The 72089-nt window shown below is 40.0% G+C and overlaps 2 protein-coding genes across 3 annotated transcripts in view; both read right to left on the bottom strand.

Moving 5' to 3' along the window:
* Positions 1–22498: 22498 nt before the first annotated feature.
* On the bottom strand, positions 22499–59507 carry LOC108247331 (gap junction delta-2 protein). Its single transcript, XM_017435370.3, has 2 exons — positions 58411–59507; positions 22499–25743 (listed from the first exon to the last, which is right to left on the bottom strand). Exons 1-2 carry the CDS (start codon positions 58479–58481, stop codon positions 24894–24896), a joined length of 921 nt encoding a protein of 306 aa, XP_017290859.1. The 5' UTR covers positions 58482–59507; the 3' UTR covers positions 22499–24893.
* A 9646-nt stretch (positions 59508–69153) lies between these two features.
* nop53 (NOP53 ribosome biogenesis factor) overlaps positions 69154–72089 on the bottom strand; it is a 9777-nt gene continuing 6841 nt past the window's right edge. For both annotated transcript variants that reach the window (XM_017435356.3, XM_017435358.3), the window contains exons 9-12: positions 70852–71027; positions 70384–70450; positions 69354–69430; positions 69154–69253 (exon numbers count right to left, since the gene is read on the bottom strand). In XM_017435356.3, the coding sequence (XP_017290845.1) occupies positions 69193–69253; positions 69354–69430; positions 70384–70450; positions 70852–71027 (381 nt within the window). In that variant the 3' untranslated portion in view covers positions 69154–69192. The remainder of the gene's footprint in view (positions 69254–69353; positions 69431–70383; positions 70451–70851; positions 71028–72089) is intronic.

Here is a 72089-nt window from a genome sequence, read left to right as displayed (position 1 = left end):
ATTTTTTCACTACCGATTTATTTGCTGTCATATTCAGAACGTCTCCTAAATTGCTGCTTTCACCCATACAGGCACCCATCTGCCCATAAAATTCAACCTTAGAGATCTGCTTTGCCCTCGATTTTTTTTTTCTACCACTGTTACTCCCTCAAGCCTTTCACATTATTTGAGCTAGATTCACCTAAAAAAAATTGTAGTTTTTTTAATAACCAATACAGTTCTACAATAATAAGCTACATTAATGACAAAAACTGCCCTCTGCTTGTACATTTCAAATCCGCTTCATCAGCTTCCCTTTCTTTTTTACCTTCTTTGCAGCAGTCTCTCTATCACACCATCATCATCATTATCATCATCATCATCATCGCTCAGCCCCTGATTCATCCATGCATGCAGTCAGAGCCTCTTTTATCATGCTGAAGCACAGACGCTGAAAGCTAATTAATGAGGCTCAAACTTAATACGGGATCGGCCAGGATTTTTGTCATGTGAGCACCAGCCGGTAGTTGGACAGCACATTAAAGAAAACACGTATTACAGCATGCAGGCTTTCTCATCTCCATCTACTCATCTTGTGCGCCTCATGGTCTTATGTCACTTCCATCTGTCCCTCCTGACTTGTCTTCTCTCATCAGGTCTGTCCATATTCCCTTCACCTCATCCCACAGACAAAAGAAGGTCCAATGTTCCCATCTTCATGAATAAAAAGAGGTTCTGACAGGAATCCAAATGTCATTAACTTAAATTTACAACTGGAACATTTAGAGGGTGAACAGTGGCAATGTTGGTTAGCAGTGCCTTGCCTTGGAGCAAGAGAGTCATGGGTTCAACACCAGGTTTGAGCCTTTCTGCCGGTAGTTTGCATGTTCCACCTGTGCAGGAGTTGGTTTTCTCCAGACACTCTGGTTTCTTCCTACAGCCCAACAACATACATGTCAGGTTAATTGGCAACTCTAAATCGTCCCTAGGTGTGAGTGTGAAAGGCTGTTTGTTCAATAGTGCCCACTGCCGAAAGGCGAAAAAAATATTTTAGCTTGTATGTGTGTGTGTGGGTGTGTGTGTGTGTGTAACCAAAATATCTCAAGAACCACTGGAATGAATTTAATGTAATTTTTCAATTCAATTCAATTCAATTCAAAAATACTTTATTTATCCCAAAGGGTAATTAAATATTGAGGTAGCTCATTTAAATCAAGGAGTTATTATAGATGGTGAATCTAATCTGAAGAAGCTTTTGACTAAAGAGACTGTTTTCTGATGACGGTCTCATGAAGAGGATGGTCAGGGTTGTCCATGATTTCCTTGATTTTATGCAAAATCCTTCTTTGCATCATCATCTCCAGAGGTTCCACAGTCATCCCCAGAACAGAACCAGCCTTCTTTATCAGGTTGTTGAGTCTTTTTAGGTCCCTGGCTCAAGATGCTTGGCTATATTTCAATCATTTTTACAGATATTTGGTGAAAATTTGGTGTGGTTGTAGATGAGAGTCATTCACAGCATATCCTGTGAGTGAAACACATTGTGCAAGATATTTGTTTCAAACTTTCACATTAATTATTGTAGTAACTTTCTCTGTCTGTTACCAAAATAACCTATGGACCACTGGACAGAGTTAAATGAAACTTTCCAAAGGTGATCAGTGGATGGACATCTACAACTGACTTTGGAATCAGTCCAATTCAAGATGGTCTCCATAGCTAATCAACATTAGCCAACATTGAAATTGCTCTAATTCAGTCAGTTTTACAGATATTGAGCTAAAGTTTGATGTAGAAGTAGCTAAGAGTCGTTCACAACACATACTCCTAAGTGCAAAATCTTGCAGTATCACATGAGATCACGCATAAAGTCATCAAGGATTGACTAACGTGGCTATAACTCCATACCTTCTCAACAAAAGAAGATCGTAGCGTAAAACTAGCATGAAAAGCAGTGGGTAGTAATGATTCTTTTAAGGAACAGGCCTTCGTGTTGATTAATTTTAGAGGATAAACACAAACCAAATATTTCTACAAAGCAAACTAAACTAAAGCATTATTTGAGACTGGCCTTTATTTCACCTCACTCCTCCTCTCCTCTGATGTATTTCCCAGTATTTTTCAAAGGCCATCTTTACTGTAAAACTATGTAGTTACAACTTGTACTTCCAGTTTCCTTTTATCATCTCTTCCTCCCTCCGGGTGAGAGTTATATTACTCTCACAGTAGATCTAAAGAGTAGCTTAGAGGAAACAAAGTGTGGTTACAGTGAATTCAGCACGCTAGTTTCTTTTTCTTGCAGTAGTCATTAGAAAAGTTATGACATGGTGCTCAGAAATAGAACAAAACAAATATTGCCCTACTCATTCAAAATGATGCTTTGAAATGCATTCGGAGAAGTTTTTCTCTAAAGCAGCTCCTTCAATGGTAACACTCTCCACCTTAGTTGTCAATGGTTTAACAAATATAATAAAAGCAAATGTCACTTATCACAACTATATTTAATTTTTGTCAGTGCAAGAAAAATATTGCATATATAGGTCCCCTCTGCACATACTAACATCCAGTTTAATTAAGAAAATAACTAAAGAGGTTGTTGGTTGCTCTTTTTCTGCAAAGTTTATTTACCGTTTCATCTAATTTGCATACACTTTGTCGCATTTGGTTGATGGTGAGTTGTTGCAGGACCCAAATCCAGGCACAAAAAAGACAGTTTTGAGGAAATCAGCAGTACCTTTAATAACTAAAGTGTGTGACATACTTCACAAGAACCAAGAAAACTGCTTGTTTCCTCAAGGTGGCAAGAACAAATGACCCTTTATATGTCTTGATAAACTCAAGTGCAAAACCCCTGGGAACTCATCATAAAGGGAAACATCCACATTCCTGCTTTTCTGAATAATCACTCAATAGTTCTCAGACATAACATTGTCAGGATTCTGAAACGAGCAGCTCGGCGTCAGACAGACACGGGAGACCAAGATAACAAGAAGTGAGTTTATTTTACAGTGACCCAGGTGGAGCGAGAGTAACAGGAACCAGGATCTGCAAACAGAGGGCGTAGTAAGTCTCGAGTCTGCCTTAGTAAATGACCAGGTGAGTGTTATTGAGTTAATTTCCAGGTGAGAGGTCTTACGGTGCGAAGAGTGGTTCACGGCACGGAGACGAGTATAGGAGGTGAGTATTTCCCAGTAGCAGGTTAGCAGATTCTCCAGGAGGCAACAGGTAATATCCTTTTCAGGCAGGCAGACAGGCACAGGCAAACAGGTAGGTATCTTGGCTTCGAGGCGGCTTTTCAAAAAACAGACCAGACTGGATCCACGAAGGTCAGGTTGTTCTAGGTAGGCATAAAAACACAAAGTACAAAAAACTCAGGAAAGGTTCACAGGGTTACAAGAAAGTTTGCAAAGGCTTAGCACTTTACCACGAAGGCAAAACAATGCTCCAGCGCTGGTCTGGTTCCCACCACGGCCTTAAGTATCCACATCTCCTGATGAGCCTGATCTGCCACAGGTGTAGAGGGAGTAGAGAAGAGCTGCCAATCAGCCGCCGAGACGGCCCACCAGGAAGTACAAAATACAACACCTCCAGAATCACCACAAACATGGGAAAAAGAAGTTCTGCTCAGATGATGTGTCGAGAACAAACTGCAAAAAAACTGAAGAAAAACAGAGAAGGATGATAACTGAGTCACAATAGATGTGATGATTACTAACAAAATACAGCTGGTAGGTGGTGGCTCCTGAGATATTTCTCAAGGACTGAGATTGTGATAATGACAAATAGGACCTGTTCAAATATTAAACTAATTTAATGTTCATTTTTAAGTTATATAAATGTTCCAAAATGTCTTCTTGTTGTTTTTCTCATCAATTCACAAAGATTTGCTATTTAGCTACTGAATAATGAGTTTCTCCTTTTCAAAAGAAAGGCTCTTCGGTCTTTTCTAATTCACACTGGCAATTGAATCAGATTTCCCAATAACAGCTGAAAGAAAATTAAAAAAATAACAACAAGAAGAAAAAAAAAACACAGTTTTGCACTGCATGGACCACAACAATATATCTCATCACACACGTGCATGCTGTTCAGGTGCAGCAAAATAAGACACCCATCTAATTCACAACCAGCCAACCAGGACTCTGTTATTACCAGGTCTGTGAAAATCCTCTATTATTTGATATCCCACTTGTTTGATTATATGATTTGGACTTGGAGGTGCTCACTGTTTTGTTGCCTTTTTTATATTATCAATGAGATAACAAAATGGAAATCAGCAATTTCTCCATAATTAGCCATATTGATTTTGAATATGACTGCTAGATCCCCACAACTACCTGGGTGTACCTGCATGATACATATGGCAAACAACATAGGCCTAACCGCCCCAGAACCTAAAGACAATACTTGTCCTTGAAGTATGAAAAATAAATCTCTTCCATGAAAGTCAACAGGAGCACTTGGGACGATTTCCAAAATGATTGAAATTGCCCCCAAAAAGGGCAGTACTCGACGGAGCACGGCCTTACCCTGACTGGACAATGACTTAGAGGCAAAGTTTTCAGAAAGGTCACCGTTATGTAATGAAGACCAAGACAGAAAAAGTATGTCATTTTTCCCCACACTTGTTGCTCATGAACAAACCACGCAGACAGCACGAGAGAAGCTGTAAACTCCGACTGTGGTGCGACCCCAAGAACAGCTAAAACTGTCAAACTCATTCTAAAACACATTAATGCCCCAAAACAAGAACCACAGCAAAGACTGACAGTTTTGATGTCAAACAAGTGTACATTGACATTTATAAAAACCAACCTGAATCATAACATAATCAGCATAAGATTTGATATAAATGTGTGAAATATTCAGAACGATGATACATTGCTGTGGAGTCATTTTATTTACAAGAAATAAAAAGAGGGCACGTTTGTAAGCATCCATGCGTCCTGTATGAACACACGTCTCAAGCTGCCGATACACACACCATCTATACTTGCTGCCGTCTGCAGAGTTTCACAGTCTCACAGAGTCTCCTCTGTGATTCAGAGGAGGCTGGAAGGTTTGCATATGTTCAGGTCAAAACTGAGGAAAAGTCCTTTTCTGAGTGCAAGTCAGTCTTTCTGTTAAAACACGTTCTGCATATGTATTATATTATATGTTTTCATTTTCACATGATTTATTCTTTAGCTTTCTTGTTGACACTGTTGGAAAAATAATTCATGTGGACTGTATACTGGGCTCCATCGACTCATTTCACCTTCACTAAAGAGTTCAAGTCAACCGCCTTATTTGTGTGTGTGTGTGTGTGTCTTGAGGAGGCAGCTGACTCATCTGTCCATCTGTCTGAATAACCAACGTTCATCGCCCTGAAGGGGAAGAATTATTGATGGCACTTTGGCTTATAGCTACATCCACAGTCAGATGACTAACTGCTGATGCTGACAGACTTACTGTGACTTACAGAAAGGGAAAGTGACAGTTCATACTTACAGTAACCTGAAACTTTTCACAAATTTTAGGGAAACATAAATAAATAAATGCAGCTTTCCTCACTTAGCAAAAGATCTTTCATTACCAGTGACAATATTTCTGAAATAAATCTTATACAAATGTCAATTCCAACAGGTGGAATTGAACAAATCGCACTATGTAGTTTCTTATTAGTTATATAGGAGCTGTATATCACAGAGCAGCTATTTGCACTCTTATAAACTCTGTATTAAACTTGCTTATTCTGTCTCTTTGTGGGCATTAGATAAGATGCTACATGTTCTACTTTCTATACCTGTCTGTCTGTGTTTTTTGAAGGCAAAGTGAAGCTGGAGCCAAACACAGCTGACACGTGGCAACATGTTCACCCATCAGTCAAACGCTGACAGCTGGAGGCATTTGTTATCCGCAGACAGTTGAGAGTTTCCATCTAGGTAACCTGCACGTATTGGGACACATGAAGACTCCCCAGAGAAATCCTTCTCGCAGCGAGGGGATAGTGCCGACCACCGTTACACCATGTTCTCAAAATATATGACCAGTCAGAAGGCCTTTATGATGCTGACACACAACCATCCATCAATTTCCTGTACCTGCTCGGAGTCACAGGGAAATGGTGCCTATCCCAGCTGTTAAGGGGTAAGAAACTTGGTACACCATGATGGAATGTGTTTCACTTGGAGCCATGCATGATAAATTTTTAAACAAACAACTTGTGCAATCTATTAGTGCTCAGACAATGTGTTGAGAAAGACTCTCAGCTACAACCACACAACATTTTAGCTCAATATCTGTAAAACTGACTGAGCCATTGCTGTGTTTGCTCCGAATAATCAGCCTCCAAGAGGTTATCAGTTGTAAATGTACATTCAGTGTTTCAATAAAATTTGTCCACTGGTTCATGAGACAGTTTGTTTACAGACAAGGTTGATTTCAACAATTGATGCCAAGGCTTTAAACAAAGATGTTTGTGCATTATTTTAGTGATTAGTGTATGTGCTGTGAATGATTCTCTGCCACTACCACTCCAAGTTTTAGTTAAGTTTTAGTTAAATATCTGTAAAACAGTTTAAAAAAAGTTATAACCATTCCTGTGTTTCCTTGGTTAGTTAGTGTTGCGGCCATCTTGAATGGGATTGACTTCAACATTCTGAGAGTCTTATTAAAATCTAACAGACAGACAAACTAACACACACACACTCAGGCAATTTAATGGTGGCAGTCGATAATATTGACAATGTGCTCTATAAATCTGATAAGAATTGGAGTTTTTAATCAGACATTGCCTGTGAACTTGACTTACTGTTGTTTGCTGACTTGTATATATGTGTAGTGAGTGCATGAAGTAGTACTGAATGCATGAAGTAGTAGTGAGTTTGTGAGGTAGTAGTGAGTGCATGAAGTAGTAGTGAATCCGTGGAGTAGTTGTGAGTGCATGACACCCCCATGTTTTGGGCTGAGATATTCTTACATATTAGATGTCCATTCAACAAGCAAAGTGGATTCAAGATCCCCTGCAATGCCTTTCAATGTGTGTGTGGTGTGTGTGTGCACATGCTGGTAATATCTGCGTGTTCATGCTGGCGGTCAAGGAGGGCGCCTGGGAGAACTGGTGTTTGATTGGCGCATGCCGCTGAGATCTGCTCCTTCCTGTTAGCGTACGCATCACTTCCTCTCACCCTGCCCAGAGCTACTGCCTCACCATCTCACAGTCACTCTGACACCATTCCATCCCTTCTCTTTATTTCTTTCCCTTCTTCTTCTGTTTCCCTCTACTCCCATGACTTCCTGTCCCTACTTGTCCCACTGTTCAGCCTTTTCCTGTAAACGCCTCCTGTGTTTCTGCTCCTTCTTCATCCTTCACTCTTTTTCCCATTTTTTTCCACTACTCGACATCTCTTTCCGCTTTATTCCCTGTATCATAGTTCTCATTTCACCCCAGTCTTTCTCCATTTGTCTCTCTCTGCTCTCCCTCTTAACTCTCAGAAGGCCACTTTTGTTATAACAACATGACAGCCAGTTCATCATCCTCGATGAAGCATCCCTTTGCCTCTTGCTCCTTGTTTCTCTCCCCTCCAAACTCTCCAATTTCTCCATCCCCTTCCCTGACCTCTTTCTCTCCCCCCCCCTTTCTGCTCTGTATTCAATGTGAAATGCTAACTTCATCCTCCCTGTCTTCCTTTTCCCCTTCCTCCTCCTCCTCCTCAGCTGCTCTCCCTGAAGACAGAGCAGAGTCAGCCAGGCAGAACAGCCAGCATGTTCCCATGTTCGCTTACTACAGCTCTGCAGCAGACCTTTCTGTTTCTTTCTCCATCATCGCCTTTTTCATACCACATACAGCCTTTCATCAGCCACACATTATGCTATTAGGCATTTCCAATTTATTTCTTCTTTTATTATTTATTCTGTAACTCAGCTCTCCTGATTTCCACTTTATCTTCTCCCTCTTCATTCATTTCTTAAACTCTGCGTCTCCGTCTCTACCTCCTCTGGCTCATTTCGTTTCCCCTGAAGGTTTTAATCTGTCTTCTCACGCTGCTCCTGTACTTTCTCCTACCTTTCTAAGCATTCCTTAAGGCCATGCTTGTCTTTGTTTTTCTTAGTCTTCTTCTGTTTCTACTATTATTATTTAAATTTCTCTTTCTCTGTTTCACCATTCAAAACCAACCTTCAATCGTTCATCCCCTCCTTCTTACTTTCCTTAACTGCTAAATTGCTTACCGACAACAAAAGTTAAGTACCAAGAAGGAATGGTTCAGTTTGGACTTAATTTGGTTCACGCACAGAACAGCAATGGATATGTGAACGATTTGATTGGCTAGAAGCCATGTCGAAAAAGTGCACCAGAGGGGATAAGTAGTGGCATCATAAGTGGAAAGTGTTGTGGGAGCATCCAACAGTCAGGCAGAACAATGAGTGATGATCACCAGTAATTTAATAGGGATCACATTATGGGTTTGCATGAGGCCAGGTGGTTGCTTTGTGCAAGTTCCCAGCATGTGGGGTGTATACATGATACAACTGCCTGTTTTAGGAATCAATAGGTACAGGAGGACACCCACACAAATTGGAACGGTTCCAGTCACCCAAGACAGGCCACATCAGTGGATGGCGTCTGTATTGTGCACCAAGCATTATGAAACACCAAAGCAGAGATGTATAATGATCTTGCGAGGTGAACCCAAGATCCAGACTCCGTCAGGATTTGGGTTTTGTTTGGTTTGTTCTTTGAGTTTCTTTTGGGTTTATTGTTTCTTTTATTTTGTTATTTATTTGTCTTTATGTTTTGTTCAGTCTTTGTTCTTTGTGTCTTTGTTTCATGCCATTATCTACTTGTCCTCAGTCAGAACTTGTTTGCCTGCCACGCCCATCTCCACCTGCTCGCAATTGTAATCACTCACCTGTGCCCACTTTCCCTAATTACCCCCTGCCTTTAAAACCTGGTCATTTCCTCCATGTACTTGCTGGTTTATTGTTGTGTTTCTGTAGTTGTCATGCTTGCTTCATGTATGCCTCCTTCTATAGACTTAGTTTGTGTTTTGTATTGCTGCCTAGTCAGCTTTTGTTTATTTTATTTTAAATAAATTATTTTATTCTAGGATTTAAGATGAGTCTGCGCATTGGGTTTGCCACAATCTACACCCAACCCAACACTCTTCTCGGAATGAACAAAAAAAGTAATTTATTAACAAAAAGAAAAAGTTGATGTGGCAGGGAACAAATCAAAATCTTACAAAGAAACAGTGAGGAAGACACAAGGAGCAGGGCTTGACCATGGCATAAACAGAAGATAACGGATAAACAAGAAGACAGCGATTAGCACTAAGCACAGACAAACAAAGGCAATGAACCAACGAGTAATGGAAGCTAAAGAACAGATTATAAAAGCAGCGGCTGATGAGGAAGTGGACACAGGTGACTGATTAGTACCTTGGGACAGGTGTAGGTGGGCGTGGCTGGCTGACTGGAGTAAAACTGAGCTGATGGCAGGTGAATAGTGGCACAGGAAACACATGAGAAAAACTCATCACACATCAAAACAGAATCACAAAGACAACAAGAACACAAGAGTGACAACATGAAATCAAATACAGAAAAATAACTTTAAAAACTCAAACTGTGACAGAGATGGCTTCATTTGGAGTGGTGCTGTAACCAGGAAGCATCAACTGATGATGAACCAGGTACGACTCTCTGGTTGTGATTTGGGGGATTCTGATGGCACAATATTATGACAGGTACATTTTACATTTGCATGTTTCGCCCTTCCTGAGTCAGAACCCTGGAAGAGTCAACCAGATAAAACCTGCCCGTGTCCTGCATCATGTTAAAGTCCTGCTGCGGTCAGCCAAGTTCCCTGATCTTTCCTCAGTTAAATATATGCAGAAAGCTCAGACATAAATTCCCACCCAGAGCCAATCTAACGAATCTTAAAGAAAAGTTATGTCAGCTGCGGGCCTGCTTGCCTCAGAATGGGAGACAAGACAAGAGCTTTATTTAGGACTTTATTTAGTTGCTGCTTGGATCCAGGTCTGAGTGGGCGCCACACCCTACTGACATGGGACCAGCAAGGTGCACTTGCTGCCATCTCCATTATCCATTTGGTCTAATAATTTGTGGGCAGCAGTGGCTCAGGAGGTAGGAATTTGTCCTGTAAGCGGAGGGTTGCTGGTTCAAGCCTCCTGCTCTGTCCATCTCAGCTGTTGTGTCCTTGGGCAAGACACTTCACCCACCTTGCCTGCTGGTGGTGGTCAGAAGCTTGGTGGCACCGGTGTGATGGCAGCTTCACTTCTGTCTGCCTGCCCCAGGGCAGCTAAGGCTACAATGTGGCTTACCACTGTCAATGGGTGAATGACTGATTGTAGTGTAAAGCACTATACAGGTGCAGGCCATTTACCATTTAATATTGTAGTCACTGTAATATACTGTAGTCTAAAAACCTATCAGCACATATGGTTTAATTTCACCCATTCCATCTGGTTGCTTAACTTTATTTGTCAGTGAGTATATGTGTCAAATATGGGTTCTGTTTTGTAATAATTTTCTGTTTTGTTCATAACTTGCTCCCAGCTCTGTCACAACATGAATCGAATAATTTCGAGGGGTTGAGGCTCAGCTCAAAAGAAGAAATGTGACGCTAATTTAAGTGTAAGACACAGAGATAGAAACTGAAGTTGAAGGACGTGGCTGTCAGATTTTTACATCATAAAAATTAAGCTGTGGGCTAGCCAGCTGTTGTTTTCATACCACCTTGCTCCATTTACTTCTCAGAACATTCACTCTTTTTATTTGTGTCTCTCCATTCATGTGAGATAACTACAGGCAAGAACCTGTGAATTACTTTTCATGTATCTAATCCCTTTTGACGAGTTGACTAATATCATGTTTTTATTGTAAAACCATGAATAAACATGCACAATTAAATCAAAAAAGGGTACAGCTAAATTTATTCATGTGCTTGAGAAATAATTAATGGTGAAAGCAATGCATTATACTTGCATGCTAGAGTTTTTGCATACATTCTTCAGGGCATTTTTTTTTCTATCCAAGTTATAAGTCTAAGAATGGAGGCTGTCGTATGACTTAAATACTCTTGAGGCAAATCTTTGTTACTGGGCTATGAAAACAAAACAGACATCACTATCAAGTCTAGTAAATTTGAAACCAAATGATTACAAATAAAAGAAAGCTTTTTTACTTCCTTTTCGCATTTGCCTAAACTGCCCTGTACAATAAAATGAAGTGTCATAAAAAGATCAGACATTCAAGAGGCCTTAATGTTTTACATAAGTTTCAAACTTTAATTAACTTTTGATGAATGGGGCTTGTTTTCAAACTGCAAGACATTATAAATAATCTGTTACTTCAGCTTTAGCTTTTTCTCAGCTTTGAACACATTTTTGGCATGTGCTTGACATCTTAGCAGCTATAAAGTGCAGTAAAGAAAACCTGTGTTCATGTTGTTTCTCAAGCTTTTTTATTACCTACAAGAAGAAAAAAATATGCCAAGTAAAGATAAATTTTTGTGTCGGTTGTGTACAGCAGCATCAGGAGGGCAGGATGGCTCCAACAGCTTCAAAAGGTGAGAAAAATGTATTTTCTTCACTTAAACAATGGGTTGGTCATTCATTACTATAAATTCAGTCATCTGTTCTGCAAATGTTTTTCTTCTCTTTAGAGTTTCTTCTTAACTGTGTAGCTTAGGCGTGCTAACTTTAAGAGTGAGCTGGGTGAACTCAGTCGATTTAAATGTCTAATTAAATTGGTGGTTTTGAATGTAGCTTCATCGTACAAAAAACTCAAATTGCAAATGTTGCAAGTGGGTACTGAACTGCTCTGAGTTCATACTTTTTGTTACATCACAACTATTTACGGCAGCCTTATTACAGCACAGCTGATGTAAAATCACAGACAGTAGGTTAACACCAATGATCGGGGAGTGGGGTCAGCTACTCCAATAATGATCAATAATTGGAGTAGCAATGCTAAGGATGTCTCAACAGGAACATCCTTAGTAAAAACAATTTTTTAAAAAGTTGTAAAAAAAATTAAACTTGAAATAGAAAAAAAACTTTGTTTATTGTTTTTATTATAATTAAGTATAAATTTATATATAAATATAAATTTTATTCTTTTATCTGTAACTTATTAGGGAAAGGGGTTCCTATTTTAGCCCTCGGGCCTGTTTTAAGGCAGGACCTATGCTGTCCCTGGATCTTGGGCTGTTTTATTTAGATTGAGGAGACTAGTGGGAGGGGAGCTTTTCTTTTCTGTTGTATTCACCAAGGGTTTGGTGTGAGTGTGTTTTTGTTGGGGAGCACTTAGGTGTATTTAGTTATATTTNACAGTTTGATTTTATCTAATTGGATTTTAACTATTTTTCAGCTTTCAGGATCCGAGGGCCAGCATAGACTCCCATTTTTTTTTGTGTCATTTAGTGTGATAAAGTAAACTGACTATTTTACCTTTTGAAATATTGTGAGTTCAATAAAACATTTGTAATTTGCAGCAGTGCCTCTGTCAATTTCTTACAAATTTATCTGCGTGAACTGGCAAAAAGATCTAAAGCTGTACCCAAGGTCACAATCTGACACAATATATAAATATAAATTTATATCTATTTCCATTACCCTTAACAATAATTACTGTAAAAAAAAAACAGAATATTACCTATAAAAACAATTGATTTACCCTTTTAAAAATGACTAAACAGAGATGTAAACGTGACAAGTGGGTTTTTAAGTACAAAAATAATTACCTAAAACTCAGTCTACACTACTCTGGATTTTAAAACCTGAGACTGTCTGCTGCATTGGTCTCATCCACGCTGAGAAACTGGACAAAACAAGATTTTCAGAAACAATGGCATACGTATCAGCCTGTCTTGCACGTACGCAAGTTTTGTGCCCAAAACAAAGGAGCCTTTATTAGTAGAATTAGTAATAATTTGTTGTTCTTGTTTCTGTTAAGTTTTGGTTTGTGTGCTGAAATAAATAGTAATGGAGAAGAAATCAAAAACAGTGTCACAGAAAAAAAAAAAAAATTACTACTGTTTTGTGTCATAGTGCAGTGTCCACAGAACCCAAAATGTGTACATGGTGGCAGAAAAATTAGGTGGAATAATAAAATATAAAGTTGACGAGGCAACAATGCTGCAAAAAAGTCCAACAGAGAAGGCAACAAGGAAACTGGAGGCTAGAAAACAGGTTTGACAAGAAGCTTCAGAATCTGATGACTAAATACTTGTAAGGAGGAGTAAGAAGTGAGTGGAGCTGAACAACAAGGAAGGCTGAAGATAAAGGGAGGAAACTATGTAAACTAAAGTGAGTCGAATGCAAGAAAATGTCTGAATAAATACAACAAAGACTTGAATAAGTGACTAAAAACACAATCCAAACAGAAAGACATAAACTTCAAAAATAACACAAAAACCTTAAGAACCCAACAGTTTCAGGAACATTTTTAGCCAAGCTAAAAATATTCTTGCTCTGTATTTAGACATGTCATTAATGCGGATGTTTTCAGCCACCTAGGCATGACATGCATATTTTAGTGGTTTTGGTAATGTTTGGATGGGGGAAAAAAATTTGAAATTTAGAAAAAAAAATAGTACTCTGAGTAATAGACAAGGCCTGTGTAAAAATAAATCAATTCCTTAAAAAATTGAATTTTTCTTTCATATTTATTTACATTTAAGAATTATTATTCGATGAAGAAATTAATTTTATTTATTTATTTATTTTATTTAGCCAACAGTGCAGCATTATATTTGTCATGAAAAAGGGGAAGTATTTATCCTAATCTTTAAAGGTGCAGGGTGTCTGGCTCCTCACCTAAACCAGAGCTGGTTTTACATAGGCCTACATGAAAACTGAAGGTTTCTGTCTCATTTCTGAAACTCCTGGAACCACAAGTAAGTCTGCACTCTGAGAGCAAAGCTCTCTGTTAGGATTAAACAGCACTATAAGGTCTTTAAGATACAATGCAATCATTAAGAGCTTTACATGTGAGGAGAAGGATTTTATTCTGGATTTTAAAGGGAACCTGGGACATCCTGAATTACAGAAGTCCAGCTTAAAAGGAACAGATGCCTGAACTATTTTGTCTGCATCTCAGACAGGATGTTCCTCTCTTTGACGTTAGGATGTGTGGAAAAAGGCATTCCAAGATAACTGGTATTCTGATAGTTTTTGTTTATACTCATTGTTTTTTATGATTTCCTTGTAATTAATGTCTTGATCTAATCTTTTGTTTAAATTTGTATTTTATGGTCCTTGTTTGCTGCTGTTTTATATGAATTGTTTTATTGTTTGTAGCATTTTGAGTTTTTTTTTATAAATGTTAAGTGCATTATAAATAAAATTCATTATTATTATGAATTTGACAGGGAGCCAATGGAGAGAAGCTAAAACTGGAGAAATTTGATCTTTCCTGCTAACTCTCATCAAAACTCTGGCAGCAGCATTTTGGATCAACTGAAGACTTTTTAATGAGTTTTTTGGACACCCAGATAATAAAGAATTACTGTAGTCCAACCCTTCATGTGCTGCATTTGTACCTCACTGTGCAAAATTAACTTTTTAGAAACGCTTTAAGTGAGGATTTTTTAAAGCTTCAGTTTTTGGTGTATCCCAAAATGAAATGTCTCGAAACACAGACCTTTAAAGAAATGATGACAAAGCAGCCTATTTCACACACGTCCACGATCGTTATGTGCCTTAGAAACCAAAACAACAGTCTGAGTTGTTTCTACTATTTTTTATGCATCTCTTACTTTATCCTCATCTTGTCACCATTAATTTTTTGCTGTGTACTGAAAGGGTTAACAACTTAAAAGAAATTGTAAATGATATCAAAGAAAAAAAAAAGCATGAGATACAACTGTTTGTGGGAAATCTTTAGCCACACCATCAATATAAAAATGATGGATAAAACGTCTCTGTCTCCTTTCATTGTTCAGAACTGGAGGTGGATGTATTCAGTTTACAGGCACTGCCATGTCGTAGTTTTAAAACCAAAGTCCCACCAGTTCACCCACACACAGTCGTGTTGTTTTCTAAGGCATCAAGTATTCAACTGCAAATAAAGGTATTAGAAAAATAAATATTTGAAAATACAGCAGCAAGGTAAGAACGATGTGAATCATTAGAGGTCAACTGCAGAAACAAAAATCTGATGTGTAATTTTATTTTTAATGAAGGAAATGTCCCATTTGTTAAGTTGACTTAAACTTATATTAAAGCCACCTTACAGGGGGCACTTATGTCGACAGGTCATTAATGTTCCATTTTACATATGTCATTATGAAGCCCAGCAGGGGTATTTATGTGCTCTTGTTAGAATCATGTGAACAAAGACTTTTGAATTTATTCTGTGTTAATTTGTATCTCTTTCCTGTTGAAGCAGACGGCCACCTGCCCCGAGCCTGGTTCTGCTGGAGGTTTCTTCCTGTTTAAAGGGAGTTTTTCCTTTCCACTGTTGCCAATGTGCTCCTCCGGATGGGAGACTGCAACAAAGTGAAGATTCAACACATCTGCTGACTTCCTTAGACAGATAACTTTTACTAATTGGCTTTTTGTGATGTATGTGAATGTTTTTGTAGTGCCCTGAGACGAGTTTTGTTATGACTCGACATTATACAAACAAACTGAATTGAATTGAACTGGATAAAATATCCTTTAAAAAAACATCCAGAGTAGTATAGACAGGGCCTGTTTTTCAGCTCCCTGTTTGCAGATTTTTCCTAAATATTTCTCAGCTCAGCTCAAACGTATTATGCACTCAGTTTTCTATATCTGTTCTGACTACTGTTGTAAGGTGTGAACATGTGCATCTTTAATGATTGTTTAGTCCAGATACCAGGCTTTGATTCATGGACCAGAGGAAGAACTGGACACAGATTCATGCATAACATGATGGTGTTGCAGTGACAACGCCCTCCATGCTTTACTCATCCCAACCAGCCACACCCAATCCACCTGCACCTGGACACCAGGCTGGTCTGGAGCACCAACACTGATGCTGTTTACAAGAAGGGGATGAGCAGACTCTGTTTTCTTAGAAAGCTCAGATCCTTCAATGTGTGCAGTAAGACGCTGCAGATCTTTTATCAGTCCTTGGCTCACTGACAAACAGCTCATCTTTATGCAAAGGATGGATGTTATTTTAATTTTATTTCTGATTGTTATATTTATGATTATCTATATTTGATGTTATATTGTTATGTTATGATGTAAAATTTATTTTATGGCTGCTGCTGTGAAAAATAATTTATCTCAGGGACAAATAAAGTATAAATAAAGTATCCATTCAATCATGTTATGTCTTGGCCACTCCTAGGCAAGGTGGGGTCAAAAATTGGGATCTTGGATCTATTATAGGGACAGACAGGGCATAACAATATCCTTTCTGTTAGGATTGCTGAAACAAGAGAAAATTCTAATCCAAAATCAGCGACTTTTGCCAAAATTAGGTCACAATCAGATCACTAAATGGAGAAATGGGCACAGTTATTGGTGAGTGACACTTACTTGTATCATCATTCTTCATGAAACATGTGAGTGATGTAAAAGACGTGGGTGGGACAGCAGAGCAGTTGTTAGACGTGTTGCCTCACAGCAAGAAGGTCAAAGGTTCACCTCCTGTGTGTGTGTGGGTTTTCTCCAGGTACTCCGGTTTCCTCCCACAAACGCAAAACATGCATGTTAGGTTCATTGGTAACTCTAAGTTGTCCCTGTTTGTGACTAAGAGTGTGAATGGTTGTTTTTCTATGTATGTCCCTGTGATGGACTGTGACTGTGAATGGATGGATGGATGGATGGATGGATGGATGGATGGATGGATGGATGGATGGATGGATGGATGGATGGATGGATGGATGGATGGATGGATGGATGGATGGATGGATGGATGGATGGATGGAAAAGAGGCAGGTGGAAAGGAAATAACTCAACTTTGAAATGTTTTATTACACTAACTATAGTAAAACATACTATACTAATACTAACACGGTCAAAGGGAACATTTTTTGAAAAGACGTTCGATTTAATCCCAGTCTGCACCTAAACATGGTGTGTTTTCAGCATTCATGCTTAGCTCTAAAAGTCTGTGAGTCCTCAAGAGAGTAAAAGCAGAACTCTTTGTGTGGATGAGATGCAGAAACCCTGAAACACGATCTGTCCTGCCTCAGGTTTCTATCATGATGCTGGTAAATGGAGGGGTGGGATCACTGATTTAACTGCTGCCTGATGTATTGATCCCACTGTGGTGCAGGTAATGGTCACTGCAACAGCACCAGTAATGAATAATCAGAGGAGTCAGAGTGTGATTTGTCATGATCAGTTTGACAGGTGATGGCGGAAAGATGTTCCATGTAGAGTTTGATCTTGTGGTAATGATGATAATGATGAGTACCAGCAGCAGTGGAGGTAATGAAAAAGAATAAGGGAACAATAGTGATGAAGATGATGATGATGGAGAATATGAATCCTGTGCATGTGTGTGTTTCAGGAAGTGATGCTGAGCAGCCAGCCATCTGTCGGCAGATTAATCCTGCCTGTGCTTAGAGATATTACCGGCTGGCTTATCGCTGTGGCAACAAGCCTTCAATCCCAGTTGAGCAGAGCCACCATGTGACCTTACCGAGGAGCACCAGACACAAAAACACATGCAGGTTCAGAAATTAGGAACATACCTGCATACAATTCTTTCTTTTTTTTCATGCAAATGCAACCATTTCTACAAACTGTGCAGTCTTTAGGAGGAGAGGACACACACGGATATGGTTCCTTTCATTTTATCAGTGACACAGTGAAAAGGTTTTAATCCCGCTGAAACATTTCAGAGTCACCTACTGAGTTCAGAAATGTCATTACCCCAGCCAGCTGTGCTGCACACATTTCTCTGCAAGTTCTGTTTTCTGTCTGCTATTTTTAGACCTCTATCAATATGAGCTAAAGCCACCTATGTTTGGTTTCCTCACAACACACAGAATGATTTTTTTTTTCTAAATCCTATCATTCTCACATGGTCACGTAACCACCCACTCACGTTTTCTGCACTCACTACATTGTGTGCAGGAAGCGCACAATCCCAAAGCACACAAACAAATAAACACACTCACTTGTAGGTCATAAATCAGTAGGAACAAGGCCAGTTCAGGCTTCATGTAACATTCAAGGTTTTATTCTGTCTTTACATACAGTACACCAGTCAGAAATATACAGTGAACCTTCGGCAAAGGTCCGTTTCTTATGTTATCTAATCTGCAGTTGTGAATGGCATTTTTTTTTTTTTCAAATGGAGGTCACAAAGCATCAGCGTGTTTGAGTGTGAAGTACATTGTTCCTGTCCATGTTTTTACATCCAAACAGATGTCACAGATAAAGGTAAAAGCTCTGCTGAAGAGTGACAATTTCCTAGGACTAAAATCTATTTCTTTTTTCATGTTCTTGCAATATTCATCGCCAGGACGCCAAATATTGGCCACATTTCACTTTGCTCCCCCTCTCCCCTGACATATCACCATTCAGGTTTTAACTCTCAGACCTGAGGCATCTCAGTAAGTTAGGTGAAAAAAGGTAAGCCTGAATCTGTTCAAAACCCCCTTTTTAACTCAATAAGCTGACAGTCTGCTTATAATGAATTTGCAGAGAGACAAATAGTGCCTATTTGGTCAGATCTGGATGTTTTAACTTTTAACTGCACTCTGACAGGATCTGCCACTAAGTGTAATGAGATAAAGTCATCACAACTGATATCATGGCAGATTAGTGAGAGGCCTGAGGGTGTGTATCCTGAATGCTGAAATGGTTCTGATTTAGCCCACAAGCACCAGTATAAGACAGGGCTGGAGAGAAGAGGAGGGAGCGTTTTATTTTACAATAAAATGAAATATGACCCTCAACATTTGGGGAGGGACAAAACAACAGTGTAACTTATTTCTGCTATTAAGCACGTCAAAAACCTTTTCCTTTTCATTTAAACGATGATGTCTAGTTTTTAATTTGAATGCAAAAGGTTTCAGTGCCTAACTGACTACATATGATTGTAATTAATTTTGGGTCATGAGTGCACATTGTGTTTTTTTTTTAAATAATGTGCTAAGTTTTTAACTTTTTAAGCTATGGCTTTTTTTAAGTTTCTGATGAGCAAGAAGCCCTTCAACATATAATGACGGGCGTTTTTAAGAAGTTGCTGAGGGGCCACCAACCAGCCCTTAGGATTGGCTACATAATGTGATTACTACGTTAATCTAAAGTCTTTCTGGCAGCAGATTAAAGGGTAACGTAGTCAGAGCAGTAAGATCTATAATAATGAATGAGACAGCTGTTTGTGCGCTGTATTCCTGAGGAGTCAAATTGTTTGCTACTGTTCTGCAGAATAAAGTTACTGGAGAGCTTCATGAAAATTACATTACCTGCTTAGTTTATGACAGCCATGCTCACTGGTTCGTAACAGTCAAGAGTTAAAAAGTTCGATTTTTTTTTTCAGGAGGCTTGCATTGCTACATGAGCTGTGGTAGTTTGTGGGCAGTAGTTTGCTGGATCACAGGGAATGTTTCTAAATGGATGCTTTTGGTAAAGTGTTCAACCTCAAAACAAGCACCCAAGGAGCAAACGCTCCGGCTTGAGGACAGTTTTCTTGAATGAGCGTAACAGTACAAGGTTTGATAGTAGATGGGAAGTATGCTAAGATACTGTTCTATAAAAGTGTTTTAAAAACAAGGATTTTTACAAGTAAAAACCGGCGTGTAATATCAGCATTGTTTTCTTTCCTGAGTGCCGTATGTGAACTGTGCTCCAACAAGGTCCCCTTCACACTGGATGACTCCGCCAGAACATGGATGGTCCTTGCAGAGTTTAGGCGAGATCTTCAGGCGTGTATTAAAAACACTGTGGGCTCCCTGTTACGTGTGATAGGTTCACGATGGCTTTCAGCATCCACAAAACCTCTGTAGCGAGGTTGCGGTGGTTTATTTTTGAGGATCTGAGTAGAGCGTACTGGCAGTATATCCATGACACTGAGCTTGTGCTCACCAGTGTGACTTGGTCATTGAGAATTCGAAGCTGGACACCACACTAGTTTTATGCCTAGGCTATGATTGTGAGAAGGTCGCAGAAACAACCTCGTCCACACCTGATACCTGTGGCAGGAGCATCGTGCTAGTGTTGTGTGATCTTCATAGCTGCATCTTGTCTGAGAGAGTTGCATCAAAGCGTGCATAGTGCATAGTGAGAGTTAAAAAAAAACCTATTTGGTGAGTACTAGGAGTGTAGCAGTGTCGTGATTGTTGTCACACTGAAGACGTTTTTCCAAACTCACGGCAATTAGGCCATGTTCTAACAGGAGTGGCGAGTGTAGGTCATCATCCAGTGTGATGGAGGCCTAAGCTGATGATTTAATCATACTAAATTGTTGGTTAAAATACCCATTGTGCAAGACGTTTAACTCTGGAATGTTTCGCCATCTAACATCTAATGGGGCCAGTTTTTTACTTATATGATCATATGACTTTGTACCCTGTAGTTTACAGTAGACCGTTTAAGTTTATGAATAAAAATATCTTATACGACTCAGTTTAAAGGTATATAATTCTGTGCAAATTTCTTCCAGTAGAAGATTTTGTCATTGTCAAAGGTTAACTGTGGGGAACTGAAACAGATAAAACGTTATAGGTAGTTTTGTTTATGACTGATTTGGTGTTGTCTGTACGATCTGAAGAATTAAATGATTAAAATACACACTTGGCATCAAGACGTAATAGCTTCACTCCATAGTTTGGACTATATAAAAGTCTCTCTTTAAAGGTTCTGTTGAAGAAAACATAGAAACATGCTTATAGTAGCCTTTACACATGCAGTTTAAACAAATCTTTGAAAATGAACCAAACTTTGCATATAACTTTGGCAAGGGAGGAAACATTTTCTGCTAGCTTAATATTTCAACACTCTACCCTTGATTTTACACATTTAAAAAAACAATTTGTTCCTTTACATAGATAAAAAATATCTTCTTTTTTATATGCCACTGCACAAAAAGAGCAACAGACAACAAAATGAACCCACAAGTCAAACAGAGAAGCAAATGAGAAAAAAAAAAGTTGCATAATTCAGTTCACATTGATAGATAGAAAAGCAGATTGTGGAGAGTAGTGGACTGTTGGAAGAACTGTGGGCTTTATGCTTTTACTGTGAAAGTGCAGGACTCAGGAGACTCTGTGTAACCACAGGAGACTTGAGTCATTAATGATTGTTGGACAAACCAAAGCAGAGCAGGACACGTTTACGGCCCTCTGTCTCCTCACACTACGGATATGTTTGTGTTTCGGACCTGAATGAAACCAGACACAACCACAGAATCCAGGAGAACAGCTTGAACTCAAACTGCCTGCTCCTACATTCAGATTTTATTTTATATTTTTTCAGACAGAGTGCGGCTTGAACTCGTGTTTGTGTGTCATTCAGTAAAAATAGTACTGAAACCAGCTCTGACCTGAACTGTGGAGATTAGATCGGTGTCGTACTATGAAGCGACTCTCTGACAGGAGCTACATATAGCTCAGGACACTAGGTTGCCTTTTAAGTTCAAGGTTATGTTTAAGCTTTCACTTAAAGCACAGTAAGTAATGGGTAACCCTACCTCTATTATTAGACATTCTGACATGTCATGGCGAAAGATATTGTGTTTTCTAGTGCATGCCAAGGACTGGAACCCTCAAGGACTAGAGCCCTCTCACTGAGCCCCATAAACATCTTCAGAGGAAACTAAACCTGGAGATAATCACCTGCAGGAATCCAAAAGATTATGACAGCAGGAGTGAATGGAGAATAGACTGGCAGGGCATTAAATGCAGTAAATACAAATCAACTGAGGCTGTATTGGTTAGTTTTGGCTCAAATATAAACTCATTTCAATAGAATTGTGGTTTGAATGCAGACCAGAAATAATACATTTGTGGATTTTCCTCATAAATTAAATAGCCAAAGCAGTGACTTCTGACAGGATGGTTATATCAGTGAAGGCAGTGATCCGCTTTGGAAAAGAATCTGCTCAGATCCTGTTGATGAGCTAATTATGTTTTGTCTAGGTGGATCAAGAAGACTCCTGCCTTCCTAAAATAATTTCAGTCTTCATAATTTCTTAGCTCTACGATTTCAATCTTCATATTTCCACCAGTTTTGCATTACATGGTTATTTCAGAAGAAATATTGTGATATTTCTTCCGAAATTGATCTCAGCTTGCACCAGAAGTGCTACAGCTAGCTGCTGCCGCTATTTGTGCTTGCATGTAACCACCAGGTTCCACGTGAAAATCACGTATTGCAAAATTGATTGCGGTGTAAACGTTAATTAAACAACATTTGCATGAAGTGCTTTGACCTTTTTTAGATTTAAGATGACAGCCCTTGTTCCTGGCTGCATTTGGACTAGCTGTTAGCTCATCTGTGCTGTTGGATATAAACTCTGTTTCTCCTAACTAAGGTCACTCCAAGAGCTGTCTACAACAGGTAAGATATTAAATCTCCATACCTTTTCCACAGAACCCTTCTTCAAAATGGCTGAAATACCCATTTAAAAAGGTATTTTAATCCAAACGATTATGTTGTTGTTTTTTTAACCCAGTCAAGTATTTTTAGTGCCCAAAAGTCAATCAAACAGCCAGAGGAAAATTGAACAAAAATATATCAGTAAAAAAATTTAGTTCAGTGCTGAATTCCTTCTTTCTGTCCCTTAGATTTTTGTGAAATTTGTCTCCTGCAAGATTTTTAACATTCTTACATAATGGAGAGTTAAGTATTAAAATTTGATACTGACCAAGCATCACTAAATGAGGACTTGATGATCATTTATATTTACCTGATTGTCCGCCACATAAAGCGACAAGATTCTGTCATTATGTGTGTCTTTGTGTGTTCAGTCCTAACGTACACCACATGTAGTCTTTTTAAACTGTTGCTATATCTGGTTTCTCAGGCTCATCATGTGTTTGCTCCATGTTTTAAATTATTCATTTGTGCATCTCTGCGAGGGTCTGAAAGCACAATTTTTGTCCCAATAGGAGTTCCTGCAGTCTGCCACTCTTCCTCTCATCTGCAATAATCAAGGTGCGCCGCACTGGTATCTTTATCTTCTTCTCTTTTTTTTTTCTATTTCTTTCAAGTCTTTCTCTTATTTTTCTCTTACGCTGCATGCAAGCTGAAATCCAGTCAGGAAAGAAATGCAAAAAGAAATCCACTGAGATTTAAAAAATATATAAATAAATAAAACATCACTGTCCCTAGAGAGGAAAGCTCCTCTGTCACACAGCTTCATCATTCAAGAAATGTTGTGTCGTGTAAACATGCCTTTATCAAATGGCTCACAGGCCGAAAGTGCCTGAAGGTGTGCAGCTGATTGTGGAGAGAAATCAAGGCTCTGCGCAGGACAAAAACTGGACAGATGTTGTTTAACAGCTGCATCGATCTACTTTTAAAAACGCAGCTAATTCCCTTCCCATCAGTTTTGCCTAAAGAGTTGCGAAAAAAAAGAAAAGAAAAACAAAAGAATCAGCTACACATCCTTACAGCATCCCCTCGCATACATTTCATTAATCAGTCCCATTTGTGAGAAATGCTTCTCACTGAACAAAAAGAAAAACAGTGTATGCAATTAAAAAACATAATCGCCTCTTAAAGATAAATAAATCTATTTGGTTGAACTCTAGATGAAGAAATAATATCACCATGATGTGCTCTAATATAACTCTTCAACTGTAACTTGGATGGCACCATCGCTTTCCTCCCCAAAAACAAATTTCACGGTGATGTATAAAATTTGTCTAAACTTGTAATAAAGTGAAGAGCTTTTCTTTTGTCCCTTCACATGCCGTAGTCTTGAAAGGAGGGAAGATTGGTTTGTGCTTTCGGAGAGACTGACACTAACAATTGTTCACTGAGTCCTCTCCAAAGTTTACGCAGGAGGAGAACAGAAGGGGTCATTTCTGTCACTTGATCCTCCCCCTTTCCTTCGCGTCCATACAACTGCCAACCGTGGAGCTGAAAGCGAGGGAGATGGAGGAGAGGTTAGGAAAAGAGTGTTTATGGTAGCTACTCGCTGTGTTTGTGTTGAAATCATCTTTTGCCAGGAGACAAAGTATAAACACCGTCGGTCTTTTTCTCCTGGTTTGGCTCGTATCGACGTTCCGGCGAAGGCAAGACACAATGTTCAGAGGCAGCTCTGTTTTAATCCGTGATAAGGAGAGGTCGGAAAAGAAAAATGTTTCCCCTCATTTCTCCTCGATCTCCTGCTTCATATGTTCTCCCAGAGCTGGGTGCTTCCCTTTGTACGTCCTCCTGCACCCAAACATGCCTTCATCCTGACAGTTCTTCCGTTCCTCTCTAATGATGTTGCTGTTCATTCTCCCAGTCCCATCCCCTATCCTGTCCCCCACCCACCTTTTTTTTTACTGGAGATGATAATGTCCAGGTATAAAGCACCACTGGATGCATCAGACACCTCCGTCATCTTCCCAGATCCCCAGGGAATACAAAACACCCTCTTCTTCATTCTCTCTTCCTTTATTCTCTGGTTCTCCCCTCTCTAGTCCCATGAAGGTTTAGTTTTTCCCATTACAAAAGATAGAGAAGATAATTAGCTACAAAAAAAGAAAGTGTATAAAACGGCAGGAATATCTCCCCATGAGATCTCTGTGTTAATTATGTTCATTTCGCAGAGCTTTATCATTTTTTTTCTCTGCCTTCTATTAACGCTCAAAGCTGCAGACTCGGACTTTTGGTCTTTTTACATTCTGTTTTTTTCTGCCATCACAGAGCAGGAGTCGTCTTATTTGACCCCAACCCCTCGTAAAAATAAAATTATAATTATTCAATCTATTTCTTGCACATTCATCCCATTCCTCATTGTTTTGGTTATGCTCATCATCATCAAACGTAAGCTGATTCGCTGGACTGAGTGCGCCCAAGGTTGGGGGGCTGGGACAGATGTGCCATGTCCTTTTTCCTGATCTCACAGATGGACTTCCTGCGGGCCTGGACGCCCCTGATGGCGGCCTTGATCTTACGCCAGCCCAGGTGGTTGAGCTCAGCCAGATTGAGCACTACGCAGATGCCGCTCACGGCAAACATGAACACCAGGAAAACCGTTTTTTCCGTGGGCCGGGACACGTAGCACTCCACTTCTTTGAGGCATGGGTAGCGGTCACACTCAAAAATCCCAGGCACGCTGAAGCCGTAAAGAAAATACTGGCCTGCCAAGAAGCCAATCTCCAATGCATTTCGGAAAACCACTTGAATGATGTAAAAACGGGAGATCCCTTCTTGCCGGCGAACCTTGGAGCTCTTCCCGTGGGTGAGGCCCCGAGGGGCATTGGGGATCTCCTTTACCTCCAAACAGTCCGGTTCTTCCTTACCGCCCCCACCATCGCCACCATGCTGAACTAGAATTCCATTTATGTTGCGGATCTTTCGCGCACCATCCCGTCCTCCAAAGTCCTTTTCCATAATGGGGTAGAGAAAGGAGTAACGCCGGTCTCTCTGCTTGGCAGACTGATGGACAGAGTAGGTGATGAAGCAGAGGCTAGGTGTGCACACCAGTATAATCTGGAAGACCCAGTAGCGGATGTGGGAGATTGGGAAGGCTTTGTCATAGCAGGCCTGGTTGCAGCCCGGCTGCAGAGTGTTACATATGAACATGGTCTGCTCATCCTCATACACTGTCTCCCCAACGATGGCCACAATCAGAATACGGAAGATCACCACAACTGTCAGCAAGATCCTACAAGAGAAACACACAGACAACTGGGTTAGTTAAGATGGGCAACAGTTTATAAATAACAAAACGTCCCAAGTTGTTGTTTTCAACAGTGGCTGTATCAACATTTTTAATGCAGTCCATAAAACTACCATTACAGTACATACAAAACCAGTTTGGTTTCATATTTGTAAGTGATTTAGGACGTAGCTAAAAGAGATAAAAACAAACAATTATTAAATCTAATTTCACAGGGACCTCGACACAATGAATCTAGAAGAAACTACAATATCATTTAATTAGTAACAAATCAGTTTTTGAATATTAACACAAATCTGTCCAAAAGTAAGCCATCTTGACTATCATGAAGAAAATACAAAAAAAACATAATGAAATTGTTATGTATTTTTGTCAGGCCTTTTTAAAAACCAATAACTTTTCTCAGAATATAACCAGTGCCTGCCAGATAGGAGGTGATTTAAGCTGTCAAAAGGAACAAAGGTCTGTTCAATTTAATTCAGTTTATCTATATAGCGCCAATTCACAACAAAAGTTAGATCTAAACTCATCTTTTAATTGATCTTTATAAATTATTTTTCTGTGAAGATTATATGACTGAAGTGTCTCTCCAACAGGATCTGCATTTAAAGCCCATGAAGCTTACCTCATAAAATCACTGGATGTATATTTATCCTTACGCTTGCATGGTAAGATAATTTACTGTGATGTTGTGTAATTTTTGTTAAAAGTGTGAAAATTTCCCCTAAAAATCAGCAAAATACTTGTCTCATGCTCAGCAATAGGCTATACAAATCAACAGGGGGACATTCCACTGTTTCAAAAAATAAAATAACTAAATAACAACAACAACACATTGCTACTACAGATTGACTGGTTTTGTGAGGTTCTCTGATTGGCCCTGCTGGTGTCAGCCTTGGCTCCAGTGGAGATATTTTAACTATCTAGATAAAGTACAAGTAGTATCATGGTTTCTGCCTCAATCTCCAGGTTAAACCTCTAAATTCAGTCTCTAGCGCAGTGGCCCCAGCCTAGCTTTTGCACGAGGATAATACTACATGGCCAACTTCATGTACTAACTCTATGCTAAATGCACATACTATAGATGTATGCAACAGACAGAGAAAACTGTTTTCCATTATGGTGAATTAAAAAGGCTTAATCTCTACACTCTATCTCTATACCCCTGTTATGAATTAATTCTTGGATAGCTAGCAATTAGTCCTGATAGACGTAACTTACCTCTAGATAAATTAATGCAATCTAAAAATTAGCTTGCTAAGGGAAGTTTTTCCACTGTTATACTGTTCTGTCAAACTATATACATCTATGATACAAAAAGCAAGTAGAAAATAAAAAAATAGTATATAAAAACATGAGAAAACCGTTAACTTCTGCCAGCATATTTTTTAGTTTGACAGTATTTAGCAGCACAGATGCTAAATGCAAGTGGCCTCATAAACCTAACAACTGTATAGAAATGGACAGTAATTGACTGTACTGCAATAAAGTACTGAAAAGGTAAACATTTGAGCTTTCTCGTGAGAAGTTTTAATTAAGGAAAAAATAAAAAAAACATTCTGAAAAAGGTGAAAAAGCATAATATAGTCAGAGGGCTTTAGGATGGGAACTGAATCAACAAGAGAGGTGAAGAAGAAATCCCAGAGGCAGACAAAAGAAGAAAAATCTGTACTAATGAGGAAGAGGGACATTGTGTCACTGTAAAGTCACTGTTCCTGCTGATAGGAAGCAGACGAGTGCTGCAAATTTAATTTATCAGCCAGCGTAAACACTCCAGCTGAAGAACAGTTATGAGCCTGTGAGGTTCAATGCGTTCTAAGTCCTCATAACTTTAAGACTGTTATACGCAATTCACGACCAAGAAAGAGGGGTACATGAGGGTGTCTACAAGTAAAATGAGATGAAAGTTTTTCTCTTAGTCTAATTTTAGTGTTTTCCACATCATTAGGCCCCGTCAGCATGGCAACCACAGTTTAGGGTCACTAAGGGTGAAGCTGTGGATCATTTCTATATTACACCAGTTAGTTCAGCATAACTTCTCAGTTGAAGCTTTGTTAAAAACACAAACTCTGCCTTCTGCACTACAGCAACAGGTGAGGCTGAGGCGACTCTTGTTTGTGGATTAGGCACTATTTCTGAGTGGAGACAGAGAGATTATTGCTGCTAAAATGGTTCACTTCAGTCCAGTCTGTGTGCGTGTGTGTGTTTTAATGTGTGTCTATCCGAGCATACACTAACATGCGCTGACTTGGCATATCTACACACTTATTCTGCGTGCTTCCATAATGTTAGACTCGCAAAGTAGATGGGCTACAGTTTTATCTTCTTTCCCCTGAGCTGTTTCGTCTCCCGCAGACATCTTTCTCTTTGTTCTTTTCTTACTTTTTTATCGCTCATTCATTTTTCAGATCTTGGGCCGAGAAAGCACTTTAGACGGCAAGCTTTCTGCAGTCCTGCGAGCCTGCTGGCTGTTCCACAAAGTCTGGCGCGAAGCTGCAGGCTGCGTACAGGCCCTCACAATTGCTATTAATCTACTGATTGGTTTTTACCTTGTAGTTCAGCGTCACAGAAATGAGAACTTCCAAATGAGTTCTGTGCAAGATCCCTAGTCACTAATCACCACTATTAATATAAATGGTATTCTCTGTCATAACACTGTGATAATTTGATACCATTACTTCACATGAACTCAGAGTGCACATCATTACAGGAGCCCATAAACCCCGTACCTCATTACATTTCCCATAGATTTATGGGCTGCGTGTGCATACACGTCAGTAGATACATACATTTACTGCTAAAAAAGAGCTTAATAACAGTTGGTGTATTTTAAAAGCAATCTTTTACAATTCACCCCTAATACAGTCCTATGCTGGTGATGCTATATGTCTCAAAAGGTCTTCTGTAGAAGCTGTAGTAATAATCTGCTTTCAGATTTTTTCAAATACTCATAGATTTGAATAGTATGATGACATCAGTTATGCATTATTACGTAGTACAAAACCATCATGATGAACTGTTGACCTCACTTTGTTTAAGATACAAAACAGTCCAGGCCAAAGATGTCACAAGAACGTTAAGATGTTAAACCTCAACAGTCCAACATTGGCTGCAGTTTGTTCTATGAAGGATAAATACAGTACAAACATTTACTTTGGTGCTTAAAAGTTTCAGAACTCGAGGAGATCACGTGGGTACGGACCAAGATGGACGCTTGAGGCTCTTCTCCGCTCCAGGCTAAAAATAATTTTACATCTACCTCCAGTTAAACTCGTTCTTATCTACTTTGAAACATTCCGGGGATGCCTCGAACACAACGTGAAAAAGATTTCCCTATTTTTTCCCCGTCGGGCTCCTCCACCAGGAAGAAAACCGTTCCGAAAGATTCAAGTCAGGGCGAGGTCAGTGCTAATGTCTCGGAGCTAGCCGACCAAACTACAATGGAGCTGATATTATCTGAGGTAAAGTCGTTGGCCTCCCGGATGAAAGATATGGATGCATCCATAGGCACCCGACTCGATACTATTGATGTCGCATTGGGCGATTTAAAGACTTCTGTCGGTTCGGTCGAGAGCTCCCTGTCGCTGCTTTCTAGCAGAACGGCGGACTTGGAAAAGCGCATGGAGGAGGCCGAGGGGAGAATCTCCGAGACAGAGGACAGCCTCGGCGCCTATGGGACAAGCATAGCCGCCATGGAAAAAACAGTGGAACAGTTACAGCTAAAAATAGATGACCTGGAGAACCGTGGTCGGCGTAAAAATTTAAAAATCATTAATTTACCAGAGAAAGTAGAGGGCAACACTCCGCTTGTGGACTTTCTCCAAGAAATGCTACCGACCTTGGTCGGTTTACCAGCTGAGCACCCAGCATTGGAGATCGAACGGGCCCACAGGGCTTTGGCTCCTGCTCCGGCCCCGAATAAGCCACCTCGAAGTATCCTGGTCCGTTTCTTGAGATATTCGCACAGAGAGGCTGTGCTTAATGCAGCAAAGAAGAAGCGTGACATATTCCATGGCGGCTCCCAACTGAGATTCTACCCCGACCTGTCGGCGGAGGTCCTGAGGAGAAGGCGAGAATTTGGTGCTGTGGTGAAGGAGCTGATCCGCCGCGACAAATACCGTGGATTCGCTTATCCCGCTCGCCTCAGATGTCTTCATGAGGGGCGAATCCGTTTTTTCGATACATCTGAGGCTGCCGCTGCATTTCTGGACTCGCTTAAATGAGGTACCCTGTTTATTATTGTTTCTTTTTTCCTGCTTTATTCAGGAAATTTGGAGGAAGATGGACTTTATACCCGCGCTGAGACCTAAAAACATTCTCGTTTTTTCTTCTTTTTGAACTTATTACGTTGGGAGGCCTCTCAGCGTGGCTAGATTTTATTTCATTTTATTTATTTTCTTTTTATTATTCTTTCCTGCCTGGACCACGGATGGTGTTTTGAGCATCTGGTTGTCGCTGTGTTCGAACCTAGAACCGGGAGTTGTATGCTGTTTGGAAACGTTAGTGACATCTTTTTGGGTTGTTCTTTTCTGTCGTTTGGGGACAGGATAGGGGAGGGTGAACGCTGCTGTTTGCAGATTCAGTATTTCATTTATTTTATTTGTTTTTATGTTAAATGTCAGGAACTTAGATGTGTTTTTTTTCTTTTCTTTTTTATATATACAAATGTCTATGCACAGCCCAACTTATTCAAATATGACACCCAGTGTTTAAGAACTGTTCTCTGTCCTTATAGTTTGTATGTCTGGCTCTCTTAGGATTGTTACCTGGAATGTACAGGGACTGGGTCATGTGATCAAAAAGAAAAAGGTTTTGACTTTTTTGAAAAAAAATACACTCGACATAGCATTATTACAAGAAACTAGGTTATCTGCTACAGAACATTTGAAACTTAAAAGGGACTGGGTAGGTAATGTATATTTTTCCGCCCATTCACAAAACAAGAAGGGTACGGCCATTCTCATACATAAGAATCTTCCTTTTATTCTGGAGCATGAGGAGAAGGATTCAGAGGGGAGATTTATTCTAATTACAGGGTCGATCCATGGACAACATATAACTATTCTCAATGTATACGCTCCTAATGATGACTCGCCCCAGTTTATATCACGAATGATCTTATTGTTTAACCATCATTGCAAAGGAATTGGCTTTCTGGCTGGTGACTTTAATTGCGTAATGAACGCATCTCTGGATAGGTCCTCCGCTGCGAAATTGCCGAACCCGAAAGCTTCAGCTGTCCTGAAAAACTTATGCACAGATACTGGTTTGATAGATATTTGGCGACATCTACATCCTAAAACAAGGGACTATACATTTTATTCACATCCCCATAACTCCTATTCTAGGCTGGATTATTTTTTTATCCCCAAGTCGCTTTTACATTTAGTTCAAAGTTGTAACTTAGACCCCATAGTCTTGTCAGATCATGCACCAGTATTTTTAAGTGTTGATCCAGTATTACGTATGTCTAGAACTTTTACTTGGAAATTCAATACCTCCTTTTTAGATAATGAACCCTTTCGCAACTTTGTCCGGAATAACTTATTGCAGTTCTGGCTTGACAACAAGGAATCTCCTGTATCTTCTGCTATGATCTGGGATGCAGCAAAAGCTACTTTGCGCGGCTATCTTATCTCTTACTGCTCTCACCAAAAAGCGGCTCGAGCGGAGAGAAGAAATAACCTTGAAAAAGAGGTGATTCGACTAGAACAAATACACAAACAATCACCAATATTATCAAATTTAAAGGCACTAATGGCTGTTAAATCTGAGCTTAATATAGACTACACCCGCCAAGTTCAGAAACTACTACTTTATACTAAACAGAAATACTATGAATTTGGTAATAAGCCCAGTCGCATGCTTTCTCACTTATTGAAAAACCAAAACAATAGTCGCTTAATCAATATGATAAGAACGCAAAACGAAGACGTTTCATATGACCCTAAAATCATTAACAGCACTTTCCGGGATTTTTACACATCTCTATACAATACAGATATGGCTGACCCGGAAGATATCACCTCCTATTTGAGCAATATATCTCTACCCTCTGTTACGGGAGAGGATCGGGCCTTTTTAGATGCTGCAATCACCCCGGAGGAAGTTTGGGCTGCAATTAAATCTATGCCAAATGGGAAGTGTCCTGGACCTGATGGGTTTCCATTGGAATTTTTTAAATCATTTTGGCCAGAGATTCAACCAATATTAATGCCCGCTGTTAATGACATTTTGAGGAACGGCATCCCCCCCTCGTGGAGACACGCTTCCATCAGTCTTCTTTTAAAAGAAGGTAAAAGTCCCCTGGATTGTTCCTCCTTCAGACCTATTAGTTTGCTTAACGTTGATTATAAAATTGTAGCAAAAGTATTGGCCCGGAGATTGGAAAATATCCTTCCTAAAATAATAAACCCAGATCAGGCAGGTTTTATAAAAATGAGATATGGCACAGACAATATACGACGCGTTCTTAATGTTGTTCAGTACCTTAACACTCACAAAAAGCCTGCAGTAATTGTTTCCCTTGATGCCGAGAAGGCCTTTGACCGAGTTGAATGGCAGTTTCTTTTTCAGGTGTTACATAAATTCGGCCTGGGCCCAAATTTCATCAACCTGGTTAAAAGCTTTTATTCAGACCCAACAGCCTCAGTTAACACAAATGGCTTGATGTCTGAGCCCTTTAAGATTCATAGGGGTTGTAGGCAGGGGTGCCCCCTCTCACCCTTACTGTTTACATTGTTTATAGAACCTCTGGCCGAGATTATCAGGACTAATCCAGATGTATCTGGAATCAATATAGGCGGTAGGAATCATGTAATTTCACTATTCGCAGATGATGTACTTCTATATATGTGCAATCCCGAGAAATCAATTCCAGCCATCTTGGAATCTATGGCCACGTTCAGCGCTTTGTCAGGATATAAAATCAACTTGGGAAAGTCTGTCGCCACTCCTTTCGGCATCCCTTCAGAAAACCTCACGCAATCTCCCTTTCAATTGTCTATGAGAGGCTTCAAGTATCTGGGTATTTCTGTCCCACCTGATCTGAATAATCTTTTTGGAGCTAATTATTCACCTCTAATTCAGAAGATAAAACACGACTTAATAAAATGGGCTCCTTTGCCGTCCTCTTTTTTAGGGAGAATCAATATTATAAAAATGAATATTCTCCCACGACTTAACTATTTATATCAAAATCTTCCCTGCTATCTATCTCCTGCACACTTCAAGTCACTGAATTCTCATCTATCTCGCTTTGTTTGGAACTATAAACACCCAAGAGTTAAGTTTTCTACACTAACTAAGCCAAAACATCTTGGAGGATTGTCATTACCATCCCTGCAACTTTATTATTGGGCAGCACAACTTAAAATAATTTCAAATTGGTTTATGAATAGAAGTAACTCTTTATGGTTAGATCTGGAATCCCAATCTTGTCTCCCCAGCAAACCTAATTCTCTCTTCTTTATAAGTGGCATTGACCAAATACCCCATCTCAGAAGCAACTTTATTGTTTATAATACCTTGCTGGCTTGGCGAGATGTGAAGAAATATCTTAATATCTCTCCCACCCTCTCTTCTTGGTCATCGCTAACCTTGAACCCAGATTTACCAGCGGAGATTAGAAATATTGGCCTGTCTGAATGGTCATCTAGGGGTCTGTCAATTATTATGGACATACTGGATTCTGACTCTGTTAAATCCTTTGAACAAATTAAGGCCGATTTCAATATTTCTAATAGAGATTTTTATAAATACCTACAGATCCGTCATTTTGTGAACTCTCTCAGGAGAACAGGAGCCTTACGTACAAGATTGTCAGAGTTAGAAAATATAATTGTCATGACCAAATCTCCCAAGGGACTTATCTCCAAGATATATAGTTTATTATCTGGCTCTGACTCCTCAGCTTACGATGCTATGAAGCTGGTGTGGGAACATGATCTAGGGCTGAAATTTGATCTAGCAGATTGGGAGGAAATTTGTATTGGGATTTTTCCCAGCTGCACCTCAATTTCTATACATGAGCAGAACTTTAAATTTTTCTACCGAACTTATTATACACCTGTTCGCCTTCGGAGGATGTTTCCAGATACTTCGGATCTTTGTTGTAAATGTAAAACACATAGGGGCACATTTATTCATCTGTTTTGGTCTTGTAACCGTATTCAGGTTTTCTGGAAAGCAGTTCATCTGATGATACAGGAGATCTTTGGTAAACGGTTCCCACTAACTCCCTCTTTCTGTCTTTTTAATCATACTTCGGAAATTTTATATAACGCAGATACTAAACATTTGCTTGTAACCCTCTTATTTCTGGCCAAAAAATGCATTTTACTGAGATGGTTAGCACCGCAGGCCCCCACTGTTGATATGTGGATTTCACAAATCTCTGATATTGTTTTAGTTGAAAAGCTGACTCATGATCTCCATCAAAGGTCAGACAGATTCTGGAGGATTTGGGACCCAATACAATCTTTCTTACAGAGACTGTAATCTTTATTTATTTTATTAATTTACTTGTTTTTTCTTTTTTCTCTTTTTATTTCTTTACATTCTATATATCGTTCACTTGGTTGTCTGGAAGCTTTGACTATTTAAGATGTTACCTGGGATTATCTGTCTGTACTTTGTGTATATGGGCTGTCTGTATAGTTTTTTTTGTTTTTTTTGTTTTTCTTTTTTTCTCTTTAATTTTATTCTGTGTTGACACTGTTGTGCTTCTTGTTTGTTTGGGGTGGGTTGTTTTTGTTTGCTTTTGTTGATGTGTGTATATAGTGAAAAAAACCAATAAACAAATAAATAAAAAAAAAATAAAATAAAAAAAGTTTCAGAACTCAATGAAAACACAAAACATAATAATTGTCTCCTATCCTGATAGTGGAGTCCATCGACAAGATTTCAAGGTGCAGTTGAGGAGAAGAGGGTGTCTGGCTGGATGTCAAGCCATAACCTTCAGGGTGCACTGAGGCGGTTTACAGCCAAGTGTGAAGTGGCCGGGATGAGAGTCAGCTCCTTCAGTCTGAGGTCACGATTCTCAACTGGAAAAGAGTAGAATGCTCCCTCTCAATTTTTTTTTGCCTCAAGCGGAGGAGGTCAGGTATCTGGGAATCTAGCTCATGAGTGATGGCAGGATAGATTTTTCTGGTCTGTCTATGTTGCAACCTCCACCTACAGCCACGAGGTATGGATCATAAAAGCAGCTGAAATGAGCCACTTGTATGATCTCAGAGTGGTCAGTTTCAGCCTTAGAGATTATATGAGGAGCTCCATCATCCAAGAGGATCTTTTCTGCATTGAAAAGAGTCAGCTGAGGTGGTTCGGGAATGTGATTAGGATACCTCCCATTGGAAGTTTTCCAGGCAAGTCCCATTGAGAGGAATTATGTATCCTCTCACCTGGAGGAAATTAAGAGTGCTGCTGGGGAGAGGGATGACTGAGTTCTCCTTCTGAATCTGTTGTGCCAGTAACCCGACCATGGGTAAGTGGATGGATAGATGTTCATTTACAGAAGAAAATGACATGTTTGCAGGCACTAAAGGCTTGCAAAGTTCTAAAATTAGCAGAAACTTTAAGAATGAAGCCACTGTCAGATGTTTTATTCAGGTGGATTTAGAGTAGGTGTAATTGAATGGAGAATAAAAACAAATCAGAAGAATGAATGGGACAGCAACAAGGGTTTTTAAGATTTATCTAGGGGACACAGTGGGGACAGAATAGTGCATCCAGAGGAAGCTCCTGTACCTCAGACCCAGATAATCATTAGATGGCATTTGGCTGTGTGAAGGGTAATCTACCAATAGTACAGGGGCTTTGCCAGACTTGTGCGGCACAGATGTAAAGTCGAAGGGCAGCGTTAATCCTTTCCAGAGACCGACGGTGTGCAGTTCACATGTAACCCTCATCAAAAGGACAGATCATGAGTGATGGGCTCCAAAATGAAATATATTTTTAAAATTGCTAATCTATCTACCTGTAATCATGGCATGTCGAGTGGGACAGGAGTGGAGGGAGAAAGCACTAAAAATTAAAATGCCTTTGCCCTTGTTGTGACTCCGTTAAGGAGCTTAGTGAGAAGAGAATTCACAATACCAAAGTGAGAGTGCATTGGACTAAATGCGTGCACGTGCACAGTACTGTGAACACTGCAGGGCACACTTCATACACACATCCACGCAACAAAACAACCATCTTGACAGCGAAGTTGTGAGAGAAAACTCCAAGTGTTACAGATGAGTTAGTTCTAAAGAGGGATAAAAAGATTATCAAGTTAACCAAAAAAAAAAAAAAAAAACCACATCATTGGTCAGACATCTTGTCCTTAAATTAAAAGAGAAACCTGCCAGTGATTGGATGGAGTGTGAGAGATCGAGAGGGTGGTAAGGAAAACCAGCAAGGGGAAAAAAAAAAAATCTCATCATAGGGAATGAATTATATAATAGCTTCCACATGCAAACCCAGTTCTGGTGTAATCTGTGGCTGGGCAGAGGGAGGATTCTTGCATTAGGTGGTGTTTTTTTTAAAGCCGTCCAATAGCAGTAGATTATCATACCATACCCAGCAGCCCCCACCTGTTTTTTTCTCTTTTTTTCCAGAGCATCTCTGTCTCTTTCAACTCTCCCTGACATTTCCTCTCACACCAGGTAATTGTCCTTCCACTTCCTCTTCCAACTCAGGAAAAAGCTTCATATTGTGTTACTATTTTTACTCTTATTCGTTCGCCTCTTTGCAAACAATGAATTTCCAGCTTAGAAAACACAAGTCAATATATGTAAATATGTCTGAATTATAATAATGTGTAGATTCAACATTATATAGGAAACTATTTTCATTGCATTTGATGTTTTATCTGTCATAAATCCTTAACCAGACAGCGTAGCAATGATTCAGTTTATAAATGGGCTTAAAAGAAAAAAACGCACATATTTAGCACATATTTCAACACCCTAGCACCTTCTGTTCAAAGACGCCAGTGTTTGTTGTTCCCTTTCACTAATGTGTTGCCTGTGTTACCACACAGACAGTGGTGATTATGCTAAAACATTACGCCAACTCTGAAAACGCCTCCTCTCCTCCAGCAATCGTGCGTCCCTGACCCGCCATTTTTCCTCTTCTTTCATTGTCTGACCGCGGAGGTCTCGCTCCACCATGTTCAAAGCTCCAATTACGGACACATAAGTCACAGTGAAACACAAAAACAAACATGTGATGTGACAAAATAATGACAATTTTGGAATTTGACAGGAAAAAACGTCCATTACTGTGAACAAAAAGACCGAACTGACTGGAGTACTTAACTCCCACAGAAATTAAAATGCAATTCACAGAGCTGCTCCCTTGATGTTATGGGGAGTATCATTAACATTAGTCTGTTATGATGAAACCTTAGACGCTGTTTACATAGCAATAAGTGAGAAACAGCATAAGAGTGGTGGGAAGTGAGTCATGCTCGAGATGTGTTTTAGGGTTTAATGAGGCACATCATATGCAAAAAGTCCACTTTTGGTGTTACAGCATTCTTGTGAACCATTCTGGGGTAGTTTTTTTTAAAGAAGTACAGGTGGTCAAAGAGCACAAATTGATTGCAAAAAATGAATAGTTAAAGAAGAAATTAAAGCAGAATAAAGTAAAAATGTTTTGGGTGGGAGGTAAAGATTAAAATGAGGCATATTTGCTCAAACCAAGGATCAATACGGAGAAAATGGTTGAAGAGTGGAAGATGTGGCTGTGGAGATTATAAAAATAAGAGGGAGGATGAAGACATGGGTGGAGGGAGAACAGCGACGCTCCCCCCTTCACTTCAATCCCCTCCACTCAGCTCCGTTCTGCTAGTCGCCACGGCAACAGGCGAGCGGCAGAAAACGAAAACGAGGAGAGAGAAGTGTGCCGACTGGAAGCCAAGTCAACTAAAGAGCAGCACGTTTCTGCTGAGAGGGGCAGCAGATTCGCTGCACCAGTTAGAGTGTGGCAGAGGTGCCTCAAAGAGATTCATGCTAATTTATTTCAAAAGCCCAAACAGCTCAGTGAAATTAAAGCATGCTCTGTTGAAGTTTCATTTAAGCAATTCAGTACGAACACCCATGAAATACTTCCCCCCATTTAATCAAAAAATTATATTCTACTTTAATTGTTGTTTAAAAGCGAATCACTAGCAGATTACACTGTTCAGAGTGATATAAAAACCTCAAGAAATTGACAGACTCGGGTTATAATTTCTGGTTCTTGGGAAAACATTTGAGCTTTTGAAGTTACTGCTTTTGTAAAATGACTCATCGGGGCATTAAATAAGGTAAAAAGGCAGCGGTGAGCTTTCCATCTACTTGCTGAAGAGTCGCCTCGCTGCTTTGTGTTTGGATGTAAACAAGCTTCATGTTATCACCAACCTGCTAATCCTTTTCACAGCCTCACCTTTATTTTCTATCCGTTCCGTCGCTGCTGTCTCTCTCCGCCATTATAATAATTAAATCTCTTTCATTTACACCCTACTTTGTGTCTCTGCAATAAACACCAATGAGCCTCCCATGCTCCATCTCTTTAACAGACTTGTGCGTATTCCCCTCACTTAGCCTGATAACCAAAGTGAGGGAGCCGTTCACTGGACAAACAATAGATACCATCAGTTTTCCTGCATAGCTTCATGGCTCCCCTTTTGCAAAGGACTGGATCTCAAAGAAGATTTAACTTAATAAAGAATCTGAGTGTTGAAGATTTATCAGCTGCTGTATCTTTGTCTGATAGTCCAAAATACGTCAACTTTCTTCTGTAAAACTCAACAGCTATTTGGGGCTTACTTTAGTAATAAGCTAAGCCGACAAAATGTAACAGAAGTGTAAAAAGAACCAAGATCAAAAGAAATGTGGAAGTTGCTGCCAGTGGCTCATTAGGGTCACCATGGTAACCACACACCCGTGTCTCGCACTCCCTGACAACACTCCTAATGAGACAGACAGAAAGAAATGCAGATTTTAAAGCATTCTTTAAACAGTCACTGTACAAAAACTATAAATTAGTGAAAATAACCCTGAACTGTAAATAGCAGAAGCATTGGGTCAGATGCCAGTTTTGAAGCATGTACAGTGTTTGGTGTAAGAGATAAAAGAGTTGAAAAGACCCTTCACTTTGGGTTTACAGAGAAAAGTCTGAGCTCAGATCTAGTACAAGTCAATGAGAGATAAATTTTGAAAGGCATTGTCATTCAGTGTTAGTGGGAACATGAATGGTTGTTTGTCTCATTTGTCTCTATGTGTCCCTGTGATGGACTTGCAACCTGTCCCCCGCCTCTCGCACAGTGACTGCTGGAGGTAGACACCAGCTCATTCTTTTCAGATGTTAAAGAACCATTTAAACTATAAAAAACTAAGATGTAAGAGAAAGGCATTATAGCATCTCCATACGTCTTTTCTGTATTTCTGTTTTTCTCTCTTTCCTTACTTTGTTTCAAGGGTTGCAGCCGTAACTCAAACACGATTCATCAACAGTGCTGACAAATCCAATCCTGTCAGATCAAATATGGACTGACATGTGTCATTCTCTATGTCTCTCTGTCTACGTTTATCAATAGCTCGGTGTACGTAGCAGGTCAGCTGGCATCAAGCTGAATCCTGCTTCACACATGGAGCCCTTGGACACACACAAACACACACACACACACACACACACACACACACACCACAAGGGCTGTTCCGGTGCTTCAGGCCAGTGACAGAAGGACTGATGAGGGCTGCCCTCTCCCCTGCTGACAGACCGTTATCGTGTACGGCCACTCACTCTCCAACACCCACAGACCTTCACTGTTACGCTCAAATGTTGAGACCATCCATACATTTATCCATCTACTGTCTAAAATCATTTGATCCTGTTCAGAGTCATAGAGGAGCTGGTGCCTATCTCTAATGGTCAACAGGTGAGAGGCGGGACAGGGGGCCAGTCCATCACAAGGCCACATAGAGACAAACAACTATACACACACTCCTAAGGTCAATTTAGAGTTACCAATTAACCTAACATGCATGTTTTTGGACTGTGGGAGGAAACCGGAGTACCTGGAGAAACTCATGCATGGGAGAACATGTATATTTCTACAGAAAGGCCACAGCAGATGATCGATACCATACTTTAATAACACACGCTCATTCAGTTGTTGCTGAGTGTCATGAGGGCAATTTAAGAGAAGATAAAAATATTTTTTTTGCCTGGCTAATGGCAAAAAAAAATATAAGCCCCCTTCCAACTAGATAACAACACAGTCATGTAGTACTAAGTCTGTTCATCAGTCACCAAGGCACTTTCATTGTCCATCTGTCCATTTTCTTCTGTTTATTCGTGGTCAGGTCAAGGGGGCAACAGGTCTGGGAGGGAAACCCAGACATCCACAGTGACACTCTCCAGCTCCTCCTGGGGGATCCCAAGGTGTTCCCCAGCCAGACACAAGATCCCTCCATTGAGTTCTGGGTCTGTCCCAAGTTCTCCTACCAATGGGACACACCCAGAAAACCTTCACAGAGAGGTGTCCATCAGGCATCCTAAGATGCCCGAGCCACCTCAGCTTGAGTAGCAGCAACGCTACCCCGAGCCTCGCCCAGATGATGGAGACCTCAAAGACTGAGCACGGCCACCCTCTAGAGGAAGTTTACTTTGGCTGCTGGTAGTTTATGCCTCATGGCCACATGTGGAGGTAGTACTTCTATCATGCAGCTTAAAAACTTTGATAGATTGATAAAGTATGACCTGCTCATTAATTTTTGTCAAGATAGTCCAGGTTTATGCTATGTTTGAAGGAGTGCTATACTCTAACAAGGAAGAAATAAATTAATAATAATAATAATAATAATAATAATAATAATAATAAATAAATGTCAGTTTTTCTTTCACTGCCTATAACAACTGCGACCTGTAATAATATAATGACTGTTTCCACAAATACAGGATCAGAATACTGTTTTCATCATTATGTGTAAAGACTCAGAAATACACAGAATTTGTTCGGCTTAAAGATCCCAGACAGCATTCTTTATTGTACATAAATCCATGTGGATAAGGAGAATTATGTATTTCTTATTGTGTCAACATGGTCACAACAAACATGAAGCCGAACTCAAAATTTACAGTAGATTGCGGTTTGTGTAATCCTGGATCTGTAAACCAGCACAATAAAAATGTAATAAGTGTATTCTTATCAATCCATCTTTCTGTCTCAAACAAAGACACAAAAACAGTGGTGTTTTAGTCTTATTTAAGCTAAATTCATATCCATAAACACACACACACACACACACACACACACCTTTAAATTATGCATATTTCCAGTGACCTTTTTTGTGGTTATATCAGTAAGTATTAAAAAGTGTTTTCTTGCCATCCTCAGCCGACGAACATGTTGTGTATCTTCCACCACTGTAATAAAATAAACTGACTACATTTTATTGTCTAACCAGTTCACAGCTGTGCATTGATGACAGCGATGACAGCTGCATTGACATATTAGGCACTCAAGCAAGAGGTATGAGAATATGAGATTAAAAATAGACTTTCGTAAATCTATTTATAAATCATTGTTTCCTTTGTGATGAAAAGAGAGGTGCCTGTTAAATCGCCATAGCAACAGATCAGCCTGTAGGAGCGCTGGGTTTTTGGTGAAAGTGTTAGATTGTGATGGAGGGGTGAGGCATGAGCTGGAGAAAGAGTAGTAGGAGAGAGGGCGAGAGTGAATGTGTGGGCAGGAAAGGAAAAGACAGAGGAGGAAAGAGGGGGGGTCAGTGGAGGGAAATACAGAAAGAGAGAGAGAGAGAAATGATGGCCGTAATCCGGATTAAATCAGCAGGTTTTGGACAATCCCGAGCTTGGGCTGTCAGGCCGTTGCCAACTCCCCTCCCACCATGGTTTTCCTGCGCCAAGCTCCAACCTCAATCAGCTGCTCTGGCACATGCAGGGAGCTTCCATGACACACAAAACACACCGGGAACATCCCAAACACACTCAGTCGAAAGAAAATAATCTTATTTTGTGCACATTTGTTCCAGTCTATCACAGTGGTTCAATAGGAAATGACTTGGAAATTTGAGCAAAGAAAAAAGGTATACTGTACATACTGTTACGTTACATCTCAGTTCCACTAAGGATTCATTTTACTCTCTAAAAATCTGAATTGTAGGACTTTTCATTAAAAAAAGAGCCCTAACAGGAAATCTAAAATCTCATGTGATTTTCTATCTGTGCTCCTCTGTCTTTGGTTGATGACTGGGTTCTCAGCACTATAATGCTTTATACAGATTTCAAGTTCAATACAATCAAATAGTTAAACTACTTAGATCAAATGAGTAGAGGTGGTTCTTTAACAGTGCCTTAAAATCTGAGCAGCTCCTAGATGGACATGTAAATTATTCCACAAAGTAGGAGCAGCAACTGAGAAGGAGTTATCGCCTTTATATTTGTGTTTGGATGTCTGGATATCTCAGAACATTTGGTTGTTTCATCTCAGAGGAAGTACGATGATGGAAAAGATTATGTACACAATATAGGGCCTGGACTATTAAGGCCCCGTCCACACCACTACACCTGCCCTTAACTGGGGATTTGATGGATTTTTAAAGTCTTTCCAAAAAGAAGATTCTGAAAAAAGGGTTCCTGGTGGATCCATGTGGTCAGGACATATAGACTTTTTCAGAAACATGGACTATTTTCATGCATGCCCATTATCTTTTTGTGCCCCGGACACATCTATTTTTACCATTTTTTCTGAGTATATCTCAATGTTTCTCTACTTTGATCGTGTGCTGAAAAGATTAAGAACTGAGAAGAAATTATAAACAGTATTTTAAAAATAGAGTTTGGGGCAATGTTTAGACAAGCTAAACATGCTGTGATTTTCAAATATTTGAAGAATTGTTAAAATGTACAAATTCGAAGAGGTAACACAACCGTCATACTAATAAGCAGAAGGGTTTTTTCCCCCCTAGTAACATCTAGAGTAACACACTGCAGGACCACATGGTATTGGTGATGTGTCAGATTGTAAGCACCACAGTACTTTTCAGACAGGGTGTTATTTTTGACACATTAATACCCCCATCCAAATAAAACTACTGTTTCCATTGTAGTTATACTTTGAAAAAGTGAAAACTACAAGGTGAGGTCCACCTTTACTGCAGGAACAGAAGAATCATTCCTTGTTCCATCGGACGAGTGAAAATGAAGGAGCTACCACGGTGAGCAGAACTAGCAGCAGCTTATGTGTGTACCCAAACCCTCTGTTTCACCAGATCGTATATCCAAATACACCGGAAACAATTTCCCTCAGGCATAAAGTTTTCATTCATTCACAAGACTTCCCAACCACATGGACGGGGTCATTTTTAAAGAAAAACATAAAACAGGCAATAGTTCTAATATTTTTAGTACTTGTTATGATGAAAGGGATACGCTAATGTTTATACGAGCGGAACTTTTTGCGTTCAAAATGGCGTTACGTTAGCTTCGTTCACCTCTGTGCCACATTTTCCAACAAGGTGCTGTTGTGCTGACACTTGCAGTGCTATGATAAAAGGATGGAATAAACACCTCATGAAAAGCTTGAACAGCTGTAACTCGGTGTGTGGAGTACAGAGAATGTATTTATGTATATACTTCTGTCAGTGATGGGAGTTGAAGCCAGCAGGACCCAGTTTACAGGAGCTGCCTTGTTGTAGTTTTAGAACCAGTCTGCGCACAAAAGATGTGGGTCTAACTCTCGCACACAATAATGAGGTTATCTTTAATTTAAGCATGAAATAACTTATTACAGCTAAATGTATTAGAAAAATTAATATTAAAGGTAAGGTAAGGTAAGAACTATGTGATTTAACAAGCGTCAACACCTGGGAAAAAATGATCTAGGGTGTGTTTTTTGTGTTTTAGCAAAGGAAGATTTCCATTTCTTTGGGGGAGGAAGAACTTAAACCTTGTACTGAAACCAAGGAAACAGGGAAGCTGGTCCCATCCTGACTTCAACTTCTGGGTTCCTGTCAGATGTCGAAATATACATTATACAGTCTGTGGTGGAGCTACTGTGGTTGGTCAGCTGAGGCGGAGGGTGGGGTAAATTCATCGGAGTTGGGAATATTTGAAGAATCATTGAATATTGACCAACAAATTCAAAAAGTAGTTTTCCTTGAAATGCCCAGCCATAACAACAATAACAGCTTTTCAGTGGACAGTTCGGACCATTCAACTTAATGTTTTAAGCAAACCAAACATTAGCCTGATAGAGCAGATGGTTTGTTACACAGAACCATCTGGGGAGCCTTTGATGGGAACTGTTGTTCAGAAAGTTACAGGAACTTCACTATGTCACATTCTGCCCCATGTTTGTTCAAACCAATCAGATCCACCGTATGAAACTAGCCGGTTAAACTATAAACACGTTAGGAAGTAGAATAAAATCTGTTTCTTCCTTTAATCTTAAACCAACCTAGTAGTAGCCAAGGTTTCTGAAAGCTTTACGTGTTTTAAAGAGAAGTTGTGCCTCTGCTATCTCCACTCCCTTTGCTCCTTTTGGCTGTCTTTCTACAGGTTGTGAGGTCTAAATTTATCTGTTTTACATCACAGTGCTGTCTACCAAGATGCTTTTTTATAATTGGCTGTGAGTGTGGTGTGAATGCAGCATATTGCTGAGAGCAAGTGCGTCCCCGGCAGCTTTGCTTCACTGGTTAATTGAAGAATCTGCGAAAGGGATTGTGAGCACAGTGTGTGTGTGGTGAGGTGTGAATGCATTGTCACACTCTTTTCTGGTTGCTCATATGATTTGCTGCAAACACGGCGGCCGCGACAGCTTTGGCAGCGTGCATGCATTTGTGAGAAAGTGTGCCTGTGTGTACATCCCTTCTCCTGAGATGTGTGTAAATATAGTAACCGTGCTGTAAGTTCGCTTACGCACATGTTTGTATATTTGGATGACCATCTGGTCATGAGAGCAGGCATGTGCTCGCATGTGTGTGTGTGTGTGTGCGCGTGCAGTGAATCCAATGCTTTGTACAGTATATCAGTCCTGGTAGAGATGGTGTGTGTCTGGTGCGAGGTTGTGGTTTGTTTTTTACAGCGTGTTGACTGAATCACACTGTTTAGATGCTGATACTGCCTCCGAAGAGCAGCGGACCACAGACTGAGTTACTCTCACACTCCCTTCTTGTTCATTAAACCTCAGCTAAGTGCTTAGACAGAGGTCTGGGAGTTGTGGTGTGCGAGGGAATAATAAATCAGCAGCATACAAGCATCCTTTTCATCTTCAAACTGAAAGAGGAGGATGAGGAGGCAGTATAATAAAACCCTAAAGAGGCAAACACGGTGCTGTGAAGAGAAGCGGTTTTCATCTGACGCCGGCAGACAAACGAGATGATCAATCAAACAAAACGAAAGAATCAACTTTATGATGCCTGCATAGAAATGCTGTGAGTCGGGTGTTATAAAAGCAGTTTGTCTAAATAAAACTCTATGACACAAGTGCACACAAATAGACCCAACTAAAAAAAACTTCAAAAGCTGTAACTTTGCCTGTTTTTGTCAAGTAAAGATGAAATGTGGCTACTTACTTTTATTTTATTAAAACTTGACTTATTTTTTTATTTCTTACAGTGAATACCTCCATCTCAGCATGAGTTTAAACGTGGTCTCCCATCATTACATTAGAGCAAGGGTGGGCAACCCTGGTCCTCGAGGGCCACTATCCTGTCTGTTTTCCTTGTTTCCCTGCTCCAACACACCTGATTCAGTGGTTAAATCACCTCTTCATGTTCTGCAGAAGCCTGTTAATGACACACTGATTCAAATCAGGTGTGATGAAGCAGGGAAACAAGTAAAACATGCAGGATAGTGGCCCTCAAGGACCAGGGTTGCCTACCCCTTCACAGAGCCTCACAGGGTTTTGTGGGAATTACATGCATCTGTGCGCTCAAAGTTAACTCTGGAAGAGCTTTACTGGAGTCTTTAGATAGTATCTCACTGGGCTGCAAGTTTTGAAGGTGAGTTGGGGGTGGGGTCTCTGTTCCCTCACAAGAATGTTATCCAAGCAGTCTTGTTGCTTGAATAACAAAGGTGGCTCTGAGTTAAATGGCAACAACAGCCAAACTACCTTTAAAGTTTTAGGAAAAAAAAGATTTTGACGAATCAGCTACTGACAGGCCTGAACAAAGCTTCAAGCGTTACACTGTATGTAACAAACGCTAGGTGCTGCTTCTCGTCAGGCTAATACTATCGCTAAACTAAAGCATAGAGGTGGTGTCATTGTGATATGGGAAGGTTTCTCGTCAGGAGTGACAGAAGATTGCTCACAAGTGATTGTTTCTTTGAACAAAAGCTATATTTAAACTAAAGCTTGAACACAAGACAACACTGGAGAGGCTCCAGGACAGGTTTCCGTCCCTGACTGACCGTGTCAAGGCCCAGACTTCAACTCCCTCTGTGAAGTAACCTTTCCATCCAGTCAAATGTGGTTTGACAGGATCTGGAAGGAAGAATGGGATAAACTGCCTGAATCCAGGTTGTAATCCTGTCATCGACTTGAAGCTACGCCGGCTGCTAAAAAAAACTTTCATAAACTACCAAGTAAAGGTCAGTGTATTTATGTAAAAAAAATGGTTCAGAACTTTATAAAATGTGTCTTTAAGAAAATTATTTGCGTAAATATTGAATGGACAAAAATAAATTTATTCATTAAAAAGCTTTCAAAGATATCAACTGGAAAGCAAATGTTTGAATCTTTTCTGATTGTATTTACAAAGGAAGAATGGTAAAATCAGAAAACAAATAACTAAAGATTTAAAGAGAAAAAGATGAGAACATTTTACTGTTATTTGGTTTATCTGCACAGTTACAGATTAATTTACATATTTCTGCCATCAGGGGAATTTTGGGTGTTATTTTATAGAAAACCCGATCGAGCATGATTGAGTCAAGAAACTAATAAGAAGATCAAGCTGGAATCTGGACGTGTTTTAGCTGTTTTCTGTTTACTTGTTATCAGTAATCAGTATCTTACCTGCAGCAGAAATCACTAAGCATTGTCAGTTTAGAATAAAAGGCAAAACTTTTCTCACGGGAGTCCAAATAAAAAGCAGTTTTCTGCTTCTTTAAACTTCCGTCAGATACTTCAAACTGAGCAGTTCCTGCTGCAGGTAAGATATTGACCATTGATCAAAACAGAACAGAACAAACACCTCCTGAAAATGTTCTTTAAAATGACTGAAGAATTTCATGTGAAAGATTCAGCGGCACATCTCATCTGACCTGAGATGGTATTCATTTTTCACCAGTGGGAAAAGTTAATGAGCTGCTTCTTTTAATTATTCAAAATTATAACAAGAAAAAAAAAACTCTTGCCTATTTTATTTTTATCTTGTGCCAATATGAATGAAACTCAACATGTACATTTTAAAATAATGTCAACATGAACGCTGGCCTGGTGTTGACAGGATTCACATTGAGATGTTCGAGCATCGATTTAGTGACAACATATAATATTCAGCCCAGCGGGTGATTCTGTCAGGATGTTAGTTGGTTTTAAAAGAGTGTGAGTGCATTAGCAGGTACAAACACCAACCCAGCTGCTGCTCTCACATGTATTTACTAAGAAAAACAACAATGACTGCACGCTGGGATGTATTCATAGCAGCAAGAAAGAGTTAGCTGTTTGGCCAATTATTTTCCTTTTCTAGTTCCTAAATGAATGAAAGGTAATAGCTGTGAAGAAGATTGAAATTTATATCTAAAAAGTTATCAGTACAAAGAACAAACAATGGAGAAAAATTGAGACATGATTGTATTTGAGTAATATTTATAGCAGTAATTCCTGCCTAACTTAAAGTGATATACCAGCCAATCTGAAGTGGGCCCTTGCAGAAAAGTTATGAGACGTTAGTATCTTACATGTTGTAGATAGCTCCTTGAATAGCATCAGTTTTGGAGAAATGGTTTTATAGTCATTATAGCTCATCAAACCAGCCAGATTTAGACTGAGATTAAGCAAAGAACTATCTGCAATCATTAACATACAGTTTATTAATAATAACTAGACAGAGTGACATATGCTGGAAGTTGAAGTTGAAATGGCAAGCGTGCCCCTGTAGACTGGCTGCAGTCCATGTTAACAAACGAGAATAAAAATACACCTCAGATTTTTTTTTCACGTGTTGACTTTTGTTAATTCATGCAAGTTGTTACCTTCCTGTCATATTTCCAAATATTCCTTTTTTTCAATATGTTTAGTTGTAGTAAGCTATTTAATGACTAAAACCCACCATGATTGTGAGTGGAGGAGTAGGCGGGGCTTACGGCCTCTGGCCCCACAGATCCAACATGGCAGCTTCCATAAACTGGATACTGCTGGCTATGGTTCTGAACAACAAGAGGACACCCAGACGCTCCACCCATCTTTTAATGTCGACGTTTACAACAGGTAAAATAATAACTATTCATAACCTTTCCACAAAACCCCACTTTATAATGACTAAGATATTCCCCTAGTGTTTCGCAGGTATGAAAAAGATCATTTAAGAATGAAGATTGCATTTTTTTTTAAATTGGTGGTGCTGTTTTTACAGCAGTGCTCCCCCGTATTTGTGTCTGAGTTAAGGTCTGGGTTAAACTTACCTCTCAGTAGCTGCTCCGTCCTGCAACCATGGACTAACAGTAAAACTATAAGCCTTAATGAGTCACTCTGCCAATGACAGCGTCTACCTGAGCCCCTGCAAGGTGAAACCTGCCTGAACTCTGACCCCTGAGCCAGCTCTTCATTCTCCATGTCTTTACCCACAAACCCCTCACATCTCATATTTACAGCATATTCCATAGGCACTACATAAATGCAAATGTTTACAGAGAGGAATAGTTATTCACATGGGAATCCAGTTTTCCGAAACAATTCTTTTATTTGTTGTTCTAAAAACATGACACTGTTTCTGAAAACAACGCAAAACGCCGCAGTAACGATGCAATGTACGCTGCCACGAAAATAATAACGGGAAACAAGGTATGGAGCGTGCGCATAAAGCTTACGTGCTGGGTGCGAAATATAAACGCAACAAGAGGAAAAGGACACCCTCGGGTCGTAGGTTTGAGTATTCACAAAATGACGCTCCTCATGTGGACGGCCCCTAAGACAGACGGTTTAATTTTTAACACGAGTAGCTGGAACATGGAGGATAGATGCAGAGGAAGCACATAAAAATGGAATCTGCATAATTATGTGAATTTACTCTCCCCTTTTTTTTTTTCCTCTAGTAGTTCCTGTGGAGCCTGGTTGTATTACTCCAGTCATGAAAGGCTACACAGAAGCTCCTTCCTGCTCCCAGGGCTCATTTCCTGGATCTTTGTATGACTAGTATCCCACATCAATCCCACTATGAGCACTGATATGAATGCTATAAGACATCTATATAAAAAAAAAAACATATTTGAAATCACAATTATTTTGCAGGATGCTGCGCACAAAGTGAATTTTATTAGCAGGTGGCTGCTGTATGGTGCTTTTAAAGATGCCACAAATCGATGTGCATCTGCCTCCCATCGGTGATTCATAATCTCCCAGTGGAATGTGTGAGGTCATTTTTTTATTTTTTATTTATTTTTTTTTTACGGCAGAGCTGAGAAGGCACCGACTTTACAGCCAACAGCACCTCAAGGGTTGTCACATATGGATGGAGGAAGTGTGAAAGCAGAGAGAGGTGGGGGAAGGAGGGTAGGCTGACAGAGTAAATGTTGGAGGTCTCGCTCGGTCCTCGGTGAAAGGGTGTTTTTAGCATTCTCTCCTGGGAATCTCCCACCAGCGAGGCGATATGACAGCCTCTTTCGTCTCCCCTGCCATGTAGCAAACATTAGATAAGCCTAACTCTGCACAAACAAAAATCACCATAATACCCGAGGGGGTTGAGGGGGTTGAGGGGGTAGTGGGGGTGGTGTCAGCGCTTCAAATAAAGGCTCGGCGAGCTAAAGGTCAAGTGATGAGAGCTGTAACCTTCGACCAAACACAGGCAACAATGAGTGGCGTGTAAATACCGCTCATGGGTAAACATCGGTTTTGTTTTTGCGAGTACATCGGACTGGGCTAAAAACAGTGCGCGTGGTCTCTGCACATACACATTTTGCTCCATAGCTGAGCTGTGACATAAAGCTCTTCAGGAAACATGCTCACACATTTGATCATCTACTAAAAAAAAACCTGCAGACAGACTGTGGGAGAGAGAAGGAAACAGTGCACGACTTGTTCTATTTTAGGGATTCTATTTACTGCTTCAGGTGGGTAAAAGAAAAAAAAAAACTTCAAGAACTATCTTAAATGAATGTCAGGAAGTGTTGAGTTGTTTTAAGGCTTTACGCACTCAAACACATCAGACAACGTCCTAGTTGGATCAAGTAACGGTAACAGTGAACCCCTTTCTGACAGTGCCATCAGACATAATTTATTTTCCAAATAAACGTGACGCATTTAAATGCCTCAAATCTTTAAAAGTGGAAATAAAATACAACTCAAAAAAATACCTAATCTGTCTTTAAATGTGACAAGTCAGAAAAAATAAGTGCTTCTCTCCTAATGTATTTGATATTTAGGCCATATTAAAGCCTTTTTTGTAAAACTTAGTTTGGACATTTTGTATTGGAAGTCTGTGGAAAGGATTGTTGTGAACAGCTTTTTGAACGACCTGTGTTTGGAGAAATAGTGTTTACATTTGACAGGACTAATGAGTTATCGGCTGGTCAGAACACAGCTAAGACCAAAGTGCTGCTATCTTAAAAAAACTCCCGCCTCAAAAATTCATAGTGGTTCAAGCAAAGGCTATTTTTTTACACTTTACATTGTCATCAACTTTGCATGATTTTATTATTTACATGAAATTCTGCAGTTATTTTCAGGGGTAAATAGCTGCTAGCTGCAGCCAGACGCACATCCAGTGGGAATATTTTAATATTTCTATCAAAGTAACTGAGTAAAATAAGATTAACAGTGGCAAAAAGGCTGAAATAATAGCATTTTTTAGAATTGCATTGGAATTTTGAAGATTAAAGTTGTTCTAAATCCACTTTGGAAATGACACCGCTTAGACAAGTCATTATTAGCTTGTCAGTCCCGTCTGATCAGAGTCATGTTAATAATGGATTTTGCCATCTTAAAACAACAATAATCTTCCAGATTCTATAGCATTTCATTAAAATGCTGTTATTTAAATCGTTACACTGCCGTCAGTTTCACATTACACAATTATACAAGCAGAAATATTATGTTATTCTTGTTCAAAGTGAATCAGGCTGCACCAGAAGTGCTGCAGCTAGCTGCTGCTGCTACTTGTGCCCGCAAATAACCAGAGAATTCTACGTAACCATGTAATATAAAATTGACAGCTGTGTACAGATCTATTAAATAGCGTTTTTATAAAGCACTATGAAATTTTGTAGAGTGGCTCTGTTTTAAGATGGCAGCAGTCTACTCTGGTCTTGACTGTGTGCAGACTAGCCATTAGTTAATTAGTTCTATTTCTCCAACCTGAGGATGTTCAAAGAGCTGTTCATTAGAACTGTGAAAAGACCTGACTGTTCTCCTTCAGGATGTATCAAGCCTCAAACTTCACCAGTGTTTACTGATAAACAGTGTCCACAGAAACAGTATTAAGATACAGAAAGCTCTCACACATCTGGTCAGCAGAGAAATGAGAACCCCTGGTTGCAGTGAGTCAGGCACTGCAGGGATTTCAATCTTAACCCTCCTGAAGTCAAAGAGAGGTAGAGAAGCCCTTGTAACTTTTGGTCAATTTGACCTGAAGGCCATGGGAGGGTTAAGAAAGTACCAGCTTGTTGTTTGCTGGATACCAGTAGTCAGGTCAGTACCATCAAAGATGTGTACTTTAGGAAACAATTATTTGGGGTCAGTAACTCTACAATTGTCACTTCTGGTTGGCCCAAAAATACCGCTGCAAACAAAATTTAAATCCTTTACCAAGGCTAAGTTGAACTAGAAGTTGAGACAATGGGTTTAAAGATCCCAAACTGTGGCATTTTGGTTTTGTAAGCTTCTGATTGTTGCAATAAAACAGAACACTGTATCACTGCAATGAACATCATAAGCAGGTGTCATCATCTAGCTGCAGCAGAACTGGACACAATGTTTGAAAGTTTTGTTGACTCAGGCTGGAGGACTGCTTTCCAGAAAGTCCAAAAGTATACTGTTGTAAAGAAGACCATGGTCATGGTTGCTGGCAGAGACAAAGTGCGTTTTCCAGCTGCTTCTGTGGCTACAGTCATGGTCAAAGGTCACTTAAATGTGATAGACAAGAATAGCCAAGTGGTTTCTGAACCTGTGAAAACACCACTTCCTGCAGGTGTTGTTGTCATTCCAACTCAGGTTAAAGTCAGAAGATGTGTGGCTCTGTCCAAGAACCAGACTAGGTTTTGTCTCTGTAGTGGATTGTGTGGAAAGTGACAAGACGTAAAGTTAAGTTTTATCATATTTCCACAGATGTTGAACAAGTCTCTGTTGATACCAAGGATGAAGACTTGGATGGCTTTTCTACCATTGACTTGGCGATACCCAGTCGTTTACCAGTTGTCTAGTTGTTTTTGTTTTTGAACACTTTTTGGATTTACCATGTCCTGGATGACTGAGAATCTGCACCAGCAACCGGAGAGAGAGAACAGGAAGTCTGGGAGAACGGTCAGGAAAGACAAGGAGTGGTTGTCATTACCACCTGAGGTGATTTGTTTATTCATTCCAAAACATCAAGGTAGTAAATTATAAATAAGACTAAAATTATGGTCAATTGTTGACATTATATATCTAAATCCGTGTTTTGTGTAATTATTTTTAGACTTCTAGTATTTCCACCATATTGCATTGGTTTGCTGGCAGGTGAACAGTGTGTTCTGGTGCCACTGTTTTGCATATTTTGCTCAATTTTATTGTATATTCTTTGTAAATATTTGTGGAACTTTTGACTAAAAGAATTAATCTGGAAACAAAGAGCCCACATAAAAAAACAATATTTTGCATTTGGACTGTGCGGTCGTTTAACCTCGGCTTCATTTAAAAGTGTTAACCAATCTGGTTAATGGCTGCCTCTTCTAAGTAGTGACTTTTAGGGATCACTTTTGAAAAGGACAGTGTTTAAGGACTGTCCTTTTCACTGAGGAAGCTGTGATCAAGGTTTATTTCAACAAGAAAAAGAGTCAATAAGATACTTAGAGCTTTAATCACCAACCTAACATCCAAGTCAGTATGACCCGCGAGTCCATTTGTCTTCCACATAGACAGGTCTATAGACTGTTTCATTAGTCCTCCTATCAAGATCAACTCTCCACTCTATTATTGGAGATCAATACGAGGGAGTGGGAGGATAGATTTGCATGTTTATCAGAGCCAGTTGGACCAATACCGGCTCACAAATAAGAACGTGTCCTAGGGGGATCCAAGCCACAGAGGCAGAGTGAGTAATGTGTTGATAGTACTTAGGTGGTGAGTTCTTCATCATAGTTGATCTTCACAAGCTGTGTGCCAACAGGCTCAGCAGTGCCACAGCCCATCAGACAGTCCATCACCCTGCCCACCGCTCCTAATAGCAGGAATATATCACTACTGGCACGTTATTACACACACACACAGGAAGACAGGACTGCAAACCACGCATGAGCATGGAAAATGACCGAAGAAGGGAATCTCTACGGGCCTCTGTAATCTCACACAAAGGAGTGCTACATTCACCCTAATGCGTGTGTGACTCACGTATGACGAATGACTCAGATACGCCGGCTGTTTCCATGTTGGGCTCGTGAAAACCCCCGCTGGCATCGCTTCAGGGACACAAACCTGTCCATTGTCTCCTAACACGAAACGCCAACTTTTTGTGACCAATATGAAGGTGTGGAAACGGCAGCAGCAGGACCAGTGGGTTTCAGGACTGAGAGTGTATTCGTGTGCTTTTCTGAAAACTCTTATCAGCCATGACGGCCCAGATTAGATAGCAGATACAGTGAAGAAATGTTTCTGCAGAAACAAGTAAACTGTTTCAGAATTTTAATGCTAAGAAATGAATTTACTGTGAAGTGATAGTAGAGCGTCAAACTGACTATACTTCCCTATACTTGTTTATGAAGCAATAACAGTAGAAACACTAAAAACAATAATAATGCATTTTATTTAAAAGCGCCTTTCAGAACGCCCAAGGTCACTTCACAAGCTAAAGCAGAATGATGAACAATAACATCAATAAAAAGGTTAAAAAAAACACATAAAAGAGATATTAAATGTAAAACAATTGAAGTGAAAATCAAACAGCACAAGGAAGCTTGAACAGGTGGGTTTTCAATCACAACTTAAAAGTATTGCTAGAGGTAGTATATATACATAAATATCTGCTGGGAGAGAGTTCAGAGGTGGGGTGTGGAGCAACACAACACCCCACCTCCCATAGCGGTGAGGTGGTTGGATGAAGATGACCCGAGAGTGCGGGAAGGTACAGTACACTGACATGGATGAGTTCAGACGAAGGAGCTACTGTAGGTTATGGTTGGCTGTAAAAGTGAGAAGCCGATTTTTGACTTGAGTGCAGCAAATAACGTGAAGCCAATGACATTCTCGAAGGACAGGAGTAACGTGGGTAACAGAGGGCATTCTGGTTATGATACGGGCGACTGAATTCTGAACCAGCTGAAGTTTATGTAAGGACTTGAGAAGAAAACCAAAGAAAAGAGAGTTACAGCAATAAATAAAAGATGCTACTAAGGAGTGAGTAAGTATGGCAATAGAACTTGGTGTGAGAGGCCAGCAGACGCAGTATGTATTACATAGATGAAAGTAAGCAAACCAGATCACATTATTTATGTGAGCTGTATAGGACAGAGTTCTATCAAGACTTTTAACCTGAGGGGAAGGGAAAATAATTTGAATGACAATAGTTAGGAATAGCTATTGGGTTTGGAAGTAGTTGATTTAGTCTCAACGAGGAGAACCTCAGTTTTGTCACTTGTTTGACTGAAAGAAAATTGATGTGAACTAAGATTTTATTGTAGAGTTATCTAGATAGCAATGAAAATTGACACTGAATTTACAAAAATATGTTACTAAATATTACTATTACAAATATATAATGAACAAAAGTGGCCCAAGGACAGAACCCTGAGGAACACCGGTAACTACAGGAAATAGATTAGATTTAAAAGAAAGACAGACATTGAACTAAACTCTGATTTGGTAAATAAAAATGATGTCAAGTCAGTTCATCTTACACCAGAGGAACTGGGATTGAAATTTAAAACACTTATAATATCAGTGTAACTATCACTTGTCATCACACTTTTGTTATAATTGCACTGAAACATGGACAAATAAGTGAACAATACAAAATAGTAAATGTTGATAGCTTTAAAACCCTTTTAGCTTCATTAAAAATGCAATGCTTCTGCAAAGGTTTCACTTTATATGCTTTAAGAGGTTTCCAGTTAAGTTAATGATGTTAGAAATGTTTACTCTTTGGCTCAGCTAGAAATGTTCTTTCTCTGTATTTTCATATGTTATCAGTGTGGATATTCTCACCAACTTGTGGTACGGGTATTTCAGTGTTTTTGTTGGACTTGTGAGCAATTTTAAATGGGAAAAAAATATTTGTTTAAATGGTATTCTGTGTAGTGTAGACGGGGCCTATATCATCCTTTTACAGTTTCCAGTCACCATAAATGTCTTTAATCTCTAATTATCATTCTTAGCTTGGTACAAATCAAAGCTCTCAACAAATTAGATATGTTGTAAGAGCCCCAAAAGGTTATGATGATCCATTTTGTGGAGAATACAAAGGTCTCTTCTAAATGACCAATAGCAATCCATTCAATAGACATTAACACGGTTTGTTTAAAATCTCAGCTGTGAAGCTTAGAGGGACATTTGAGGGCCCATCAGAGGATCAGTAACTTCAGCAGGCGTCACCTTTTAAAAGTTTTATGGCAATCCTGTCCAACCGTGTTGGAAAACATTTGATGAGACGTCAAAAGCTTCAGTCTGATTAAAAGTAGATGTGATATTTAGAGGTTTAGTGATTGCCCACTGAGATGGGCACCAGCTCCCCGTGACCTGGAAAGGAGAAGCGAGTAAAGAAAATAGATGGGTGAATGATTGCTCACTTGTAGAACCGTAGATCTGTTTTTAGAAATAAATGCAAATGTCTTTGTTTTTCAATACAACCACATTTTGTTCTGAATCAGCGGCGATGAAAGAGCCGCAGAGCGTAACATCGACTGTATGAACCGATCATCTCACAGCAGATATTTAAAATGTAAATAGGAAAGTAATTACATTTAGATATTTACATCTAAATCGTAACCACTGACCTCTTTTAAAACAGCCTCTTGTACTAAATGACATTTGAAGAAGTAGGAACATAATGAACTCAGAGTTTCCTAAAATTGACCGACTTTGGGAACATTATAAAATTCTTCCCTTCATCTGAATAATTCAATGCATTTTGCTGGCCAAATAGAGCTGCTGGAAAATATTTCTGTGGCTTCTCCAGTTTCATGCGTTATCTAAACATTTCGACTGTCTGGACAACAAACTTAATCTGTGCGTAGAAGATTTTTTTTTTGGCTGCAGTCACCCTGCCTGGGTCACGACGTGCAGCTCCATCTCCTGAAGCTTGGCTTCCTACCAACGCCCTGCAGACCGAGACATGTGTCCGCTCCCTGCCGCTTTTGCTTTCATTCATTCTTTTCACCTCTTCTCTGACATCAGTTTCACGTCTCCAACATCGCACATTCTGATTGCTTCTGCTGGTCTCCAGCTGAACTTTCTCACATTGCTGTTCCCTGACCTCCTCTGCAGATATCGTTCTTCCTTGGTGATTTTGTCTTTGGCAGCCCTCTGTTTCTGTCTCTTCTCTTTCTCACTCTCGCGCAGACCCTGCAGCCAGAATGACTAGCCATGTTGATGAGCAACAGTGCACTTCAAGTGTGCCGTGAAGGAGAGGAAGCAGCGCTGACCGATCATTTATCACAACACAACAAGAAACAGCTCTAACTAGCTTTCAGTCTGATCTCAAAATTACTCGAAGGTCATACCCTGGTTCAAAATTCACAGTTAAGGGTCTTATTATTGAAAGAAATCTTCCTCTATAATTAGAGTATTTCCTCACATCTGTTAAATCAGAGGGGCCGATATCTACACACTCAATATTTAAAGGCAGATTGAATCAGTTTTGGTTTAATCTACTCATTCAGACAGTTTGTTGTAAATTTAATGATAAACCTGTGGTTTCAGCAACCTTTCAGCTTCCATGATAGTTTTTTTTTTTTGCAAGATGTAAATTTTTTTTACCTTTTTACAGAGCCGGTGTTCCTCTTAGACTAAAACGTTCATGAATTATTGCTATTCCAACAAGAATGAGTTCAACAAACCAAAATACAAGACATTTCAAGATGTAGGGGAATGCATAAATCATTACTGCTGTAACTGTGCGCTGACTTTTTTTTAGGTTTGGAAAATGATTTCATTTGTTAAACTATAATGGATAATGTAGGAAGATGATGCACATTTAGGATTGTGTCTTCTGAAGCTGCTGTGGTGTAAAAGCAGAAGGGAATTAAAGGCCCAGAGTTCCTTGAAGGGATAAATCTGACCTGCCACATTTTATGCCAGAGTTTTAAACTAAAAACTAACGGCATCAAAGGTTTTGGTAAAACCTTGAAAATAAGAATGCTCAATCACGCAATGTCAAAACAACTTGTGCAATAAGTATGTGTTGGAGGTGACTCTCAGCTACTACCACACCAGATTTGATCAGCTGAGGTGGCCATCTTCAATTGGATTACCTCCAAAAGTTAATCAGGTTTAGATGAACATCCAAAGATTATTTCCTGAAAATGTCATTAAAATTCATCCAGTGTTTCATGAGATATTTTTCTAACAAATCGATAAGGTTGACTTCAACGGTTAATGCCAAAGTTTTCATCAAAGAGCTCGCATGATGAGTAGTGCTCAGAGTATGTGTTGGGTATTAGTCTTAGCCAGAAACACACCAAATTTAAGCTCAGTATCTGTAAAATGTACAAATTTATTGCCTTTTTTGTGTTTAACAGGGTTGTTTAGCCGTGACAGACAATTTAAATTGGGTTAGCTCCAAAGGTTAATCAGTTATAGAAGTACATTCAATGATTACTTTCCGAGTATGTCATTAAAATCCATCTAGTAGTTCATAAAATATTTTGCTCACAGACACACACAGACATGGATAAAGAGATTGATGCATTTTGTCTTTCAGCAGTGGGCGAAAAAAAAACAAAGACAGCATGAAAAGGCAGCAACAATTGTAAATGTTGGCAGTGTGGACATCTCAAGAGAGATGTCTTCACACTACTCTGGATCCCCTGATATTTAAAGCCTTTTGTGTGGACTAATGATGTCCCTTACTGCCACAAAACCATCCCATCATGTCACTCAGGAGGATTAAAGCGACTAAAGCCCCCATTCACTTCACAATCAGCCGCTCAGGAACAGGAATCATTGATTGACAGCAGAAATAGATTTATACTCTGCATGCAAGTTACGGACATTATATTTTAAATACTGTATGTAGACATAGCAGAAACACAAACTGATGAAATAAAATCATCCTGGGCACAAGAATCAAACCCAGTATTTTGTCAAGCACTCACCTTCCTATCATAGTGGAGTGCTGCTGCACAGCAGCCTCCAGGAGGCGCTCCAGGATGGTCCATTCTCCCATGGCTGGAGCTGGGAGGCATCCACTGGGCACAGGAACTCAGGAGTGGCCCCTCAGTCGGCTTCCCAGTCAGCAGGTGACCCGGTGCTGGTGTTAAAGTGCTGCACTCCAAGTCTTAAAGTCCACTTGTTGTGTTGAGATGAGGTAGAGAGTGGCTTCAGGTGCGTATCAGACTCTGAGGAAGCTCAGTGACATCACGGTGATCTCCACATATTTTTTTTTCGTAGAGTGCCGTTTCAAAACACTCTTACACTCCTTTTCTGCAACTCTTAGGTGACTGGATTGTGCTCGCTTCACTCATACACACAGTCGTCATGCACTTCCTCGTGGGAGTGTGTCGTCCCTCTTGTTTCCTTCCTCTGGTCTCCGTTTACCTCCTGAACAGCTGCTCTGCCATATGTTCTCACACACACCTGGTCTAAAAGAGACCAGGCTCTCCTCTACTTCTGGCGACTTTTAGGAAGCAGCCACAGTTTGTGCAAACAGACATCCGTCAGCCGCACACTAACACTCCTCCCTTCCACGCTCATTCTTTGACAGCATCTCTTAGTAACTCTGTCCAGGCGCAGGTCCACACACTCATGTGAGCCGGAGGAACCAGGGGTCTGTTTCTCTGCTCGTGCTCCTCTCCTCCATCCTCTTCATTCCTTCCTTTTCCCTCCTCCTCAGTCTTCTCTGCTGTCGCTCTGTGATATTTTCCAGAGATTCCTTCTGTTCCTTCCCCCCTGTTGCTCCTTCCTGGTCTCCTGGTGTAGTTCAGGAGGAATGAAGCATGGTGCTCCTCCACAGGCTCCTGCGTTACGCTGTGAGACTTTTCTCCCTCTGTCTCTGTGCGTCTCTCAGCATGCTTTATGGGAGGCAGCTTTCCTTTCTTCCCGTTCCTTCATCTTTATTCCCCTCTCGGTGTCTCTCTCTGGTTGCCTTCACCTACCTCCGTCTCCCTCTTTCTCTCGGAGCCAGTAGGCAGCTAGACCAAGCGTGTGTCTAGAGGATTAGAGAGGAATCATCTCTCCGCTCCTCCCCACCCTCTCTCGCTCCCTCTCACTCACTCTCCATCACTATGTTTATCCCCCCCTTCCTCCTCCTCCTCCTCTTCCTCATTCTGCACATCCCCTTCATCTCTTTTTACTCAACCACCAAAACACACACACACATGCATAAAAAAATAAATTAAAAAATAATTTTTTTACACTCATCTCACACAATGTTTTATTCTTCATCTAGCTTTATGCCATCCTCTTGTTATTGCTGCTTATGCACACAAAGTCTCATTCCCACAGAGCTGTAAAAGGCAGAGATGTGCTGAGGCTATGCGAGGATACTGAGCTTACACAGGGGAGTGTGTGACAGAGTCATGATGAAATCATGAAGAAAACTGAATCAGTGGCAGTCATTAAAATTTGGAGCAGTTTGCTCAGAGGATGCTCCATATCACTCAGTCATGCACACATTTTGAAACACTGCAACAAATAAAACATCATGCTTGCCCAAACATAGGTACTTATCATTTAACCTCATCATTGTAATGGCCAAACTAACTGGAATGTCAGGAATTGGGACATACACTGTATTGCCAAAGGTGATCATTCACCCATCAAAATCACTGATTTCAGGTGCAGACTGCTTCTACAAACGTTTGTTAAAGAATGGGTCGCTCTCAGGAGCTCAGTGAATTCCAGCATGGTACCCTGATAGGATGCTACCTGTGCAATGAGTCCAATTTGTAAAATTTCCTCACTAGTAAATATTCCACAGTCAGCTGTTAGGGGGATTATAAGAAAGTGGAAACAATTGGGAGTGATAGCAACTCAGCCATGAAGTGGTAGTGGCCTCAGCTGCTTAGTTCCAGTGAAAGGAACTCTTAATGTTTCAGCATACCAGGACATTCTGGACAATTTTATGCTCCCAACTTTGTGGGAACAGTTTGGGGATGGCTCCTTCCTGCTCCAACATGACTGAGCACCAGAGCACAAAGCAAGGTCCATAAAAACATGGAGGAGGGAGTTTGGTGTGGAAGAACTTTACTGACCTGCACAGAGTCTGACCTCAACCCAACAGAACACCTTTGGGATGAATTAGAGCAGAGACTGAGAGACAGGCCTTCTGTCCAACATCAGGGTCTGACCTCACAGATGAGCTTCTGGAAGAACGGTCAAAACTTCTCATTAACACTCCTAAATCTGTGGAAAGCCTTCCTAGAAGAGTTTAAGCTTTTACAGCCAACATCATATTAAACCCTATGGATTAAGAATGGAATGTCACTTAAGTTCATACGTGTGTGAAAGAAGGTGAGAAAATACTTTTAACAATATAGTGTATATGAGAACTCCACAGGTTTCAGGAAATTCACACCACTGGTAGAATGAGCTATACAATTACAAGCAACTTAGACATGATTAAATTAGAGAGACAATTATTTTTCATTAAATCCAATGTGTGCGGTGGAGGACTATTGAAGGCAGTCAAATAGGAAACTATAAGCAATTTGTACATAAACAAATTTAATATTAAAACTCGTGTTTTTAGGGTTCCAGCACAATTTCAATTTTAAAGTTTCATTCTTTTCCATACTCAAATTTTCTGCTACTTTTCAAATGATAGTTGGTATTGAAAGTGTGTAAATTTACAATAAACGTACACAACAGTGTTTTTTTTATCTATATGCTTCAAAGACTGTTTCTAAAAACTGTGCCTTAAAAAAGAATAGCAGAGATCAACATTTAGTAAAAACTTTCCATTTTTCATAATTAACATATGACTTATTTTGTTACCAGGGTTCAAGTCTTTAAAACAAAATAATGTACATTTAGTAAAACTGTGTTTCAATTTAGGGTAAAACGGAAAAAACTTAGTATGCTTCAGGTCTGGGGCAGTCTAACATTAATGACACACAGGTGCATCATCATGAATGATACAAGGTCCTCCCCACTGGAAGCAACCATCTTGTCCAAAGTCAGGTCAACATATGGAGCAGCTGTGGACTGAACAGCAAACATCATTTAATTTATTAGAGGGCAACTCGTTTTATCACACGAGGCACAACCACTTTATGAAACATGTATGAGTCAGCAAAAATCAAGGGGTTTCTTAATCAGTAACACAAAAACAAAGACAATGAAGGATAAATCAATAAACTTAAGGACTTATGTAGTAAATTATAAATATGTCCATCTTTAAAAGTACTCACTGCAAATTATGAAACCAAACGTAAAAAAGGTTTTCATGAACTATGTCAAACGGTGCAGTTTGAAAGAGATTACTTCATTTGTTTTCTAGATATTGATATACAATTCTGAAATGCGGGTATGCATTTAAAGTAAACAAAGCACTCAGCTGAATTTGCCAAAAACCAAGTGGAAGCTTGAGTCACAGGATTGACCTACATTACGATGGTCGTAGTCTGTGTAGACCAACAACTATGGCAGAATCAGTTGAGTGTAAACTCGAAGGGAAGACATGTTGTTGAAAATATGAGAGAATCTGCAAATTAAAAGAGAAAGAATGAAGAGAACTAACCTTTACCCTAAGCCCCAAATGCCTCTTCCATGGATCCTGTTGCTTTGGGTGTTTCCATAGGTAAATAAATGTATGTCATAGTTGGCAAGCATTAACAAATCTTTAAGTTAGGGACACATTAATGATCTGTTGTGTTCTTAGAAATAGACAGTAAATGTATTTATGTTCAGTTCTGGTGCTGTTATTACTTCTTGTTGCTAGATGGCGCTGCTGTGACAGTATGGGACAGTAAGACTGAAAGAAAAAGAAATACAGAGTAAGACAGAAGAGACAAGACAACATTGTATTTTGTAATGGCACCTGGTGTAACGGCACAGTTACTGTAATAAGGTTTGTGAGTTTTAACGTCACCTCCTACTACATTACAACCACCGTAACACCATCGATAAAAGAAAAAAAATTAAAAATTGTGCAGATTTAGTTTCTTTCTTTAGGAACACTTTTTTTTTTTAAACAGTCTTCATGACATGAGCATCTAATGTGAAAAATAATTATTTACAAATTATAATTTGCATTAAAACAACAAAAAAAAAAGAGTCTGAAAACATATGATGGTCCATACCATTTTGTCTTTACTCCACACTTATCCAAACCGGCAAAACACTAAAAAATATATTTCATACTTTTCAAGACAAAACTAAACAGATGGACATTGACCAAGACAGCTTTCTCCACACTCCAAAATTAATGTTTGTTTTATTTTATTAAATTTAAAAAAGAAATCAAGAACTTTTTATGCAGAATCCACAGTTAATGTTCCTTGAGTAAAAACGTCAACATCTTGTTTCCCCATAAATTTGACCTTTGAGGAATTTATAATAGATCCTAAATATTATTTTCTTTGCAAAAATGCTGCATTGTGTGAGTTTTACCTCATATTGGAAAATTCTATTTTTTTTTTTTTTTTTTACAACAATTAACCTGCAATACGAAGCCTATTGTGTTCACGTGGCTCTGCTTGTGCCAAACGTCTGTATCTGAAAGAGGAAGGAGACACCTAAAGCCTGCTCATTTCCAGCTTGGGGCCTCACACACTGAGTAGTTACAGTCTGACATATATACTCAGTGGCTTCTCTATTCTGAGTGGTTTTAATGACTTCCTCTGTCACTCCGGCTCCTCAGACCCGAGGAGTAATAATCTATTCTGTAATGAGTGACTGCACTCACACGTAATCCCTTCTACCCCATGTCAAGACAATCTGGCAGTACCGTGTCTCACACGTGAGGAGAGCAAGGCAAAAGAGGCAGACAGAAATACAGATAACTTGGCCGCACTGTCTCTGGCACAGGGAGACACTAAGATGTTCTTCTCCCCTTGTAAGGTGATAAGCTCAGTGAACATGTTACACTTGATTTATTAGTTCTTATATCTCTTTAGTGACGACCAAAATACTCCAACTATTTATGAAACGCTAAAATTTCTGCAAATATTGATGCTTAGGAATCGATATTTGGTAGTCTGTGGATGCACAGAAATGAATGATAAAACGTGAACACAAATAAGCAGTAAACTGTGTTTGTTTAGAAAAACGAACATTTACAGTAGAATTGTTCTTATTATGGCCTTTCTACTCCAAAACGTTTACTACACTGGTGTGACCACCATTTGCCTCAGTCAGTGCAACATCTCCGTCACATAGACTTCATCAGGTTGTTGAATGTCTGTGGAATGGTGGTCCACTTCTCCTCAATGACTGTGCAAAGTTGTTGAATACTATCAGGAACTGAAACACGCTGATTCAGAGCATCCCAAACAGGCTCAATGGGTGGCATGTCTGGTGAGTATGCTGAGATGTTTTCAGCTTCCAGGAATTGTGTACAGATCCTTGCATCATGGCGCCGTGCAAGGATCTTGATGTCTCTTAGACATCAGCAAAGCGCTCACCCACACGATGCCATACACGCAGTCTGCCATCTGCCCCGTACAGTGGAAACCAGGATTCATCCGTGAAGAGAACACCTCTCCAACGTGCCATACACCATCAATGATGACGAACTGCAGTCAGGTGGAGACCCCGATGAGCATGACGAGCATGCAGATGAGCTTCCCTAAGATGGTTTCTCACAGTTTGTGCAGAAATTCTTTGGTTATGCAAACCGATTGTTGCAGCAGCTGTCCGGGTGGCTGGTCATAGACGATCTTGGAGGTGAAGATGCTGGATGTGGAGGTCCTGGGCTGGTGTGGTTACACGTGATCTGTGGTTGTGAGGCCGATTGGATGTACAGACAAATTCTCTGAAACGCCTTTGGAGGCAACTTATGGTAGAGAAAAGAACATTCAATTCATGGGCAACAGCTTTGGTGGACATCCCTGCAGTCAGCATGCGAATTACACGCTCCCTCAAAACCTGAGACATCTGTGGCATTGTGCTGTGTGATAAAACTGCACATTTTAGAGCGGTCTTTCATTGTGGCCAGCCTAAGGCACACCTGTACATTCATGCTGTCCAATCAGCATCTTGATATGCCACACCTGTGAGGTGGATGGATTATCTCAGCAAAGGAGAAGTGCTCACTAACACAGATTTACACACATTTGTAAACAATATTAAAGAGAAAAAGGCTGATTGTGTACATGGAGAAAGTCTTAGATCTTTGAAAAATGGGAGCAAAAGCAAAAATGTTGCGTTTATATTTTTGTTTAGTATATGAGAATAATTTGAAAATGATTTATAGGACATCATCTCTTCATTTTCTGTGTCCATTAAATTCTGTTCCAGGTCACGGGGAGCTTCCTCTGTGGGAGGAAACCAGAGAACCCGAAGAAAACCTACAAAAGAACAGAGAAAATGTGTGAACTCTACACAGAAAGGCTCCAGTTGGGATTTGGACCCAAGACCTTCTTGTTGCGACAATAGTGGAAATTGCTGCTCTGCTATTCAGCCAAAACAACATATAATACTTGTTCTATTAAACTCTTTTAATCAAACTAAATTAAAGCTGGATGGAGACAGATGTGAAGCCAGTGAGTTAGGACAAACACGGTTAAATAGTAATTGGCTGGAAGTCCTTTATACAAAACAACTGTTGTATGTTTGCTAAGTAACACTGTTTTTATAAAGCACCTGTACAAATAACATTGAATTAAAATCACTGTCTTTTACTCCTTAAGTGAAAAATAGTGATGGCTGCTGGGAGCTGTACCCAAAACATCCATGACTTAAATTAGGAACATTTTTAAATTGATGCTCTCATTGCAAAATGCAACACAGAATGACACAACTTTAAAGTCCCTTTAGCCTCTCCCAACATCATCTCTTATAAAACATTAATTTAGTACATTTCCTCCCAGTGATAAACTGTCGCATTAGCTTCATTAACTCAAGAGGAGCCAGCTCAGTTTCGTTTTTATTTCTTTCATTCTGATTTCTTGTTACAGCCTCTGGCACTTTGCTAAAAAAAAATAAAACATAAGTGTCTCAGTAATTAACCTGCTCAGGCGGGGCAATTTTCAGACTACACACCACCACCTGAACCAGATAGTGAAGATCTAAAGCTGAGGTAGGCAACCCTGGTCCTGGAGAGCCACTATCCTCCATGTTTTCCTTGTTTCTCTGCTCCAACACACCTGATTCAGTGGTTAAATTACCTCTTCATGTTCTGCAGAAGCCTGTTAATCACCCATTGATTCATATCAGGTGTGTTGGAGCAGAGGAACAAGTAAAACCTGCAGGATGGTGGCCATCGAGGACCAGGATTGGACCCCCCTGATCTAAAGTATCTGAAGTGACCAATTTTTGAACAGACTGAGAACATTCTCAAGAAGATTCTTGACATTCATTAAAATGTTCAGTGGTTTTATAGACATAGAACATAAAAAACTGTTTTCATCTGTAACTTTTAGTGTTTTCTACTGCTTTGTGAATTTTACCTTCATAAAAAAACAGCTTATTAGTTTAGAAACATAAAACTATTCTTATAAAGACTTGACCAGCTGCTTATTTTTCTGTTTGTTCATCACACTACGTTGTTAAGATCATTTGTGGTGTATCCATAAATATTTACCAATCACAGAGATTTAAAAACTGTTTTTTTACAACCAATAAGTAGAAGTAGAAGAGAACATAAATTGGTACTAAAATCTGCATTTTTGTGACATTTCACAGAATGAATGTGGTCAAAAACTCAACACATACAGTTTAAATATAGGATTTATTTTCTGAGTTTAATGGACAATATTTAGCAAATTAACAAGATAATGTGGTAGACACAATAATGGTTCCCCCCCCGCCCACTTTCAGCTCATTTCAAGGAACCTACTCAGTCGAGGTTTCAAGCGAGCCGAGTTGAGCTGAAGATTTGACGTCAGCAGACTGCAGGTCATTGATTGGCCAGAGAGCGACGTCAATCAAAAGAGTGTCTCCTTTGCAAGAACGCCACCACTTTCAATACCTCACAACTGTAAGGTATGTACTGTGTTTTTAATTATACTGAACAAAAATATTGTCAAATATTGTTGCCATGTGTAGTTAACAACTGTAAATGAGCATTTGCTGACATTTTATTGTACAAAAGTAATATTTCTCTTGATTTGTGTATAATTTTTATTCCAACTTGCTGTCGGTGAGCATTACTCAGTGAGTTGTTGTTTTTTTACTCAGTGCATGAGTGGGGCATGTCCAGTGGGTGATCAGACAAAATGAACAACAGCTGGACAATCCTTGGACTGGGGACAATAAAAGGCCACCCCAAAATGTCAAATTTTGTCACAGGTCATAATGCCTCAGATCTCGCAAGTTATGCGGGAGCCTGCCATTGGCATGTTGGATGCGGGGATGTCCACCAGAGCAGTAGCTGCACGGGTCAATGTCCATTATCAGACCATAGGCCATTTAAGAGTTTGTTTCCAACAGACTGGCACTACTTCAAATCGACCTCATCCTCGTCGGCCACGAGTAACCACTCCAGCATGAGATCGCCACATCCGGCTCGTCCATCTGCAGGATCGGCTAAGACCAGCGACATACACAGCTGATGAGACTATTGGTCTTCACAACAGACACATCTCACCTCTGTCGGTAACCGCCTATGAGAAGCCAACCTGCATGCTCGGAAGCCCTCACCGTGGTCTGGATCTCACTGCTGTCTGGCGTAGGAACCGACTTGCATGGGCGAATGCACATGTCCGATGGCCCTTAGCACGCTGGAGAAGAGTGATGTTCACGGGACCGTGTTCCAGTTCCAGGCAATGTGGGTCAGCTCCGTGTGGCACTCCAAGAGGAACGGAATAACATTCCACAGGCCACCATAGACAATGTGATCAACTCCATGTGAAGAAGATGTGTTGCTCTGAGAGACGCAGCTGGCGGACCCACAAGATACTGAAAAATCTAATTCCTCAACCTGACCCCTATCATGTTCAAAGGACTGTCAATCCACTACAAATGGCCATACCACGATGTTATCAATGCAGATATGAAGATCAGTAATTACTAAAAATATATTTTGAGTTTCTCTATATATTGCATAACCCAAATGTTCATAAAATATACTTTAAGGGGGCGCAGACGTTTCCGGGCTTGTTGGCTGACGACAGAATTCAGACGTTAGACCAAATTGACTCGATTTATAGCTCCGACCGACAGAGGGAGGGTGGCCTCGACACGGCCACAGCATTGGCTGTAATGGGTGTAGAACCAAGTCATGCCGAGACTGGGACAACTGAAAAATGACTCCATTTACAAAAAGAGCTGCGTTAGCAGTTAGTTGTAGCACCTTCAGCGCAGTCTGGAGCACTTCAGTCAGGAATTTTATATTTCTGCAGGAATAAGGGGAAATTGGTGGCGGAATAAAGGCTTAAATAAAAGCATGAACCACAGTAGGTGGGATTTAAGCCCCCATGACGCTACGGCACAGACTCTGGTTCCAAAACTACAACATGGCAGCACTCGTAAACTGGGTCCTGTTGGCTTCGCTTACCAACAACGAGGGAAGGAGGGAACATTTGGCATCTAGCATTATATTTAATCGATGGCTTGGGCTGAGACGTTATTTGCCTGTCAGTGTGGTTCAAGTGGACCCACTTTCAAAGTAGATTTTGTCAACTTCAGGCAACTTCAATTCTCAAATTTCTCCAAACTGAAGCCAATCAAAGATTTATCTACAACAGGTAAAACACTATCTACAAAACTTCCCTTCAGAAGGCCAGCAACATAAATATAGAAACTACACTATCTCTTTGTACAGATTGTTTAATGATGACACAAAGGGCTTCAGGCTTATCAGCAGCATGTGTTAATGCTCCTTACAGTAAATCCTTTTAGTTAAAAAGAAGAGGACAAGTTTTTCGGGAGCAGACGATAGCCTTCAGAGTCAACAGGTTAATTCATCAGCAGGTAATTTGTGTAAAAATGTTACTAAGCCACTGAAAAGGGATCAGGTTCAGCACGTAATTCACACTTTATCGAGTGACAGGAGATCAAGTGATTTACCCTGCTTCGTGGTGGTGGTGGTGTTAAAGACTCTAAAGGTAAGATTACATTTTTACGCTGATTAATGGGTAAGAAGCTTTGGCCAAGCTCTCGACACCATGGGGCCAGAAGGACACTGGAGGCAATTATGGTTTTAGACCTGTAGGTTAAAGTCAGTATTACTGACCAGTTTCCTAACACCAATCAGTTTTAAGTTCATAATAATTAAAACTTTTAATTCAACTTTGCATAAAACTTTAAATGCGTGGAACAAAAAAATGGCAAAATGTGTCGTTTCAGTTCCTGCTTAATTTTTCTCTGTGTATTTTTTGCCGTTTGCGTTTGGGCCTACAGAGGAAACAGTTTGCGTGGAAAAACAGGACAATGATATGGAAAACAGCTTCTGAAATAACCTGTTCTGTAATGCCAAACTAAATGCTCATTAGATTTAAGCTACGAGATTAAAATGTAAATGCTTTAAAGTCCCACGAAGAAACTGAGTATATGTGAGAATATCTGTGTGAAGCTGCAGTAACCTTAGAAAAACTAATCTACTTACAGGTAAAATAAACCGGGTAAAACATAAATAAATAACGAAGTGGATTAAAATACTCGATGCTGCCGCTGACCCTGTGCTGAACCTAAACCCGAACTCTCGACTCGTGGCACACCGACTCACAGCTGTAACACTAAAAATGTTTTGATAACCCTAAATTCAGAAGGCTCCTATTACACAACACCAAACACAATGCTGTTTGTTGTAATTTATTTAACACTGTTACAAGTGATTATGTGATCTCTTTAAAGGCTCTCTTCTCCACATACTTCAGCTTGAGTCTCCTCTTGAACCTGAAAGACATTAAAGAGTGAAAATATAGGTTTTACTCAGTTTACACCTTACTGGTAACAAGTGTGGGTTGAATAATGCAAAAGTTGATGAGGTCCTTACTTGGCTCTTTCTCTGGGTTCAATGAGGTTTCTTTTCTGCAGACTCTTGAAGCGATCTTTGAGGATGCTGCCCTCTGGCTGCAGAGTCATGACATTACAAGAATTAGGACAAGTCCAGACAAATCCACAAGACCGTAGCCCAGAGGTGGGCAACCCTGGTCCTTGAGGGCCACCATCCTGCATGTTTTCCTTGTTTCTCTACTCCAACACACCTGATCTGAATCAATGGGTGATTAACAGGCTTCTGCAGAACATGAAGAGGTGATTTAACCACTGAATCAGGTGTGTTGGAGCAGAGAAACAAGTAAAACATGCAGGATAGTGGCCCTCGAGGACCAGGACTGCCCACCCCTGCATAGCCACTCTGCTCTGCTTAAATATGCAATTCCCACCCAAATCAGAAAATTTACAATCACAAGGCTCAGTAAGGTTTTACACAAAGCAATGATTATATGAAACTAACGATTCAATCAGAGTAAACAGACCAGTCTACACACCACACAGAGCTCGAGAGTCAAAAATCTTCATCGTAACCTGCATCAATATTAGATGCTGAACTGAGTAAGTTTTTGCCACAGGAGACTTGAGTGCATCATAAAGATCCAACAGAGATAGCAGTCTTACAATAAAATGAATTTAAGCATTGGTGTTCACACTCCAACTATTAGAATCATAAACTAAAATAGGAGGGGGAGGACGAGGAAAGACAGACAGCTGTGGACGCTCTTAAGGCTAAAAAAGATGACCGCAGCAGTACTGCAACACTGGACTACTTTCCCAGAAAATCTCCATCACTGCTTGATATTTGTTGCAGGTCGTCTTTGGTCGTGACAGCGCCATTGGTGAGCCTGTCACACTGAATGACCACAGGACTGAACACCAATTCAAGCTCCCGATCAAATTATTTCTTACGTCTTTTTTTTTTCCCACAACAGATTTTGTCCAAAGTGGCCAAAAAGTGCACAGTGTGAAACTTGGCTTAAGAGACGTCAGGCTAACCACACATTTAAAAAATAAAGTGAATGACATACCTTGAGTTGTCGCAGGGAGCCGGCCAGCTCGTCACTTAGCTGTATGTCCAGGTCTGGAGTCTGAAATCTAAGAAAAACAACGCAGTACAGATTCATTTCAGAGAGAGTTTTGAGAATGTTATGATAAAGATGTCCATCACACATTTATTGCGTAGTGAAACACCTAAAAGCAGCCGAGTTCTGCTCCATGGCCCTTTTGGTTCCACGCTGCTGCTTCATTTCTGAAAGCTCACATCTGTGCGGCCATTTTGCCTAGCTGTTTTATGAAAGAGCCTAATCACACAGCGACCTGTTTTGTACACGCTCACAATCACTTAGTGCCTTAGAAACCAAATCAACATTGGGCTGTTTTTACATAAACTGAGACCCAGCTTGTGTGTTGTGTTCAAGTTCATAGTTTAAATCTCAACACCTGCACTGAGAAGACATGTCAGGAGAAGCTCACGTTTAATAAAGTGAGGTACGTACTTGAGTTTTCCGAGGCGTCTGGGCTGAGCTTTCTGGGCCTCCTGCTGGGCCTTGCGTTGCACCTGCTTCTTCTTGGTCTTCTGCTCCTGCTGTTTGATGGAGGTCTTGATGGAGCGAAGCTGGAAGAGCTGCTGCTGCTGGGCATTCTGTCGTCTGCTGGACAGCCGCTGCTGCTCCTGGAGTCAGGTTAACAGGAAGAGGAGGAGGATGACTTTCTGACAGCCTCCACAACAAACTCAAGATGTCACATCCTCATTTCACAGTTAAAAAGAAAGGCTCTACAAGGCAAAAACAAACATGTGAGAAAATATATTTTCTCATTGACTGGCTGATATACAAGTATGTGAAGCACTGGCGGGAAGAAAATCCATGTTTTAACGTTTTAACAACACCAGTCATCCTATTGTTGCTTTTTGCAACATAACCTAACTTACATTGCTCTCTAAGTTTTACAGTGAAGGTGAGTGGATGTAACTATTTGCACGGTGAATCACAAATGAATAAACGTCACAATTAAATTACAAAGCCATGAAAAACGGAGGCTGTGCACTTAAACAAGCTCACTTTTTAAGAGGCAGTTGGTGCTAACAGGAAGCTCTGTACTGTACAGATGTTACACACCGGTGGCTTTTAATAATTTTCACACTTCACTCAAATGCCACACTGAAGAGATGCGTCAGCATGGCCTAAAGACTGCAGAGCCACTAGCGCATCTCCTGATGAAAAATCATTGCAAAAACATTTAAGCCTCCCTCTATGAACAGCATGTAAAGTCCTGAAGCAAAGCTATTTTTTGCTGGAAAGGGTCATTGTCAAATTGGCAAATTCATTAACTTTGTATCAAGTTCATCTTATATATATCTAATTTGTTTAGGTTTAAGAGTCTAATTTAGTCAAGGTAAAAAAATAAACCACTTCTTATAATTTAAAGGTTTAACACAGGGGTGTCCAATCCTGGTCCTTGAGGGCCACCATCCTGCAGGTTTTACTTGCTTCTCTGCTCCAACACACCTGATTTGAATCAATGGGTGATTAACAGGCTTCTGCAGAACATGAAGAGGTGATTTAACCACTGAATCAGGTGTGTTGGAGCAGGGAAACAAGGAAAACATGCAGGATAGTGGCACTTGAGGACCAGGATTGGACACCCCTGGTTTAACATATCCAAACTTATTAACGTGTCTAAAATTAGGCAAATGCACTCTCAGACGACAAACAGCTTCTGACATAACACGAGT

This window comes from Kryptolebias marmoratus, linkage group LG2 (assembly GCF_001649575.2).
Source record: "Kryptolebias marmoratus isolate JLee-2015 linkage group LG2, ASM164957v2, whole genome shotgun sequence".
Lineage (NCBI taxonomy): Eukaryota > Metazoa > Chordata > Actinopteri > Cyprinodontiformes > Rivulidae > Kryptolebias > Kryptolebias marmoratus.
This window is presented reverse-complemented; position numbering and strand designations above follow the sequence as displayed.

Coding starts and splice junctions, on each gene's coding strand:
- LOC108247331 (XM_017435370.3), bottom strand. CDS start 58,481: ATGGGAGAATGGACCATCCTGGAGCGCCTCCTGGAGGCTGCTGTGCAG. Junction 25,744..58,410: donor CACTCCACTATGATAGGAAG/GTGAGTGCTTGA, acceptor TTTCTCTTGTAG/GATCTTGCTGACAGTTGTGG.